The sequence below is a fragment of the Adiantum capillus-veneris genome, chromosome 4, assembly GCF_014529385.1.
Source record: "Adiantum capillus-veneris isolate H3 chromosome 4, ASM1452938v2, whole genome shotgun sequence".
Lineage (NCBI taxonomy): Eukaryota > Viridiplantae > Streptophyta > Polypodiopsida > Polypodiales > Pteridaceae > Adiantum > Adiantum capillus-veneris.
Genome location: NC_140934.1, coordinates 136,696,968 through 136,769,056, shown reverse-complemented (window position 1 = coordinate 136,769,056; position 72,089 = coordinate 136,696,968). Strand labels below are relative to the sequence as shown.

Sequence of the window (72,089 nt, the reverse complement as noted above, 5' to 3'; positions counted from 1 at the left end):
CAGAATCAATGGTAATCGGAATGACTACTCATTTTCTCTGAAAAATTCTTTTCCAATATTCAAGGGAGGTAAGAAGGATGATCTAGGAATTCACATACATGCTTTTGAGCAGTATGCTGAAGGAGGCAGCGAGGAAATGGTATTACCATTACCCTGCCTGTTAGCTTAGATCCTACAACAAGTTGCTTAAAGCCTTTAGACTGGATTATTCCGACAAAAGAGGGGATGAAGATATCCTCTATGAACTGGATAAGATCAAGCAGTGGAATCTATCAGTCCGAAGTTATGTGGGAAAAATCAAGGAGCTAACCAGGCAGTTATAGAAACCACCATGCATGGTTTCAGAAGAAAAAATCTTAGGGAGCAGGAGGTACCAGCTCCAACCAAGAAATTCAATGATCTGGTACAACGTGCACTGAAGCTGGAACAGCAGGCCAAGAAGGAAAAGAGCCACAAAAAGAGAAGGTCCAGTAGCAGTAGCTCTTCTACTCAGAGTTCTGATTCCAGTGAGGTGTCTAGAAGCTCTGAAAGCAGCTCTAATGAACGGTCCAAGGAGAAGTCAAAGAAGGTATCTTGGACCAAGAAAATTGAAGAAATGGCTAGACAGATTGCCGAGATTAGCCACACCAGAGAGCCAGTTCGGAAGATGGAGACTTGGTGTTCGAAATGCAAATCCAAGGACCATATCTCCAACGAGTTCCCACAATGTACTTACTGTAAGGCTTTTGGTCATTTATGGAATAATTGTGGTATCCGGATTCATCACTTTAAGAAGGGCAAAGACGTGTCAGTGGTAGCCTATACTGAACCAGTGAAAGTAGAACCACCAAAGTATCTCAAGAGGAGAGACTAGGTGCTAGTGGTACTAGTCAAGGACGTGGCCGATTCCAAACAGGTATGGCCTGAGGCAGAGGGAGTGGCAACTTCTAGAGTCGGAGTATGAATTGCTACACTTGTGGGAAGTATGGCCATTTTGCAGCCCAATGCCCAGACGCACCTGTAACTAGTGCTACTGAGGCTAAGGCACCAGAGCTAGTCCCAGTACGGGTAGTCACAAGAAGCAAGGGCGTAGTAATTGAAGAAATTCCAAATACTTCAGAAATACCAGTCACTACTAACAGTAGCAAGTGGGATCAACAAATAGAAATTTGGAAGGCCAAGGGTAAAGAGAAGGTGGTAGATGAATGGCAAGAGCAGAGAGAACTAGCGGCTAAAATCACGGAGGATTTAGCCAAGAAGCTGCCAAAGCAATGAGAAAGTTCTGAAGCCCGAGTCATTCAAAAGATACCATCCCAATCAATTGAGAAAGATCAGTCAATACCGAGTATACCTTAGACCATGCTGGCTGTGGTACAAGGAGTGGCTGATGAACTGAGAGTTGATGGAAGGATTGGAAGCACTGCAAGAGAGGAATGGCAGTGTGAAGATAAAACCAGTTCTTTGATCTCTGACAACCAGTCTGACCAAGAGAGAGAAGAAATCCATGTTAAAATTTGTGATAGATTTTAGAAGTTGACTGTAGAGCTGGAGGATATCAATAAAACCTTGCCTAAAGTGGCAAACTTCATCAGACAGCGCAGGGAAGCTGAGGTGGAGGCCAGAACAGTGGACCTCACGGCCATCCAAGATGATGAACTTCCGCTCATTCAGGTGGACTACAAGGTTAGAAAGCAATGGGAACCTCTTTCAAGTGTTATCTTGGATGGAGAAGCAGGAGTCAATATAATGGGAGTTCATCTCCAACAGAGAATGGGTATCATGAATCTAAAACCAGCACCATTCAAAGTGAAAATGGTAGATCACAGAGTAGTACAAGCTACGGGCATGATAAAAAATATGCAGATAAGAGTAGGCAGGGAAAAATTTAAAACCAGCTTCTTAGTTCTGGATGTGCAAGGGGCATATGGGATGCTGCTAGGGCACCCATGGTTGAGAATAGCACATGTTGTTCATGACTATGCAAATCAAACCTTAACCATAAAAGGGGCCAGCAGAGCAACAGAATTCAGATCCAGACAAACAATATTCAGAGCTGGAGAAAAGAGCTGAGGCCAAAGGAGTTATGCCAGAAGAAGAGAGCCATGAACATCGAACGAATGTTAGCAGACCTGAACATATTCCCTTTAGCAGAGATTGAATTGAATGCAGTTTTATTGAATAAAGAGCAGGCCGACAAGCAGAAAAAGCAATTCCCCGATCAGTTTACTCAAATCAACACAGGGAAAAGATCAGTTCAGTAACTGGGAGGTTTGTGGAATCAGCTGATACTAGTATGGTAGAGGAGCCAGCATGTTCTGAAGAACACACAGTGGATCAGAATACTGATTCAGAAATGAATGGGCCATCCTGGGATTATTCTGAAGAATCGACCAAACAAAAAGGAGGCAGGCTTAATTGGTTGCTTCCAGACGACCAAGAAGTGGAAGAATGGAACCTAGGACCGGAGGATAGTCCTAGGATGATCAAGGTCAACAAGAATTTCAACCTCGTAATGAAGGAAAAGGCATGCAGGATGTTCCAGAACTACAAAGACATGTTTGCCTGGGAACACACAGACCTGAAGGGAATGGATCTTGAAGTATGTTAGCATCGGATATCGTTGAATCCGGATGCTAGGCCAGTACGACTGCAAAGATACCGAATAAACCCCAACTATGCTAAGAAGGTCAAAGAGGAGATTGATAATCTTCTCAAGGCTGGGTTCATCATAGAGGTGGCCATTAGCGATTGGCTATTTTCCATAGTCGTAGTTCCCAAGAAAAACGGGAAATTGAGAGTCTGTGTTGACTATAGGAAACTCAATGCCCAAACCAACAAAGATCCATTTCCATTGCCTTTTATTGACATGTTGCTTGATGAGATCGCAGGATATGAAATGTATAGCTTTATGGATGGTTATATTGGCTATAACCAGTTACAGATCGCTCCTGACGATAGAGATAAGACCACTTTCATCACCGAGTGGGGAGCTTTCATGTATTTGATGATGCCTTTTTGCCTATGCAATGCACCAGCTACCTTTCAGCGGTGTATGATGGAAATGTTTAATGAATTCCTTCATCGGCTCATCGCTATCTTTATGGATGACTTTACTGTATATTCAGATGAGGAACAACACCTACTATTCCTAGAAATGGTTTTCAAATGCTATCAGGAGAAGTGGATTTGTTTGAATCCATTTAAATCCATTTTCCTAGTCTGGAAGGGACAGCTACTTGGACATGTAGTTTCCTGAAATGGAATAGAAATGGCCAACGATAAAATTCAGTGTGTCCAGCAAGCTAAAGCACCCAGAAATGCTTAAGAGTTGAGCTCTTTCCTAGGCTATGTTAACTTCTATAGAATGTTTGGACATAAGTTTTCTTCTCAAGCAGTACCATTATATGAGCTTACAAAGAAGACCAGTAAGTTCAATTGGACTGTTGAATGTGAGGAGAGCTTCGAGAATCTGAAAAAAGCCATCATCAGTAAACCAGTCCTTAGGCAACCAAACTGGGATGTTATTTTCCGTGTACATGTAGATGCTTCGGGATTAGCAATGGGGGCGATATTGGCTCAGCCAGACGGAAGGACTGATTATCCAGTTTATTTTGCCACTCTTAGATTCAATCAGGCTGAACAAGGATATACAACTACTGAGCGAGAAGCCCTTGGAATGGTTTTTAGTGGTACAAAGTTCAGGCATTACCTGTTGGGAAAGTTGTTCCATTTTTATGTGGACCATCAGGCTCTTCTGTTTTTGATTAATAAAGTCATTATTCAAGGCAGTCTGATACGGTGGATGATGTTCCTAATGGAGTTTGAATTCATAATTTTTCATAAGCGTGGCAAGAATCACTGTGGAGCTGATTTTCAGTCAAGGAGTACGGAAGGATATTTAGAATTACCCTTGCCGGATGAAATAGTGGACGCTGACTTATTCCAGCTAGAGGCTGGAGAATCAGTTGATCCTGAATGGTATGATGTTTATCACTTTCTTTCTCAAGGTGCTTTTCCAGAGGCCTAGAAGAAGAACCAGAATAAATCTTTGGTCATCAAAATCTTGAAGTTTACTATCATCGGAGGGTCACTCTATCGATTGGGTGTTGATGGTATACTTCGGCATTGTGTGCCTATGGAAGAAAGAATGAAAGTGATTTCAGAAGCACATAATGGTGAATCTGGTGGACATTTTCCCAATAAAGTAACCTACAAGAAGATTCTTCAAGCTGGTATGTGGTGGAAAACACTAATTACTGATGTTAGAAGTTTTTGTGTAACTTGTGACGTATGCCAAAGAATGGGTCAACCAACAGCTCCAGATATGACTCCTTTGATGCCAGTACAACCACTGGATGTGTTCATGAAATGGGGATTAGATTTTATGGGACCTTTTAAGAAGGTTACCCCTAGGAAGAACAAGTACATAGTAATGGCTACTTGTTATGTCACTAAGTGGGTTGAAGTTAAAGCTCTTCCTGACAGCACAGCCAAGTCAACTGCAAGGTTTCTATTTGAGAATATTCTCTATTGATATGACAGAGATCAGGCGGAGTATGGAGATACCTCACAGAGATGATGACTACACATGGGTTAGCCATACTTAACAGCTTACAACGATTTCTTGGAGCAGCCGGCTTCACATGTTTTCCACACATACATGGGGCCAGTACAGTGGACTATGTTATGACACAGGCAAGATTTATCCCTTGCATTCAGGATTGTGTCAGACCAAGGGACACATTTTATCAATGACACCATGGAAATTCTAGTGGATATGCTTTCAGTCAAGCATTGGAAATCTACTCATTATCCCAGATGCAATGGACATGTTGAAAGTAGCAACACGACAATCAAGACTATTCTCACTAAGGTGGTGCAAAAGAAACCAGACCAGTGGGATTTGAAACTCCACACTGCTCTATGGGCGTATAGGACAACTTACAAGGTGTATGGAACTAAATCTATGGTTCCTATGGAGTTTGTTATCCCATGTCTGAGAATGGTTGTGAAGTATGGCTTGAAGGTTAAAGGGAAAAGCAAAGTTAGAGATGAGGGACCAGTGGCTGATGAGCAACATTCTTTACAGCTTATCACCTTGAACAGGCAATTGAGACATCAGTAGGCTTCCATAACCAGACAATATTTGGAGGATCATGATCTCCTATCTGATCTGGAACGATTTCAGAGATTGTATGTCGGGGCCAGGGAAATGGTGGATCATTAGAAGTCAGTGGCTTTTCATGATCAAGAAGCCTGCTGTTTACGTGCGCATCCCAGCACAGTCCAGTTGTTGGAAAGTGTTTTTGAATGGATAATCGCTGCTGAAGAGAGAGTGACCAACCCACATTTGCAAAGACAGTCTATTGTAGATTGTCGCTCTCTCGCTCTTGAGTTAGAACTGTTGCTGCTAGGAAACAAACCAACTTACAAATGTATGAAGGATGTTAGGGAATAGTTAAAGGAGGTTTTGGTGTAGATGTAAATTGCCAGAGGATTCTTGGATCAGAGAGTAAGGGCCATTCTTGAGGATAAGACAGCCACTAGTAAAGGACCACATACTAGAATGTCAGTCGAAGAACAGGCAACTGCTCTCCGCAAATTGTTTCAACTAGTGAGAATCACCAAAAAGATGATGTAGCAAGAGAACCAGGCTGTTCTCAAATTTTTAGAATTCGTGCTTGATTCTCTAGTTCTCTTGTATGCCTTTCCAACAAAGAGAGACGGAGCTGCCAAGATTTTTTCCAGCACTTTATCCTCAACATCCAGCACTAGTTGATTGCCTTACATACTTCAAGATTATTGATGAGCTCTAGGATTGGTATGAGCGATCGACTGTGGAATGGAAAACTTGGCAAACACTGTCCAATGATGCTCTCCAACTCAATGATATTCATGCACTGAAGGAAGAGATGCACAGGATCCGGATATGTATGGGTCAGTGGAAGATTCAGATCAGGGGGCTGACCAAGATCACTAATTAGATGCTAAAACTTACCATTGAATCCTCTAAATCACATGAAAAGGATATTGCAGATAAGTCGGGCCTAGCACCACAATATAGGGAGATGGCTGAGATTCTTTTAGAAGCTCGGGTCAAAACTAATCAGCCTCTTCCAAAAGGATGGATCCATACTACTTCACATTGTCACAAGCTGGCCAAAACCAGGATCACCAAAGGCGCCTATGATCTTGACACCAAAACCTATCATTCCGTCACACCTTATGAAGTAGATATGACCACAGAAAGGTGGGATCAGCTTGAGCAACAGGCCATTTACCGACTCATTCAGAAGGAGAATGCTGGTACTAGGACTTCTCAGACGCCATCCAGGTCAAAGGGCAAACAGAAGCTGGTTCACTGGAAGGATACTGGATAGTTCCATCTCAGAATTCAGTGATGACTTTTCTTCCTCAGCTGGAAGGTTGATATCAGTTTGTGTAGACGATGAGACCTTTACCTTGGCCTTTTCAGCTGTCTCTCGCAATCTTTGTATGGACACTCTAACATTGGTCAAGTCCAATCCCCAACATCAGAACCAGATGGTGGATTTTTCAGTCTCAAATCAGAATCAGACAGGGGAATTTTTCAAAAAATTTGGAATCTTGCCAAAATTCAAGAAAGGAGGGAAGGATGTAGATGGCTGAGACAGCTTCACTAAGTGGGAACGTTTGCTTATGAGACGGACAACGAATTAGTCAATAATTACTCCGGTAATTATGATGGTAAACCCAAGGTGTATAAATAGGTCCCATTACATTGTAAGCGGGTTGGCATTTGGGTTAACATTTCGGCAGCATTTCTACTTGAGTTGTCAATCATTGGCAGTTGTTGTCGGCTGTATTCTCTTTGTAAATCATATCATACTCACTGTAATCTTTTATTTGTAATTACAATCACGGCAGATATTCCAGTTACACTTACTCTGTATTCAGTACTCTGAATCTGAATCTGAAAATTATTCTCAGAATATAGTCTGGTCTTTATTCCAGTATCTAAATTCCAGTCCAATTTCTGATTTTCTGTCCAGTCTACTGTCTAAAATCTTCTAACACTAGTAGCTGAAATCTTCTAACACTGGAATTAGCTATCTCAAGAGATCAGCTCCAATTCGAGGGCTTCCTTAATGTAACGTCTAATCTTGGAAATCTCTAGGTTCATTTTCTCAAGAATTTGCCTTGAGATTTCTACCTTGTTTTCAGGATTTGGAAAATTTAAGAGAGTTGAACAATTACAACCATACATAGCTTCAAAAGGTGACATTTGAATAGACGTATGCCAAGAACTGTTATAAGCAAACTCAACCAAAGGCAAGTAGTCCACCCAATTTGTTTGTCTCTCACTCACATATATCCTAAGCATGTCTTCTAACACCTGATTTACCCGTTCAGTCTCCCCATCTGTTTGAGAATGGAAAGCAGTACTCATTCTTAATTCTGTTCCAATGGTCTGAAAAGTAGCCTTCCAAAAGTTTGATGTAAATTTAGAATCACGATTAGACACAATGTTTTTGGGCATACCATGCAGTCAAAAAATCTCCTTGACAAACAATTTAGCAACATGCAAGGAGATTTTTGTCAATCTATCAACCACAACAAAAATAGTGTCAAAAGTTCCTCTAGTTGTAGGTAAGGTGGTGATGAAATCCATTGATATGGATTTCCACTTTTTATTAGGAACATCTAGAGGCTCTAACTCACCAGGTAGGTAACCTCTTTTCTTCAACCTTCACCTGTTGACATTCTAGACATTTACGCACATAAAACAAAATATTAGCTCGCATATTTGACCAAAAGAAAGAGCTCTTTACTTTAGCATATGTCTTGTTAAACCCAAGGTGTCCCGCAGATGGAGTATTGAGACTTTCCCACAAAATCTGTTGCTTTAAATAAGAATTTGCAAACACACACAAGCGATCGTTATAGTACAAATTACCCTTATACAAATGAAACTTCCCCTCAAACATTTCACCCACATGAGAGTTCAGAAATGAGATGATGTTAGAGTAAAAAGGATCATTATTCACTTCATCTCGAAATTGATCAATTAAATCACTATGCACCACAGAAACCAGATTACACATAGGCCTTCGACTCAATGCATAGGCAACCTTGTTCTCTTTCCCAGCCAAATATTTTAGATCAAAATCATACTCACACAGTAGGTGCAGCGAACTCTTTTGCTTATTGTTAAGCAATGGTTGAGTGAAAATATACTTTAAAATCAGATGATCATTCCTTAATTCAAATTTCACACGAAGCAGCAAATGACACCAATGCTTCAATGCATGAACAACAGCTCCCAATCCCAAATCATGTACACGGTAATTCACTTCATGTCTTCTGAACTTCCTAGATTCATATGCCAAACTCTCCCCTCTTGACACAAGACACATCTTTGCTCCCCACTTGCATCACATGTTACCACAAAAGGATTCCCAAGTTCTGGGATTTTCAAAATACAATTTTCAGCTACCCTTGTTTTCAATGTTTCAAATGGAGTTTTACATGATTCAGACCAAAATAAACCCTTGTTTTTCTTTGTTAACTCAGTTAAATGACTTGCAATCTTGGAAAAATATTTAATATGATCCTGTTCATACTGTGTTAACCCCATAAAGCTCCTCATCTCTCACGGTTTTTGGTGTTGGCCATTCCACAATCGCCTTGACTTTATCAGGATCAATATGAATGCCCTCTTTTGAAATTACCCTCCCCAGATATACAATTTTCTCTTTGTCAAAGAAACACTTACTCAACTTGGCATACAATTGATGTTCACGCAATACTTCTAGAGTTTTCCTTAGATGCAATTCATGATCCTTTTCATTCTTAGAATAAACAAAGATGTCATTCAAAAATATCAAGATAAAGTCGTCAAGAAATGGATGAAAGATATTGTTCATCAAACACATGAATGTCTCGGGTCCATTAGTTAAACCAAAAGCCAAAACTATAAACTCAAAGTGTCCATATCGTGTACGAAAAGCACTTTTGAAAATATCTCCTTCCTTAATTCTAATCCGGTGGTATCCAAATCGTAGGTCGATCTTTGAAAATACTTGCGCACTGCTAAGTTGACTCAGCAACTCATTGATGTGCGGAAGGGGATATTTATTTTTAATGGTTTGTTTGCTAAGCCTGCGGTAGTCAATGCACAGTCTATAAGTCCCATCCTTCTTCCTTTGGAAAAGAACAGGGCTACCCCAAGGAGATACACTAGGCCTGATTAACCCTTTCTTTAGCAAGTCATCAAGTTGGATTTTTAGTTCTTTAAGTTCATCTATGTTGAATCTGTAAGAAGCCCTAGAGTATGGTTGAGATCCTGGATAAAGGTCTATGACATGGTCTAATGATATAGGAGGAGGCATACCAAGCAGGTCATCAGGAAAAACATCCTTGAATTCATCAAGGAGCTTATCCACATACTCTGGATTTTCCCCTTTTCCTTTTTAGGTTTATCTTTTAATTCGTTTGCGAAGATTAAGAAGGTCTCACAGCCTTGTCTCAGCCCCCTTATCAGTTTCATGGCAGAAATCAAAATGGACTTACAATTTCTTTGCTCCCCTTGTATAGTGTGACTACTTCCATTTGAAGATTTAAAAGAAATTTTCCTTTCTTCACAATCAATTAAGACATGATTTTCAGTCATCCAATCCATGCCAATAATTACGTCATGCACCCCCATGTCTATGACATAAAAATTTCCTTTATGATTATGACCATTTAAAGAAAAAGATAGATTTTCAATTAGGCCTTTTGTTAGACTTTTCTTTCCACTGGCTAATTCCATGGGTATTTTAATTTCTTGGGTTAATTTTAGATTTACTTTCTCTACAAGTTTTGTGGACAAGAAGCAATGCGTGCTACCCAAAGAAATTAGGAAGTTCAATTTTAGATCTTGGATTCTACCCACAAATTTGATCACAGAAGCTTTCACATGTCCCACTGAAGACATAAAACACCGCAAAGGAGGGTCAGATGACTTACCTTTATCATCCGCTTCATCGATGGTCTCTAGTTCAGCCATCTTGGCCTGCACTGCCTTGTCGATTTCTTTGTTCGGACATTCAAACGTCCGATGTCCTTGCTCTCCACATCGGAGGCACAATCCTAGCCTTCGAGCTCTTTCAAGAAATTCAGGGTCATGCTGCCAACGTTGTGGAGGTTGCTCCATCTGATTTTTGATTCCACTTCCATTTTCCCCATTAGGAAAATTTCCTCGTCGTTGTCCATTGTCACCTTGCCTATTAGGGAAAGGCTGGTTTGGTGGGTTCTGAGGATTCGCTGCAGTATTGTTTTGACGATGGCCCATTGAAATCATCCTCCTAGTTTGGTTGAATTGGTCCCACTTCTCATAATTTTCTACCTTTGCCACCGCATCCAAGAAATCAACACAACCTGCACCCTTCACTTGGAACTTGAGAATATCTCGCAGGCCTTCAATAAACTTCATCTTTAATGCATCTCCAGTGACCTCTGGAGCATATTTATGCAAACGCAAAAATTTCTCTTTGTACTCGTCCAGTGTTTTGTCTCCTTCTTGTTGCTTGAAACCATAAAATTCCTTTTTTTTCTCCACATTGTAGTGAGGAGAACAATACCTTTTCTCAGCTTCTGCATTGTATTACTTCCATGCAATCACACTCTCGTTGGTCCGGGTCTACATGTACAATTTCCACCATAGCTTTGTGACACTACGGAGTTGTAGCATAGCAATCTTCGCCTTTGCTTCTTCAGAAAACTCCCGCAAAGCAAAGAAGTCTTCAAGTTCCTCAATCCATGCTTCCAAGTCTTCAACCGTCTTCCGTATCCCATCAAATTCATTAAGTCTAGACTTCTTGAAAACTTGTTTGATGGCAGCTTCTCCCGCCTCCTCATCGTCTTCTTCCTGGCTTCTCTTCCGTTTCTTCTTCTTTGATACTTCAGCACCAAATAGATCTACATAAATTTCACCACCATCTCCTCCTTGGCCTCCACTCCCACCTTCTCCTCCACTTCCACTAGCCGTACCCTTTCCTTTATCGGCTCTCTCACGTCTGCTAAGATCTTCAGTGAGCCGTCGCAAATGAGTTCAGATTGTTCCTGCAATCGCTGTTCGTATGCGTCCATCGTTGCCGCAGAATTGAAACTGCTCTGATACCACTTGTGACGAGACACGGAAATACAAAAACTAAATAACAGAAATTTGCAAGTACACAAAGTAGACGCAGGAAATCAGAGATGTATATTGATATCAATTCCCGGGTACAAGAAGAGCGTAGCTCGTATCAACCTCTCGACCACCCCCGAGCTATCTCACTCTCATTCTTGTGCAAAGTTCTCAATCGCACTCTCACTCTCACTCTCACTTTCAATCTCAAGGCGCCATCACAGTAGAATAGCCTCCTTTGCATACGGGCTCTCTTCTTCACGCTAAAAAGTGGCTATTTTTTACCTTCTTCGAGTCTCTAGCAAAGCGGCCCAAAAATATGCTCGGAAAGAGACGTCCTGCATTCAAACGCATAAAAACCACAAAAACGCAACCCACACTCGCGAGTTAGCAAATTTCGAGTTTTTTTTTAGCGAGCCGTAACTCCCAAACGGTTTCGAATTTGACCACGACTATCTCATATGAATTTGTTCCTCCGTCGAGCTCTTCAAAAGTCATGTGATGCAAAAAATCTATATCCTGCTGAGATTGCCCGAAAATTTACCTGCAAGTCAACAATTTTTTAAAAAAGACCCTAAAACAGTATTTTCTCACTTTTCTTCTAATCTACGGACTCAAACGGTGTCGAGAAATTTGCGGTCTTGCCAGGAAAGCACCGGGCTTATGGATGTGAGAGTTTGTGAGAGAACTCAACAAAAACTATATGAAGGAGTTAAACCATAGATGCCATGAAGACTAGGGTTTGGAAAGAAGTGCAATCAAAGAAGACTCACTCTTTCTCTCTTGCATTCACACACACAAAGAAAGAACGCAAAAGAGAATGTCAAAACAATACGAAGATGAAAACATCAAGGCTATGGTCATATCGTATCATGGGTAATATGAAAGGGTTAATGGATGAGTTAATGGCATTCAATCTTGGCTGACCAAATAGGCTACAAATTGTTCTTTGGAATTGTAGTTTTGTGCTTACCATAATATATATATTTTGTCTAGTGATTGGGATTAATTGTGTGTACAAATCCTCTTGGTTCATAGCAAGATAACTACGCTTACATCAAAAGAAAAATTATAGTCTATGAGAGGTAGTATGATGGGATCGGGTGATAGAAGTATTTCATTGAGCCTTTCAGGGCCGAAGAGAAACACTATACGTTGTTGAAAGTGTATTTTACGACTAATCCATACGTTAATTCTAATAGATCGTACAGAGTGAAAGCGATAGAAATGATCATCATGTGGGTTATTCATCTAGGATAGTATGTGAGAAATGTAGATATGAGAGAAGTGAAGAGATGAGAAGTTTCCCTCCCAAGCCCTATTCTTGCCCGTAGACAATAAGGATACTGCGGGGAGAGATGTACCTGTAGCAAAGAGAACCTAGAGAGGATGAATTACTAAGAATGAGAGAGATAGGTTTGGTTAAGGAGATGAGATTAGATACATATATATATGTTGGATTAGAGATGAAAATGAAAACAACAAGAAATCAAGAAAACATCAATGTAGAACACATCTTACTTGAAACCCTTCGGCACCATTATTGATGGGAGAGAGAAGAAGAGGGGAGAATTCAACGTTGATTGATACGCCAAGTACAACACCTTCTTTGATTAGAGTTGATCCTCCAAGGATGGCGTACAAGAATGGCTAGTTTTCCTCTAGGAGAAAGTGTAGGCTTGGGCTTATGTTAATGGGGCTAAGTACAATTAGGCATTACTACTCACTCCCTCAAGAATTCCTCTCATCAATGGCTTGAATGCTTGAGTTCCTTCCAAGGAAGAAGAGGTCCCCTTTTATAGGTGAAGGGAACCCACAAGGGTTTACACAAGAAGAGAGGAGCCAGTGTGAACAGGAATTGGAAAAGTTGGAAATGAGCTGTCCCTGCATGATGTGGGCAGACTGGGGTCCAGTATTTTGATCATATCTCCTCAACCGTAGCTCCAAATAAAAAAGTAAAAATATGGGCAGAAACTTCAGCTCATTAGCTACGATTTTCATTTTAAAATCATTCTCCAATTAGGATTGGAACCTTGTGTAAAAAATTCATCAAAATAGGGTCCATTTATGGCAGCAAAAGTCTTCAATTGGTCCCCTTAGCTTAGACTTTCATTTGATTCCAAAGGACACCTCATGCCATATGAAATCATGACATTGCTCCTTGACAAAGTTTTGTAATCATGCTTGCAATAATGCATTAAAATAAGTGTATCTTTGAAATCATGCCACCTAGTGTCCCACTAGGATTGGATTCTCTCCTAGTAGCTATTTAAAAAGAAATATAAGAAAAGTATAAAAAATACATAGAATATATATATATTGGAGTTTACCCTAGATATAGGATCTAGCTAGGGTGTGAGATGATAATGAAATAGTAGAAATAAAGAATCAATGCTTTTTTGCCCCAAGTTAAAGAGGCGGAGCTATTGACACTTTTCCCATAGTATTTTTTTGATGGTAAAGTAAGAATACATTACCCTTGAGATAAATAATAAGATGAGATAGAAAGCTTATTTTTATACTTACATATGCATATGTACATTATAGGAAATATAATTATGTATCTAAAAAAAAATACAAGATAGATTTTGTAGCATGCGTTCCCACTATGTACGTGTCACAGCACGACATCCACCCCCTCTAAACCTGCACATCCTCCGGTATGTGCCACATTGTCTCTTTGTAAGATTGTACATCTTCCTTGTCTTCTTCTTCACTGGATGATTCCAGGGCTTCATGTTCACTTTGATCTTCACCTGTGTTTCTCTCTTCTTCCTCATCCATATCTTCGAGATCATTGTCTCCTCTTCTCTTAAACATTTTAATCCTTTTTCCTGCAATGGGAATCTTTACTTCTGTACCATCTAGTTCAGACAAGCTGTAAGTAGCATTTTCATGCACATGCTTTACAATACGGTCCAAACCATCTTTTTGAGAACTTACGCATGACTGTATGCTGGTTATCAAGGCTACTATCATACACTAAAACCCAGTCACCTTTGTCAATTGCTTTGCTCCTGAGTCGATGTCGCTTATCAAAATAGTCCTTGTTTTTCAACCTTGCATTTTTGAGTCGTTCTTTTGCAGCTTCAATGTCTCCAGGTCTTCTCTCTAGCTGCCTTATACGCAGTGCAAGGAGATCTTCCCTACTAAGCCCCTCTTGCCAAGGTAGTACATTCCATGTAGGAATTGTATCTTCAATCGGCATCACTGGCTTTTGACCATACATTAGCTCCGCAGGCATGTAGCCAGTTAGTGAGCTATGTGTTGTACGATCAGCCCATAAAGCATATGGTAACAGTTTTGGCCACTCACCAATTCTTCCTTCGCAAGCCTTGGCCAAAGCTTTGATGATAGGAGGATGCCCTCTTTCACTCTTTCCATTGCCTTCAGGGTTGTAAGCTGTAGTAAGAGAAAGCTTGATCCCTAATCTAGAAAAGAACTCCCTTGCTTCTTCGGCATCCAGTTCACCTCGATCTGCAGTGATTTTTCCCACACAACCATAACGGCAAATCACCTCATCAAGAAGGAATTTGCACACAGCTTCTGTGGTCTTAGCTCTTAATGCTCTTCCTTCAACCTGGTTAGTTAGGTCCTCTCGTGCAAGAACCAAGTATCTCATCTGCCAGAGTCCTAAAGGCATCGTGACTAGATCCACAACCCATTTATAGTGCATGGCTAGTGGATATGTAGGGTGCAATCCATCACGATGTCGAACATTTGAATACATTTGACAAGTTACACATGACTCTACAAACTGAGATACATCTTTATACATACCCTTCCACCAGTATTTTTCTTTCAACTTGGAGAAGGTTGCCCACACACCCCTGTGTCTAGCCCATAGACTCTCATGAAACTCTTGCATGAGCTTTACTTGAGTCTCTTTTTTACATATAACCCGTTGTGGTGTAGCACCCTTTTGTTTAGGATTCTTCCACAAGTAACCATCCCTTAAAAAGTACCCATATGCTTTCCTGCGTATTCTCTTGAATTCTTGTTCAGACCAATCATCCTGTTTTGTTAGAGTACTCAAGTACCTTCCAATAGAAAGCCAATCACCTTCATAAAGATCTTTCAAGAACAATTCAAGTGAATTAGTCATGCAGACATTGTTACCTTTGACATGAGAGATAGAATAGAATTTTGTGCCTACATCATCTCCCTCATCAATCATTTGTGACTCATCTTCATACCTTGCCCTTGATAGCATATCTGCCATTGTATTGTCTTTACCTGCAATGTGCTTAAACTCGGGATTTAAGGACTTAATGTAGGCAATCCACCGCAACATAGCAATGTCTGGTGTTGAGCAGCTTGTAATCATCCCAAGAAGTGGTAGACAATCTGTTTCTACAACCACACATGCACCAATTAGGTACTCTTTCCCACTTTTCAAGGCTGTAACCATACCCCATAACTCTCTCTTTATCTGTGGATAGTTTCTTTGGCGAGCACTTAGTACCTTTGCTCCAAATCTTACCACATACCTGTGTCCTTCTTTGTCATCTTGCCCTATTGCCCATCCAATCCCTGTAGGACTGGTATCTACTGTCACAATCACTGGCCTTTGACACTCATAGTCTACCTTTCTTAAAGTCGTTGCTGACTGGAGTAACTCCTTTAGCTTTTTCATGGATTTTACATGTGCTTCTGTCCATTTAAACTTTTGATTCTTTCTAAGCAGCTGATAAAGAGGATCAGCTACATGTGCATAATGTGGAATCCAAATAACATAGAAGACACATGCTCCCAGAAACCTTCTAACCTCAGTGATGCTAGTGCATGTTTCTTTCATTCTTTGGATGGCATCTACCTTTGATGGACAAGGTTTCCTACCATATGGCCCGCACATGTGCCCCACAATGAGCACTTCTTTGACACCAAACATAGACTTTTTCCCTGACAATGTAAGATTCACTTCTTCCAACCTAGACAAAATTTTATCACAATCATTTATGTGATTTACCACAAACCTGCGACATCCCTTGAGATCCAAAGCTTCATCTTTGTCATTTTCTTCACATCCTTTGATAGGCAAATCATCAATGAAAGGCATTGTGATTTGAGGAATAAAGTCACGTAAGACCTTATTCATCCCATTCATCATATGTGCAACCGAGTTGGTTGCTCCCTGTGGCAAGGTACACATCCTTACCAAACCCAAAGGTGTCCTCATGGTTGTCAAGTCTCTGCTTTCGATTGCAAGCTGAAATTGATCATACCCTGAGTAGAGATCCCCCATTGAGTAGATTGCCATCCCTGCAAACGCCTCTGCAAATTCATCCACAATTGGACCTGTTCCTACATTTCTAATTGTAACCTTGTTCAGTGGTTGCATATCTTGGATGAAGCGTAGAGAACCATTCTTCTTTGGAACTGTGAACCACCTGTTTGAGTATGGAGCACAAGAAGGCTCCAAGATTCCCATTTTGATTTTCTCATTCAGTAGCTCTACCAACTTTGGCAAATGAGCCTTTGGAACCGGAATAGGCCGCAGATTCCAAGGCACATGAGGTATTGTGAAAATTACCATAGGAGCTACAATATAAGGATCAACACATCCTATCTCATGTGGCTCAAATGCAAAAGCCTTACCATGCTTTGAAAGCATTTCTTTGAAGCACTTTGTCTCCTCCTGTGTTAGAAACTCCTCGCAACCAATCTGCAACTCTTGAAAAGACTCCTTTGTGAAGGTATGCCCGATCTTTTTAGGATTCCGCAAACTTGGTTGTAAAGAAGCCTGTTCAATCTTTTCCCTGTTGTTGGGTGGTAAGGGTGAAGCTACTGGTTTCACCTTCTTTGCTACACTCTTGTATTTAGTTTCAACATGGACTTCTGGGCCTACTGTTTGGCTTTCTTTAAAGGCTTCTATTACTTGATACATTTCCATAGAGCAAACTTCCACAACTTCATTTTCAAGATGCAAACTAGACCTCATTATAGCATCAAGCTCACCCATAGTATCTACAAAAGAAACTTGTTCACACAAACCCAAAACATTTTCAGTAGGCTCTAGCAACCCACTCTTTTTCATGCACATTTGTACATTATGCACATATTGCTTATCACATCTCTTCAAATCTTCAAGTTTTGTAAAACATACTGATCCATTCTTTGTTACCAAGGAGCTCTTTGAAAATGCTTCACCTATTTTTGGATCAGGCGAGACCCTTTTTCTTTCTGTACCACTGCAATCTCGCTTTACAATGGTACTTGGCCAAAACCCATCATTTCTCTATGATCATGAAACTCTTTGCTCACCTTTGGTAGAGGGTGTTCTCTGAGGTTGTCACGATTTCTTTCATGGTTTACACAAACTGTGAGAAATTGGACAGCACGTTTACCATCTTTGCTACGTATCCTAGCATATGCTGAACCATCGTCCATTACCTTTGTTTCCATTCGAACTCCCACAATGTAGGGCTGTCCAAGGATGAGATGATATGAAGATGTATCCTGTACAAAGAAGTTTTGGTCAATCTTTACATCACCTATTGTTACCTTCACACCTGGACATGCTGCATACAATTCACCGGATGAATTGTTTGCCACTTTTACCATCCAGCCATGATCTGTGTCCATCGGCCATTTGCACTTGTTGTAGAGACTCTTTGACATTATGTTTATTTCTGAACCATGGTCAATCAAGGCAACAAATGGCTCTTCAAGATCACCTACCTTGACCAAAGTTTCTGTAGTAGCCCTTGCCCAATGACTTCGTGAATAGTAACTCCTAGGAATATCTTCAACTTCTTCATCATCATTTGAGAAATACACTTGCTTCACTCTCCCACTAGATTGGTAGCATCCTACCACAGCTCCATCATTCTCCTTATTTTGCAGTTGCATCCCTTGTGTCTTTGAGGTTTCCCCTTCAACCTGTGGACGAGAAACTTCAGCAAGGGTTTGCCTCTTTCTCTTGATGATGTCAATGATCTCCTCATGGAATTCACGCTTTGCAATGCCAAGAACTTCTCCCAGAGTAAACTCAATCTTGCTATTCAAGATCCTTTCCTCCAAGACTTTCTTTAAATCTGTAGCAACCTCAATATCAGATTGTAGTTTATAAGTTGGGCCTTTTGTCTTACCTTTCATTGGCTCTTTCTTCTTTCCTGTTGTAGACTCCTCCATGAGTACTTCAGGTGGAGATGCTCCTTGTGTTGAGGGTGTTTGAGAAGGCATTGAGTCGCTTCTTCCCCCACTTCTAGAAGCTCTTTTTGATGGTCCTTCATCAGCATTCTCACGTCTGCGCTTCTCTTCTACAATTGCCTCATTTTGTTGGCATTTTGTAATGTAGGCATGCACTGACAATGAGTCCACTGGATCATTCCATCCTGTTTCTAGACGTATGCAATCACCTGCTTCATATAGAATCTCTTTTGTAAGCTTTCCCTTTTTAGCTAATTGCATGACATTTGGCCAAATTTGACCATGATGGTCACTCACTTCTTCATCACAAAAATGTTCAATTTTTACTCCATAAGTAGCTGCCTCAACTGAAGAGGTGGCATGCTTGGTTGCCATATCTTCAACTAAGGTTTGCATTCCCCCCTTCCCAAAGTTAGTTCTCAAGGGTAGACCTGTCTCTCTTAAGTGGATTTTACCATCCTTAAAAAAGACAACATCTTTTGACAAAGCATCACTAAAATCATCACAATCCCTTCTTACATGGTTTGTACTATCACACCAAATACATCTATTAACAAACCCTTCTTTGGGCTGTTGTCTTTGCCTAGGAAGTGGCCCTGATGGTTGGCCTTTTTCTTCAAGCTTTGCAAACTTCACCTTCAAGTCAGGCATTCCCTTCACAAGCTCATCTAGCATGGACTCATCAAACTTAGGAGCGATAAAAGTAGGCTTTACCATTTTGTCAGAAGTTGAGGTGGAAGGACTTGTAGTGTTTACTACCATCTTATCCCTTCTTCTTTGTCGTTTGGCAAGCAGCGAGACAGCACCTTCAACCTCATTCCAGTCGGTCTTTAGTCCTTGCTCAGCATCTTTATCTTCAAGAAGAAGCTCCAAATTTTCTTGAAACTCTTTACCTGCAACTTGTAAGAAAAGATCTATCTTCTCTGCATCTAGTGTGGCCCTTTCTGTCCTAGTGAGTTGTACATAGCGCCGCTCAAATTCCCTAAGTAGCTCTGTTATTGATAGTCCTTGCTTTGGCTTGACTACCCATTCTAAGAATGTCCTTTTGGTCACTCTCTCAGAGTCCTCCATGAAATATTCCTCCTTTAAAGCTACTTTGAGTTCTTCCCAATTTCTCCCATGCCCATCTTTAATTGCCCTAACATGCTCCCTAATTTCTGGAGCAACAACTAGCTCAAAGCTTTGAATCATCTCACCTTCTGACACGCGATGCAGCTCCATCTCCTTCACATACTCGCGTAAGTACTTGGTTACATCTTTGCCATTGAACTGATCCATTCTGTTGACGACCGCTTGTATGGCCTTCGTTGCTGAAATCTCCCTTCTTTCAGTAGCATGTTGTTGTTGCATGAACATTGCAAATGCTTGAATCATTTGCATTGTTGCTGGGTCAAAATGCATACCCTGTTGCTCAACATGATCACCCATGGTTACCCACAAACTCTCACCCTAGCAGATTCACGTCGGGTTCACCAAAAATATGTCGAGAAATTTGCGGTCTTGCCAGGAAAGCACCGGGCTTATGGCTGTGAGAGTTTGTGAGAGAACTCAACAAAAACTATATGAAGGAGTTAAACCATAGATGCCATGAAGACTAGGGTTTGGAAAGAAGTGCAATCAAAGAAGACTCACTCTTTCTCTCTTGCATTCACACACACAAAGAAAGAACGCAAAAGAGAATGTCAAAACAATACGAAGATGAAAACATCAAGGCTATGGTCATATCGTATCATGGGTAATATGAAAGGGTTAATGGATGAGTTAATGGCATTCAATCTTGGCTGACCAAATAGGCTACGAATTGTTCTTTGGAATTGTAGTTTTGTGCTTACCATAATATATATATTTTGTCTAGTGATTGGGATTAATTGTGTGTACAAATCCTCTTGGTTCATAGCAAGATAACTACGCTTACATCAAAAGAAAAATTATAGTCTATGAGAGGTAGTATGATGGGATCGGGTGATAGAAGTATTTCATTGAGCCTTTCAGGGCCGAAGAGAAACACTATACGTTGTTGAAAGTGTATTTTACGACTAATCCATACGTTAATTCTAATAGATCGTACAGAGTGAAAGCGATAGAAATGATCATCATGTGGGTTATTCATCTAGGATAGTATGTGAGAAATGTAGATATGAGAGAAGTGAAGAGATGAGAAGTTTCCCTCCCAAGCCCTATTCTTGCCCGTAGACAATAAGGATACTGCGGGGAGAGATGTACCTGTAGCAAAGAGAACCTAGAGAGGATGAATTACTAAGAATGAGAGAGATAGGTTTGGTTAAGGAGATGAGATTAGATACACATATATATGTTGGATTAGAGATGAAAATGAAAACAACAAGAAATCAAGAAAACATCAATGTAAAACACATCTTACTTGAAACCCTTCGGCACCATTATTGATGGGAGAGAGAAGAAGAGGGGAGAATTCAACGTTGATTGATACGCCAAGTACAACACCTTCTTTGATTAGAGTTGATCCTCCAAGGATGGCGTACAAGAATGGCTAGTTTTCCTCTAGGAGAAAGTGTAGGCTTGGGCTTATGTTAATGGGGCTAAGTACAATTAGGCATTACTACTCACTCCCTCAAGAATTCCTCTCATCAATGGCTTGAATGCTTGAGTTCCTTCCAAGGAAGAAGAGGTCCCCTTTTATAGGTGAAGGGAACCCACAAGGGTTTACACAAGAAGAGAGGAGCCAGTGTGAACAGGAATTGGAAAAGTTGGAAATGAGCTGTCCCTGCATGATGTGGGCAGACTGGGGTCCAGTATTTTGATCATATCTCCTCAACCGTAGCTCCAAATAAAAAAGTAAAAATATGGGCAGAAACTTCAACTCATTAGCTACGATTTTCATTTTAAAATCATTCTCCAATTAGGATTGGAACCTTGTGTAAAAAATTCATCAAAATAGGGTCCATTTATGGCAGCAAAAGTCTTCATGTGGTCCCCTTAGCTTAGACTTTCATTTGATTCCAAAGGACACCTCATGCCATATGAAATCATGACATTGCTCCTTGACAAAGTTTTGTAATCATGCTTGCAATAATGCATTAAAATAAGTGTATCTTTGAAATCATGCCACCTAGTGTCCCACTAGGATTGGATTCTCTCCTAGTAGCTATTTAAAAAGAAATATAAGAAAAGTATAAAAAATACATAGAATATATATATATTGGAGTTTACCCTAGATATAGGATCTAGCTAGGGTGTGAGATGATAATGAAATAGTAGAAATAAAGAATCAATGCTTTTTTGCCCCAAGTTAAAGAGGCGGAGCTATTGACACTTTTCCCATAGTATTTTTTTGATGGTAAAGTAAGAATACATTACCCTTGAGATAAATAATAAGATGAGATAGAAAGCTTATTTTTATACTTACATATGCATATGTACATTATAGGAAATATAATTATGTATCTAAAAAAAAATACAAGATAGATTTTGTAGCATGCGTTCCCACTATGTACGTGTCACAGCACGACAACGGGCATCAAAATGAAGGAATCTATAAAAACCCAAAGAAATATATTTTTCCTTGTGTAGAGTACTACAAGTGCTACATACAAAAATTTTCCAAATTTTGACCATAGCATCCTCCAAACTGGCTCCCGAGGGGTGTCCCGGGTCAAAATTTGAAACTTCACGAGAATGATTAGAATGAAGTCCTATACTGTGGAAAAACACTGGAATGAACAAAGTTCACTCCAAACAAAAATATTTATCAAAACTTTGCAGAATAAGACCTGTTACATTCACTTCAAACATTTTGTGTCCCTCAAATAGATCCAACTATTATCAAGAATGATCTTTCACTTGGTTTCACTCGGCATGGTGCATACAATTGGTCGTTCTCCCGAGTGAGGATCTCCTTGTTTCCCCACTCTATGTGCTCCATAGACAATAACTTTGGACATGCCAAAGTGGGTTTTGAATGATAACAATGGCAAGAGAAGGAGGTGTCTCTAATTTCTCTTCGGGAATTCCACGAATAACAATGTTCTCGGAACGTCGCTCCCATTCCTTCAACTTCTCCTCATCCACATTCTCAACATTCTTTGTTTGAACCATAACTTGCATAAAGTGAGTAATTAGAAACCACATTGCTACCACATACATCAGCCCAAGATTCGTTCGTATATATTTTTTTTTTGTCGCATACATCCCGGCTCATGGTGTCAAATTTCTCTTCTTTCATTGCATGGTCATGCTCTACTTTGATCATCGCTTCTTCAAAGCATTCAGGTCTACAAGAGAACGTTTACATTCTTTGACTTCCTCTTCAAGTTGCATCAAACGTGTTGTTTGCATCTCAGCTGTCCTGTTGAGATTATCATTCTCAACCACAAGTACCCTTAGTGTGCCATTCTCCATTGCAAGTGCTCGTAAGTCTTCGCCTTGGTTGTTTATAGTCTCTTGCAATGATACCAAGTATGCCATGATCATAATTTTTGATGTCGTTGGTTGGGTGGTTGTGTTGCTATCTCCACACTTATGAGATTTTGGATCATTTTCCACAATGGTTGTGGACCTTGTTGAAGAAGAAGAATCCTTGCGAGTGCCGGAAGACATTTTATGGTAAAAAAGAGATGAGAGTCAATTTTTCTGAACCTCTTCACTTCGGAAATGCTACTACAAAAACGCCTTCCATAAGTCTGAAATTTTTTGGCTTTACATCAATGTGTAGACGCTTCGTGCTCTTCAATCAAGGCTATAGATCACCCAAATCGGAGTTCGGATGAAAATGTTATGATCAAAAGAGCGAACTGTTGTCTACTAGGTCCAAAAACGGCTGCGGTTTTTGTTGAAGATATAGAGAGCAAGAGTGAGTGTGTGTGTGTGTGTGTGTGTGTGTGTGTGAGAGAGAGAGAGAGAGAGAGAGAGAGAGAGAGAGAGAGAGAGAGAGAGAGACACACACACACAGAGGACCAAGTTCATTTACTTAGGGAATATGAGAAAAAAGATCGTTAAGTCTAACCATTTGACTGTATGGAAATTGAGGCAAAGAGAGAGAGAGAGAGAGAGAGAGAGAGAGAGAGAGAGAGAGAGAGAGAGAGAGAGAGAGAGAGAGAGAGAGAGAGATTTTAGAGAGAGAGAGAGATTTTAGTATCATCCTCGGAGGTCAAATATGACCTATGGGACCCAAGTTACATGTGATGTAGTATGTGTATGGATGATGAGTGACTCTCGATGCTTGAGAATTGTGGTGATGAGAGTCGCAATGGAGAGCCCACACTCTGATTGGGAGAGGAAAGTGTGTAGGTCTAAGTTATGGCTGAAAAGGTGAGAGAACAAAGTTCAAATGTGACCAAAAGCTTAGAATTCTAGTAGTGTCTGGTACTCAGACACTATTAGAAGAGCCCACACTCTGACTGGGAGAGGAAAGTGTGTAGGTCTAAGTTATGGTTGAAAAGGTAGGAGAAGCAAGTTCGGATGGGACCAAAAGCTAAGCATTCTAGTAGTGTCTGGTACTCAGACTATTTCACTAGCATTGAGCATAATGTGCACAGTTGATTTGACACTTCTCCATTGCCCCAATGCCCTATCTCGCATCGAAGGAAATGGGAGCTAAGCTGGATGGCTTTGATAGTGCGTATCGCCGACAAGGGGATAGGCTCAAGCATGTAACTCTGAGTAGGGTTTCCTATTTTAGCAAAGAACATGGTTTTGTAGTTGGGGGCAATATGGGTTGTGTAATGTATGAAGCGTGATCCACCAAATTTCTCCCAAGCCGTAATATATTGGTGTTGTATGAAAGCTTCATTCACTTGGGAGTCAATTGAAGCATCATGTAGCAACTGTAATGCATCCCATCCCCCAAACCTTCTTTATGTCTGGCATCCATTACGTGCTCAAGATCTTGCTTTTATGCGTCTTTTGAACTTCTTTTATTGCTTTCCATGCAACTGTAGGAAGTCGATGTGAGGGGTTTTGACGCATCTTTATCATGTACTCCACAACCCTTTCCATGCCCACAACCTCAATTGGAAGAGATCCTGACTCAAGAAGTAGGAGCATATATGGTGTTTGTGTCTTACTTGGAGAAAGTTTGTAAAAAAATGCTTTTGGCTGTTGTCAAATTCTTTCCAAGTAGACTTTGAGATGCTGCCGTGTCACACTTCAACTTCATAAATAAGAACCGTTGTCACCAATGCATCAAAAAGATACTTCTTGAAAATCCAACACTTGATGCTTCCTGCATTACACATGTTCTCAAATGCATAATATGATCTCTTTCTCGCTTCCAAATGATGCAAAGCACATTCATGCCACTTGTGATTGGAAGGAACCTCAAGGCCAAGGTACTTACAGCTCTCAACAACTTCTCATTGTTGTACAGAATGCATGGATTCTCCTTATGGTTGGTTTTCACAAGCATAACCTTTGTTTTGGATTCATTCACACTCAGCCCACTATGCAAGCAAAAGTTCTCAAGGACAATCATAAGCTTTTGTACATCTTCTAAAGTGTGTGCTAGAAGCACTACATCATCCGCATACAACAAAAGCTTGATTACCGCATTGCAAATAGTGACCTCTTCAATGCCTTCTTCTTGCACAAAATACCATTAACTCCAATTGAACGATGCATAGACCAGAGATATTTCGAGACAATGGACATCCTTGTTTAACTCCGATAGTGCTTACAAAAATTTCTAAAATTTTTCTTCCGATGCGCAATTGATAAATCACCTTCTCGTAGATTCGAGAAACCGCAAGCATAAAATCACTTGGCACTTGGATTTCTTCCATCCTTGTCCACATATTGTTACGTGGGATCATATCAAAGGCTTTTTTTAAGTCCACAAAACAACAACAGAATTGCTTGCCTTTTAACTGACTTTCCTCCATGAGAACACGAAGAGTGACAAGATGATCAATGGTGCTATGGTATCGACAAAATGCCGCTTGTCCCTTTCCACACTTGTCATTCTCTTCATCCCAATCACTCAAGTTCATCCCCATTATACACCCAAAAAAATTTCACATAAGAGATCCTTGATCATTATAGTCCGGTAGTTGTTTACATTCTTTACATCCCCTCCTTTATGCAAAGGCTTAACCCAATTAGTACTCCAATAATAAGGTATACCATGTTGAAGTGCAAGGTTGAACATATCACACATCCACTCATGGGTGGAATGTCCCATCCTTTTGATCATCTCCGGTTTGATATTTTGAAGATATTCCGCTTTGCAAGTGGCCAACTTTTCAAGCCCACCACATACATCCTCAATATGACTTAGGGAATATAAAGTCTAACCATTTAATTATGTGGATAAAATTAAGGCACAGAGAGAGAGTGAGAGCTATGGGGATAAAATTAAGGCACATAGAGAGAGAGAGAGAGAGAGGATAAAACTCACTCCCTTAGAGAAAGTTAGGGAGAGAGGATAAAATTAACTCCCTTAGAGAAAAATAGGCATTTTGGTGAAGATTTATCCTCAATATGACTTAGGGAATATGAGGAAAAACATCGTAAAGTCTAACCATCTAACTATGTGGATAAAATTAAGGCACGGAGAGAGAGTGAGAGCTATGTGGATAAAATTAAGGCACATAGAGAGAGAGAGAGAGAGAGAGAGAGAGACAGAGGATAAAACTTACTCCCTAAGAATTTTTTGTGAAGAAAAATAGGCATTTTGGTGGGATTTTTTATATCCATATCCACTCTGAATTTGGAGCAGTGGTGGTTAGAAGACAAAATGTGAAACAAAAGCTGAATAATCACCTCAAATATTTTGATAATTTTTGGAGCTACCACCAGTGAGGTATGATTTTTTGAGTGGACCCTTGCCCACTTTTCTTACAAGTAGCGCATAGTCTTCTCTCACCTCTTTCCACACTTCTACACACACACTCATTCCTCTTAGTCCCTCACTCAAACTTGCATCTTCCATGGTTTCTCTCACCTTCTTCACCATTAACCTCCCCTCTTACTTCCATAGCTCTCATATGAGCTCTACATGTACATACACCATCTCTATGCCTCTCTCTATTACTTCCAAAGTACAAATCCATCTTATCCCTTCTCTATATACATAAAATTTAGCATGTAAACCATGCTTAACCTTTGAAAATTGAGAGATCTCATCAACCGAATTTCCATTTTCATCGAGATAATCAACCTCAGCAGCGTGGCATAAAGAAGAGAAGAAGAAGAAGAGAATCGATAGTCATTTTGAGAACCTATGCAAGTTAAGTCCAAAATTTCTTCAAGCTTCACCATCACAAGGATTTTCTCACTTCATTCAACCATCTTACTTCAACCATTCACCTCATTCTACCCATCATAAATATATCATTAACTTTCTAGTGATTACTAACATTAACCACTAACATATTAACACAAAATAGCCATTGACATAACCATAAAAGACACCTTACCTCAAGACATGTGCATAGTAGCTCTCTCTCTCTCTCTCTCTCTCTCTCTCTCTCTCTCTCTCCTTCCTTAAAACTCTACTTTCACGTTATCTACATCAATAATGCTCTCTTTTGATCCCACATCCATGACTCAAACAGACAAAGAAGGCTTGCAATGTTTTGATATTCAGAAAAGATCACAATCCTGATTTGTTAGCTTGTAAATTAGGATTTCCAAATAACCTTAATAAGGGGTCTTCAACCTATAAATAGGCCCCTCTCCTTATTGTAAGCGATCCCCAAAATCTCACATAGCACCCCAACACTCTATGCGTGAGGAGAGACTTAGGTGTAGCAACAACTTTGTGAGCTTCACTTTTGGTATAAGGGAAGCTTTCAAGATACACATTACAAGTGAGAGAGCGTGAGTTCAAACTCTCAAAACCATTACAGTATTTGATCCTCCATCATCAATAAATTGAGGTTTGGTGTATCAAAGGCATGAATCGACGTTCAAATCTTCGTCTTTCCACTTGTGCAATACCGTTTGGAGAATTCAAGGGGACTTGTGTATTTTAAGTTTCTATCATTTGATCTTGTTTGAGAAAGTGTACATGTTTTAGTGTGTTTTCATTGCCAATTTTGTGTCCATTGTAAGAGGGTATTGTGGTGAGAGGTCTCCTACACCCTAAGTCAATGTGTGTGTGTTGGCAATGTTTAGCATTCACTAAGCATTGAGTAGGTTTGTACAAGCTCTATGATAGCATCATAATGAACCATCTCCATTTGCAAGTCATAAAAAAAGTATTATGCAAGTTCCATTCCTCTCTCTCTCTTCCCTTTGCTCTAGCTCTCTCTCCTTCATTTGGTGTGTGTCTTGGTGTGAGATTTCTTGTGCTTGTTTGTGGCACATCTTCTTGGTTGTGACAAAATTTCTCTTGCATCCTAGTTCGCATCCTATAACTAGGTGGTGCCCCTAGCTTGTTTGGGTTTTGGTTGTGGGTTTGTTGTTGTGTTGTGTTTGTGACTGCCCCAGCCCCAATTGAGCAGCACCGGAGCCTTGACGGCTGTTTAGAGGTTGCCTCTCTTGTTTCTCTCCCTGGACCGCCTCAATATATCTCCCCCCCCCTCTCTCTCTCTCTCTCTATATATATATATATATATATATATATATATATATTATTATATATATAGTATGTATATGTATCTCTCTCTCTCTCTCTCTCTCTCTCTCTCTCTCTCTCTCTCTCTCTCTCTCTCTCTCTCTCTCTCTCTCTTATGAGCATCTTAGGAAAGATAGTAGACACACTAAAAATTATAATAGTATTGAGTAATATTAGGATTAGCTCACATATAGCAAATTAATATTTCTCTATGTGACCAAATTTTGGGGCCTTCGGGGAAAATCACAAGCCGCAGACACATTGTGCATATTAGCTACAACACAAACATATTGTGGACCATCCCCCCCCTCCCCCCCTCTCTCTCTCTCTCTCTCTCTCTCTCTCTCTCTCTCTCTTTAACATTGAATTGTATATCCACTCAAGCGTATGAGATGCATTACATAGTTTTGAGAGGATTAGCTCTAGACTAACCAAAGCCCCAATTTTTGACCATATGACTAAATCTTGGGGCTTGCAATAGGCTAAGGAGAGTCTAGAAGACTCGCAATTCATTTAAGTTTTAGCTCGGCCACAAAACTCATAAGATGTCTCTAAACACCACCCATATAATATGAAAGATTCTATCATTGATTTGCATCAACCTCCAGGTTACCATAGCATGAGAAAAAAACTCCCACATAGTGTATGTGGGCTTGCTAGCAAGGTTTATTTTGGTTCCTCGATAAGACAAAACGGAGAAAGAATGCATACTTTACTAACTCCCAAAATTAACAAAATTCCCAAGAAAATGGGATCCATTTTTATTTGGACTTACCAAAATGTCTCTAAAGTCCCAAACTCTTTAATAAGGTGTTCCATGGATTTATCGAGGATTCTTTTTTCTAGACACATGGGTTTCAAAAAGCTCTTACTTTCTTATCTATTCTTGGATTTTTTGTTTAGAATATTGGCATTTATGGTGAAGTGCTCACCAAGATGTTTTCATGATTTTATAGTATCCATGCTACTTAGGATTTCTTCAAGATTTTGTACTAAAGTGATTCTACAACATGGACATTTAGGCAGAGTTTGTGATTGTTGCAAAGTGCTTATTAGATTTTTCTTTATAGATACTTGGTGCCTTCTTGGATGCATACAAGCATGAGGTACATGGCCTCATAACTAGTATTAGAGCTGATCTTCAACCTACCTTATAATCCCCCTTACACCCCACGAGGGTGGCTGTCCATAGTGGGGCTAAGACTCAATCCAAAGCTTGAGAGATTTAGGATTTGCAAATGAATCAAGGAGTATTGAGTAGAAAAGAAAATCAAGTAGGAGAGTCATGTAGAGTAGGAGAATCAAATTGAAGAAAAAATGAAAGTATTCTGCTAAGCTAAAGAACTGGGTAAAACATACACAACATTGCAATAGCCAAAATTGAGTAGCGTGAAACTTCCAATCGAGAAAGGAGAGAGAGAGAAAGAATTCAAATTAGGATCTGCTAAATAATTGGGCAGATTATAAATATACAAAAAATCAAAGATTTTTGGGGGAGACTGGTGTTGGGAGTTTAAGGGTTTGCAGGCGACCTAGGTCAGTGTCGGGCTGCTAGCTATGGCAAAAGAGAGGGGAAGAAGAGGCACCACACCATACAATAGACTAAAAATGTCTTTAAAATGAAATGAAGTACGAAAATAAATAGATTTGCTAACACGAACAAGATATGATGCTCGATTTCCAAAGAGCCACCGTTAATGGCACCATAATATAAACTAGCTATAGATTAAGGAGTTTAAGCTGCCTTACAACTAGGGATTTAATATTTATGGAGTTACCAAAAATTTTGTGTGATCAAAAGGTCTTGTTGACACATTTACATGATTACACTTAACATGATCACAAAGAATCCGGTTTAGGGCGACCTGGAAACCCATTAAAATTCCATAGGGATTTTTTATTTTCCCCGCGGGCCCAGCGAGCTTTTATGTTTTCCTTCTGGGCCCATCAGGAAAACTTTAAAAGCCCATCATCCCCGCAAGATTATATATATAGGGGCTCGATCAGGCCCGCTGGGTGTTATTCTTTGAGTCATCTTCACAGAGAGAGAGAGAGAGAGAGAGAGAGAGAGAGAGAGAGAGAGAGAGAGAGAGAGAGAGAGAGAGAGAGAGAGAGAGAGAGAGAGAGAGAGAGAGAGGGGGGGGGGGGGGGGAGAGCTTGTCGATCGTCTTTACAGGTACGTTAAGAGGAGAGAGGGTGTTGCATGAGAGCATGCTCTACGTCGCAGTGCCCGACAATAGCGGAGTACCTGATCACACGACCCGGGTATGTGTTGTGTGTGTATGCATTGTGTGGTAGCATGCCTTTTGTCAGATTGCACGACAGTCATAAGGTAACTTACCACAACATGGGAGTGTGTGCATAAGCTATTCTACGAAACAATGCTTACCACGGGGGCATCACCTCGGTGACGTGGGGAAGATGGTGTCCTTGTGGTAAGTATTGGCTTACTGTTTGGGTACTACGTCGGTAACACGACGAATTTAGTATCCTTATGGTAAGTCAACTTCCCTTCCCCTTTCCCAAAAAACATATGGACATCGGCCGGTAATGCGTCTATATGATGTTCATATGCAAGCCATTATTTCTCCTTAGATTTGGGCAACACTCGATCGGTAACGTGGCTATTAGTGTGTCATTTGTTAGAAGCATCTATTTTTGCATAAATGTGGCATTCAAGTCGTTAACCCGGCTGTACCAACATCATATAATTTGTATGTGCATGGGTAGTTAATTTTTTAAGTATTAAGTATATGAAATACTTGGTTCGGTAACGCGGCTGTGAAGAGTATTTCATATACAAATGTTTGAATTGTTTGATTTTGTTGTTTTGAAGTGCCCATATGAAATTATATACTAGCTAATCATATTCAAAAGAATGCTTTATTCATCAATCATCGCTATTTTAAATGCTACATTTACATAAACTACATGCAAAAAAGTATTTGCACACAATTTTCATGTTAAATATTTATTTTTATCTTTTTAAAGGACCTCAAGCATTATCGCTATTTTGAATGCTTCATTTATATAAATTCTCAGTAAAAAAGAATTTGCACACAATTTGCATGTTAAATATTCTTTTGTATCTTTTTAAAGAGCATCAATTATCATCACTATTTTGAATGCTACATTTACATAAATTCTCTCTAAAAAAGAATTTGCACACAATTTGCATGTTAAATATTCTTTTGTATCTTTTTAAAGAGCATCAATTATCATCGCTATTTTGAATGCTACATTTACATAAATTGTGAACACAATTTGCATGTTAAATATTTATCTTTTTAAAGAGTAAGACATTGTTTGCAATTTTCTAAACCAATCTGTATACTTCCAATGTTTTAAATGAGCTAAAATAAAATTGACAATATATACATCACGATGTATCACGAGGCTTTGAATTGCTTTAAATTTTTAACATGTTTTGATAGATCTGGACAATTTTATTAGGAATGACATATTTATTGTATTTTACCCGTGCAAACATACCATTTAAAGTCAAAATGATTATCAACCTGAATAAATATAATCTTGATGAATTTTTTCAAGTTTTTAAGTCGGTGTGTGCTTTGTTTGAACTAGTGTGTGCTCATGGTGAAAAATATAAGTTAAAAATTCAATATATGCTGAAATGTTCCAATTTATTAAATGTATTGTTCGATCTGGATGAAGTTCTTATAAACCACTTGTTTGATCTGCATTTTACACATGTAACAGACTGCAGATTGAAGTGCAGATTGTTTTCAAATTTTATCAATATTTCCATGCACATTTCTTAAAGTCTTCAAGTCGTGGTTAAGGGTTTTCTTGAAATAGTGTGAGAGTGTTAGTTCAGTGTGCAACCATGAAGTTGTATTTGATATACTGTTTTTTATTGTGCGTGCCATTCATAAAGAATGAATTTGTATTTGATATATTGTTTTTTATCGTCAGTGCAAATATGATGCTAGATAAAAAGAAAGTAATATGCGTACCATTCATAAAGAACGTATTTTGGCAATCTCATCATGTGCAGATGGTTGCATACAATAGATTAGTGAAAGTGATGTCTTCATCAAAGACGTCACTAGCGCTATATGGGAGAACATAGAGCGCAGGCTGCGAGGTGAAGGCCAATACGATTTGTTGATTCTAGCGAAGATTCGAGAATTTGACCCCCACCACAAGGTTAGAGCACTGTTGGGCATATGAAAGTAGGTTGTAGAGACTTAAAGGAAGATATCCTTCCTGCCTGCGACATGTCAAAATTAGAGCTCTGGAATAAATTGTGGGAGGAACAGAAGGTAAAGATGAAGTGTGTGAAAGCGCAGGCCAAAGAAGCCTTACCCAAGAGATTGAAGATGGCCCAAGATGCGGAAGCAGCTTTGGGAGGTTGATCCGATGCCAACGCCACCAACACAATCATGTGCACGGCTTTGAATGCCAAGTGTGCTCATCTTGTTGGTGTCCCTCACAAGGCCTTGGTAGAAGGTATGAGGGCTGGAGCAGGCTCCTTTGGTGTGTACACATTGTACACCATCAAAGGCATCTCTTTCTTTACAGACCACATTACATATGTGGAAAAATGCTACAAGGGAGGAAGTGAGGCAAAATTTGACAGCTTTCAGACACAGTAAGGAATGCAAACACTTCAAATCTTCGTAATAAGGTGCATTAGCTTTACCAGGGAAGCTCCTTGGATCATAATATTCCCATACTACAATGGGGGTACCATTGGGGACATGATGTGTCACTTACCATTCACCCACGGATTGTTCAGATGACACATGCACATGCTACAATACGGTTGGAGCTCAGAAAGCCAGCTAAGTGCGCAATAATTAATTATCTGCATCCAAGCGCACAGTCCAACTCTGTTTGGAGGCATGGAGAGCAAGGGATGCAAAGATGGCTAAGCGATCGTGGATTGCTCCAGTACTATACAATCCATGGTGCATAGATGCATACACAAAAGCGAGTTACATTTATGCATTGGGCTATCTGTCCGACATGATGATATATTTTTGGAGTGCAGCAAAAAAAGTTTATTTTCCAAAAGAATTTTTTCACCACCCAACGAATATGTTATGAGGGCTATTCGGATTAAAGTAGATTGATCACATTACACATCACCGAGCACTCTTTGACGTTTCAAGATAAATTCACAACTTGACGCATTGTGTCAACTATTTTGGCGAACCATGTGGTTTCTTTGCTAGTGTACCAATCCTTCAGCACCAAGTTTAAGATGTGCATATTACAACCACTGGCAAAATTGTGTGGAAAGCACTTTTTTAATGATTTACTGGCATTTACAATTCTTTGCATTGTCCATGACTACTTGAACGACATGTTCAACACCAATTTCTTTAATTACATTAATCAGGACCTCAGAAATATATTTGCCACTTTTAGTTGCACCAAAACTATCAATCGCCTTTATAAACATTTCTCCCCTTGGACAAACCAGCATTACATTGATTCGCGGTCTTATTTGAACATTTGACCAGCCATCACTCACAATTGTGCATCCTGATAGTAAAATATTTGGAAGTATTATTTTGCCAGCATGCTCTTTGACTTCGATGTAACATTTGTCCAAGAAAACATTTCGATGATCGTGTGATAAGAAGGAGCTAAAAATCTAGGGCCAAAGTCACCAATTTTCTTTCAAGCAGCATTCCAATGATTGCTGTCTACCATGACCAAAGCAGTTCTAGTGAAGAATGTTTCTTTCACGAGTGCAGTTTGTGCTTCTTCTAGAGACTGCACTCAAAAGCTTTGATGTAATGGATTTTGACGCATTTGACCAAGTCTACATTCATTGAGATGCTTAAAAGAAACGGTGCTTAAAATTTCCTCCCCTTGTGCAGGTTGATCTCCAAGGTTAGTTGGCGTCACTACAAGATTTATGGAGTTAATATTTGGCTCTGAGAACTCTTAACTTGCATCCATAGAGCTATATATTTGTTGTCTCTTGCCACCCTTTTTGGCAAGCTCTTCTCTCAAATGCTTTGTAATTGCAGGTGCCTGAGGATGTTCACATTTCTTACAACTCTTTTTAACGCTACCCCGAAAATGGTCCCTAATATGCGGTGCACCGTCTGATTTTGTTGTGAGAAAACAATTACATTGCCAATCCATATATCGGTGTCATATGTTGTGAGCATAATCCCACTCTTTGCTAGGAGCTTTTTTATTATTTGGCTTCTTCGTACCACTTGTGCCCACATTTTGCTCCATTCCTTTTAAATTAAAACGGAAGACAAAAGAACCAGATGTTTAGTTTTTAAAATATTTTTCTATTTTCAATGTATATTAAAAAACCATTCAATATGAAAGTAACCAAAATACACAATATGATATTTTCAATGTGCGCTAGTCTATCCACATAACAATCAACTATGTTGTGAACAAACATACACATTGCAATACACTCTATGCACGGTATAATAGCTACAACAATGCTATGAATTTCTCAATGCAATTAATTATTATAATGATTGTTTATATGTCCACTTTGATTTGCAAATAATACACATCTAATTTCAAATGCTACAAAGAATAATCAAATTCTACACCGAACAATGTCAGTTGTTTGCTAAAAACAAACAAAAGCAATAAAATATATGATTGGTCATTTCATGCACTAATAATCTATCATAATACATAACGCACTCTCTGTATAAACCAATGCATGAAGTAATGCAAATAAATCTTCAATATAATCACACAATTGAAAATTACTTATACCAAGTAAAGGATTGTAGACCCCCATGCAACCAATTCAATATATATAAGCTATTTTGACCCAATTAACGATTATAGCTCTTATATTGTGGAGTGACAATGTATATCAACTCAAATCTATGATGGTGAAAAATGCAAGACTTCAAGGATCTTTATATGCCTTGTACACTAGTATAGCACATCCACCTTTGACTATCAACTCATATTTACATATGCTCATCTTGTAAAACCAATTACAGCTCTCATTTGGACCAATGGCTTTGTCACAATGAGCATGACTCTCAAAGTTTTTCAATTATTTTGGTTTCGTACCTTTATGTTGGTAAAGGAATTAAAAATTTTTATAAGTGGTTACTGAAGTAAGAATTGTGTTCGGCCCACAAAAAATCAATAAAATAAAAAGAAAAAAACACCTTACTTATCAACCCCTTCGAGAGTATTTGTCAATTTGATGAAGATGGCAAGAGATTGAAGACTTTGGCCTTGATTGGCTAGAGTTAATGTTTACAAGGATATTGCTTTTAAGTTTAGCTAGCCTTTCTCAAAGGCACTTGTAGGGCTAAAGGCTATTTTTCATAAAAACTCTTACTCCCTATTGAACGGTTTTCAAGGAAGAAGAGGTTCTCTTTTATAGGTGAAGGGAACCCCCAAGGGTTACAAAAGAAAGAGAAGAGCGAGTGTGAACATGAGCTATCAAAGTTTGAAATGGGTTGTCCCTGTATGATGTGGGCAGACTGGGGTACACCATTTTGATCATATCTCCTCAACCATGGCTCAAACAAAAAAGTAAAAATTGAGACAAATAATTCAACTCATAAGCTACGACCCCCATTTTATATACTTTTTCCCATTTGCATTGGAACCTTGTGCAAAAAAATCATCAAAATAGGATACATTTTTTGCAGCAAAAGTCTTCTTGTGGTCCCCTTAGCCTAAACTTGCATTCAGTTCCAATGGACACCTCATACAATATGAAATAATCAAATTGCACCTTGATAAAGTTTTGTAAGCATCCTTGCAATAACGCATTAAAATATTTGTATCTTTGAAAATCATGCAAGCTAGTGTCCCACTAGAATTTGATTCCTTCCAGCTAGTCGCTATTAAAAAGAAATATATGAGAAATACATACAATATATATATATATATATATATATATATATATATATATATATATATATATATATATATATATTGTAAGCTACCCTAGATATAGTATCTAGCTAGGGTGTGAGATGATAATGAGATAGTAGAAACAAATCCCCACAATGAGCACTTCATTGACACCAAACATAGACTTTTTCCCTAGCAAAGTAAGATTCGCATCGTCCAACCTAGACAAAATTTTATCACCATAAAATATTTGATTTGCCACAAACCTTTGACATCCTTTGAGATATAAAGCTTCATCTTTTTGACTTTCTTCACATCCTTTGATAGGCAAATCATCAATGAAAGGCATTGTGATTGGAGGAATAAAGTCTTGTAAGACCTTATTCATCCCATGCTAAGTAAATTTTCCTCCCTGCAAACGCCTTTGCAAAATCATCCACAATTAGTCTTGTACATACACTTCTAGTTGTCACCTTTTTCACTGATTGCATATCTTGGATGCAGCGTAGAGAACCATTCTTCTTCTGAACTCTGAATCAGTTGTTTGAGTATGGAGCACAATAAGGATCCAAAATCCCCAGTTTGATGTTTTCATTCAATAGATCTACTAACTTGGGCAAATGAGCCTTTGGTACGAGAATAGGATGTAGATTCCAAGGCACGTGAGGTGCTAAAAGAATTACCATAGGAGCTACAATGGAAGGATCAACACATCCTATCTCAGGTGGCTCAAATGCAAAAGTCTTACAATGCTTTGAAAGAATTTCTTTAAAGCACTTTGTCTCATCCTGTGTTAGAACTCCTCGCAACCAATCTGCAATTCTTGAAAAACCTCCTTTGTGAAGATGTGCCCAATCTTTTTAGAATTCCTCAAATTTGTTAGCAAAGAATCCAGCTCAATCTTTTCCCTATTGTTGGGTGGTCAGGGTGAATCTACTGGTTTCACCTTCTTTGCTACACTCTTGTATTTAGTTTCAACATGGACTCCTGGGCCAACTATTTGCTTAAAACATTGGTTTTCTTTAAAGGATTCTATGACTTGATATATTTTCATAGAGCATACTTCCACAACTTCATTTTCAAGATGCAAACTAGACTCCATTATAGCATCAAGCTCACCCATAGTATCTAAAAAATAAACTTTCTCACACAAACCCAAAACAATTTTCGTAGGCTCTAGCAACCCACTCTCTTTCATGCCTATTTATACATTATGTACATATTGCCTGTCTCTCACATCTCCTCAAATCTTCAAGTTTTGTAAAACATACTGATCCATTCCTTGTTACCAAGGAGCCCAATGAGAAAGTCTCACATATTTTTAGATGAGGCAAGACCCTTTTTCTTTCTGTACCACTACAATCCTACTTTACAATGGTACCTTGCCAAAACCCACATTTCCCTATGGTCATGAAACTCTTTTCTCACCTTTGGTAGAGGATGATCTCTGAGGTTGTCACGATTTCTTTGATGGTTTACACAAACTGTGAGAAATTGAACAGCATGTTTACCATCTTTGCTTCATATCCTTGCATAATCTGAACCATCATCCATTACCTTTGTTTTCATTCAAACTCCGACAATGTAGGGTTGTCAAAGGAGAAGATGATATGGAGAGTGCCTGTATAAAGAAGTTTTTCTTAGCCTTTACATCACATATTGTCACCTTTGCACTTGGACATGTTGCATACAATTCACCCGATGAACTGTTTGCCAATCTCACCATCCAACCATGCTTTGTGTCCATTCTCCATTTGAATTTTTTGTAAAGACATTTTGACATTATATCTATTTCAGAACCATGGTCAATCAAGACAAAAAATGGTTCTTCAAGATCATCTACCTTGATCAATGTCTCTGTAGTAGCCCGTACCCAATGGCTTCTAGAATAGTGGCTCCTAGGAATACTTTGAGACTCTTCCCCATCATCAGCAAATTTCACTTGCCTTACATACCAAGAAGACTGGTAGCATCCCATTATTGCTTCACCACCTTCTTTAGCATGCACCTGTAGTCCTTGTATCTTCAGAGTATCGTCTTCGGCATGTGGGCGAATAGACTCTCCAAGTGTTTGCTTCTTTCTCTTGATGAAGTCGATAATTTCTTCATGGAATTCACGCTTGGATACACCAAGAACATCCCCCAAAGTAAGCTCTGCCTTGCTATTCAAAATCCTCTCCTCTAGAACTTTCTTCAAGTTTATAGTAGCTAGTCCTTTTTGCTTACCTTCTGTTGGCTCCTTTTTCTTCCCTGTTGTAGGTTCCTCCATGGTCACTTCTGGTGAAGGTGCCTCTTGTGTTGGTCGTGCTCGCAAAGGTGCTGCATCATTCCTAGGTGAAATCATGACTGGGTGGTGTACTTTTATGGGTTGATTACTAGTTTTGAATAGCTGCACTATTAGACATGGCGCACGCTAAATTTTTTGCAAATTAATTCTAAATTTAGCGCAAACAGCTTTTTAGATTCTCCTCTTCAAGAGCTATCCAATGATACATCACATGCCTTGGGTTCTTCTATCTTCGTCAAACATATTACAGCTATTAATTTGCCAAATAGTGATGTCACGGATAGAGCTTTGGAGTCCACCCAGTCATGCTTTCACCCTCCTCCTTCCACTTCGTGTAGATTTTTTTGAAGGCCCTTCATCACCATTTTCATACCTATGCTTTTCTACTACAATGGCTTCATGGATTTGGCAGTTTGTAATGTAGGCATGCAGAAACATTTAATCCACTTGATCACTCCACTGGATTTCTAGACGTATGCAATCACCTACTTCATGTAGAATCTCTTTTTTAACCTTTCCCTTTTTAGCTAATTTCATGACATTTGGCCAAAGTCGACCATGATGATCACTCACCAACACCATGTTGGTAAATTTGGGAAGTTCCCAACTCCCACTTTCAAAAAGAGCTTAAGATTCAACCACATGGTCAAATCTTAGCCAACCTTTTGAGAGCATGGCTCAAAAGATCTTTCCAAGTACTACCTTGTGGAAGACTTTGGTCTGAAAAAATAGTTTGAGATTTGTCCCGATGGCCAAATATTCAAGACATTGGTGATTCGCAAATTGGCTCTAAAGTCTCAAACTCTCTAATATGGTGTTCACCTCTTCATCATTAAGATGCTCAATTTTTACTCCATAAGTAGCTACCTAAACTGAAGAGGTGGCATGGTTAGTTGCCATGTCTTCAACTAAGGTTTGAATTCCTCCCTTCCCAAAGTTAGTTCTCAAGGGTAGATCTATCTCTCTTAAGTGGATTCTACTGGCATACATTTTTTTTTTAAAAATTATCAAAGCATCATTAAAACTATCACAATCCCTTCTTACATGGTCTGTACTATCACATCAAATACATCTATTAACAAACCCTTCTTTGGGTTGTTGTCTTTGCGTAGGAAGTGGCCTTGATTACTAGCTCATCAAACTTAGGTGCTATAAAAATAGTGTTTACCATTTTGTCAGAAGTTGAGGTGGAAGGACTTGTAGTGTTTACTACTATCTTGTCCCTTCTTCTTTGTCATTTGGTAAGAACTGAAACAACAACTTCAACCTCATTCCAATTGGTCTTTAGACCTTGCTCAACATCTTTATCTTCAAGAAGAAGCTCCAAATTTTCTTGAAACTCTTTACCTGCAGCTTGTAAGAAAAGATCTGTCTTATCTACATCTATTGTGGACTTTTCTATCCTGGTGAGTTGTGCATAGCGCCGTTGAAACTTCCTAAGTATCTATGTTATTGATAGTACTTTCTTTGGCTGGACTACCTTCTAAGAATGTCCTTTTGGTCACTCTCTGAGAGTCCTCCCTCCTTTAAAGCTACTTTGAGTTCTCTCCAGTTTCTCCCATGCCCATATTTAATTGCCCTAACATGTTCTCTTATTTTTGAAGCAACAACTAGCTCAAAGCTTTGAATAATCTCATCTTCTAATCTCCTTCACATACTCGTGAAAGTAATTGGTTACATATTTGCCATTAAACTGATACATTCTTATATTGACGACCGCTTGTATGCCTTTGGTTGTTGAAATCTCCCTTCTTTCAATGGCATGTTGTTGCTCCATGAACATTGCAAATTCTTGAAACATGTACATTGTTTCTGGGTCAAAATGCATACCATGTTTCTCCACATGATCACCCATGGCTACTCACAAACTCTCACCCTGGCAGATTTGTGTTGGGTTCACAAAAAACATGTCAAGAAGCTTGCGGTCTTGGAAGAAAAGCACCGGGATTTTGGTTGTGAGAATTTGTGAGAGAAATCCAAAAAGTATATGAAGGGGTTATAACATAGATGCCATGAAGTCTAGGGTCCGGAAGGAAGTGTAATCAAAGAAGCCCCGCTCTTTCTCTCTTGCACTCACACACACAAATAAAGAACACAAAAGACCATATCAAAATAGCAGAAAGATGAAAACATCAAGGCTATGGTCATATCGTATTATAGGTAATATGAAAGGGTTAATAGATGAGTTAATGGCGTTCAATATTTGCCAACCAAACAGGTTACAAATTGTTCTTTGGAATTGTGATTTTGTGCTTACCATAATATATATGTTTTGTTTAGTGATTGAAATTAATTGTGTGTACAAATCCTCTTGGTTTATAGCAAGATAACTACGCTTATGTCAAAAGAAAAGTTATAGTCTATAAGGAGTAGTATGATGGGATCTGGAGAAAGGAGTATTTCATTGAGCCTTTAAGGGCCAAACAGAAACACTATACGTTGTTGAAAGTGTATTTTATGGCTAATCCATACGTTAACACTAGAATGGTAACCTAACAGGACATAAAAGTGTCCTTTCAGGGTTTTGGGAAAAATTTCCAAAACCATAGTAGATCCACTCATTTTGAAAAATCCTTTCATGAGCTTATAGTTCAATAACTACTATATATGGAAAAAATGAGAAACTTGTAATTTTTCTCGTCCCTTGGTCACTACAAGACTCCAAAGTTGATGGACCAGTGCATTTTGCCCAAAACAACAATTTCTTACGGTTGATTGCATATAAATAAGAGTGGAGATTTTTGTAGGACATGAGATAAAATTCCCCGTTAACTTCAATGGGTTGGTGACCAAAACATATGGTTGCTTTTACCTCACTAATTTTTTTTTGGGCAAAAAAAAAGGTACAAAAAAGTTGCATTTTTGCCATTCTGCGGACCTATCATCAAAGTTTCTATAGTCACGCTCAATACAAATACTATATACATATTTTCTTAGTTCCTTTGGGCCTCTGGATTCAAAAGGAGCCATGGAGCATGTCAAAAGGATAATGGATCTCTTACAATTGGAACCTTGGGGGCAATGATAAAGGCTAAATACAACAAACATGAAAAAACTGGGTTTAGTATTATGACCTCTAGAAACCCATAGAAACTACTCAATATCTAGCCAAGTTTGTAGTCTATGATTAGATATGGTTACTACCTACAAAATACACACGATTGGCCTAAGAAACTAGCAATATTGAGAAAGTTATTCTTGCTACTCTAAAATGTATCGTATTCTTCAGCAATAAAAAAAACTCAACCATCATCATATACTATGCTATATAGCATATTAGGTCCCCCAAAACTCAAGGAAGATTAGCTTTGTGTTATAAATTACACTTACACAATCAAAATTGAATTTGGATATCAAGAAAGCCACCAAAAAAATCATAAAAGTGCTAATTTTGGCCAATAAACAGGATTATGCAATTCTTGTAAATTGGTCATAACTTTCAATTTAACACTTAGCTCTCCCTACAAGCATCAAAACATGTTGATAACTATGAAGGCCTAACCTCTAGACATCTAAACCTCACAAACATGAAGTTTAGAGTGGTATAGTTGCCAAAAATTGAAAAAAAAGTAAAAAACAGGACCCGTTTTTTCACACAATTTAGGTTCAAAAATGTTGTGCAAGAGTAAGGTTAATGGTGAGATCGATACTCAAAAAATAATTATGCTAAGTTTTTTTCAGCTCATAAGGCAACTTTGTGGATATACAGCACCTAAAAATTCATTTTCATACTCTTCAAATAATTCAAGGAAAATGGTCACTTAACAGGATACAAAAGTGTCCAAGGACATAAAAGTGTCATGTTACCATTCTAGTGTTAATTGTAATAGATTGCACAGAGTGGAAGAAATAGTAGTTCACCTCATGTGGATTATTCATCTAGGATAACTCTAGCATGCGCAGAATGTAGATATGAGAGAAGTGGAGAGAAGAGAAGTTTCGTTCCCAAGCCCTATTGTTGCCCGTAGGCAATAAGAATACTTTGAGGAGAGATGTATCTGTAGCGGGGAGAGATGTACCTTGTACTAATATTTAGTCACAAGAAGGTTGGTATAACATTGTTGCTTGAATGCCTTCAAGAGAGACAATTAGGACAGAAGAGAGATGGAGATCGGAATCGAGGTAGAAGTAGTAGAAGACATGGAGGTATAAGTTGGGCTTGGAGATGAAAAACAAAATATCAAAGAAAAAATCACCTTACTTATTGATCCCCTTGAGAGTAATTGCCAATTTGATAAAGATGGTAACAGATTGAAGACTTCAGCCTTGATTGACTAAAGTTGATGCTTACAAGAATGCTTTCAAGTTTAGCTAGTCTTTCTCAAAGGCACGTGTAGGGCTAAAGGCTAATTTGGCATGATTCTTTGAATGGTTTTCAAGGAATAATAGGTCCTCTTTTATAGGTGAAGGGAACCCCCAAGGGTTACATAGGAAAGAGAAGAGCCAATGTGAACACAAACTGTCAAAGTTTGAAATGGACTGTCCCTGCATGATGTGGGTAGACAGTGGTCCACCATTTTGATCATATCTCCTCAACCGTGGCTCCAAACACAAAAGTAAAAATAGAGGCACAAAAATCAACTCATAAGCTATAAACCCCGTTTTATATATGTTTCTCAATTAGGATTGGAACCTTGTGTTAAAAAATCATCAATATAGGGTACATTCCTAGCAATAAAAGTCTTCTTGTGGTCCCCTTAGCGTAGACTTTCATTTGATTCCAATGGACACCTCATGCAATATGAAAGAATATATTTGAAAAAGTTTTGTAATCATCCATGCAATAATTCACTAAATAGGTGTATCTTTGAAAATCATTCAAGCTAGTGTCCCACTAGGATTTGATTCCTTCTTAGTAGCTATTAAAAAGAAATATCTAAAAAATACATAGAATATATGTATATATGTATTAGAAGTTATCTTAGATATAGGATCTAGCTAGGGTGTGAGATGATAAAGAGATATTAGAAAGAAAAAATCAATGCTTTTTGTCCCAATATAAAGAAGCGGAGCTATTGATGCCTTTTCACATAGTACTTTCTAATGGTAAAGTATGATTATGTTACCCTTGATATAAATATTAGGATGAGATATAAAGCTTATTATCATACTTAGATATGAGTATGTACATTATAAGAAATATACTTATGTATCTAAAAAGTTTCAAGATAGATCTTGTAGCATTCGTTTCCACTATATACATGTCACATCACGACATTGCTTCAATGCTATTGAAGCAGTGTGTATGGTGGAGAAGTACTGATAACCATTTTTTGGCTATCCAAATTTCCATAGTGAGCTACCTCACCCTATCAAAATCACCTAAACACTATGTGTATCCCTACCATTTCATTGTACATAGGCGTGTGTGAGTTAGCTGGTGACTTTTTTCATATCTTCTTAACACTAGAATGGTAACCTAACAGGACATAAAAGTGTCCTTTCAGGGTTTTGGGAAAAATTTCCAAAACCATAGTAGATCCGCTCATTTTGAAAAAACCTTTCATGAGCTTATAGTTCAATAACTACTACATATGGAAAAAATGAGAAACTTGTAATTTTTCTCATCCCTTGGTCACTACAAGCCTCCAAAGTTGATGGACCAATGCATTTTGCCCAAAACAGCAGTTTCTTATGGTTGATTGCATATAAATAAGAGTGGGGATTTTTGTAGGACATGAGATAAAATGCCCCGTTAACTTCAATGGGTTGGTGACCAAAACATATGGTTGCTTTTACCTCACTAATTTTTTTTGGGCAAAAAGAATAGGTACAAAAAAGTTGCATTTTTTCCATTCTGCGGACCTATCATCAAAGTTTCTATAGTCACGCTCAATACAGATACTATATACATGTTTTCTTAGTTCCCTTTGGGCCTTTGGATTCAAAAGGAGCCATGGAGCATGTCAAAAAGGATAATGGATCTCTTACAATTGGAACCTTGGGGGCAATGATAAAGTGCTAAATACAACAAACATGAAAAAATTGGGTTTAGCATTATGAATTCTAGAAACCCATAGAAACTACTCAATATCTAGCCAAGTTTGTAGTCTATGATTAGATATGGTTACTACCTACAAAATACACACAATTGGCCTAAGAAACTAGCAATATTGAGAAAGTTATACTTGCTACTCTAAAATGTATCGTATTCTTCAACAATCAAAAAACTCAACCTTCATCATATACTATGCTATATAGCATATTAGGTCCCCCAAAACTCAAGGAAGATTAGGTTTATGTTATACATTACACTTACACAATCAAAATTGAATTTGGATATCAAGAAAGCCACCAAAAAAGTCATAAAAGTGCTAATTTTGGCCAATAAACAGGATTATGCAATTCTTGTAAATTGGTCATAACTTTCAATTTTAACACTTAGCTCTCTCTACAAGAATCAATACATGTTGAGAACTATGAATGCCATCTAAACCTCACAAACATGAAGTTTAGAGTGGTATAGCTGCCAAAATTTGAAAAAAAACCAAAAACAGGACCCGTTTTTTCACACAGTTTAGGTTCAAAAATGGTGCAAGAGTAAGGTTAATGGTGAGATCGATACTCCAAAAAAAATGCTAAGTTTGTTTCAACTCATAAGGCAACTTTGTGGATATATAGCACCTAGAAATTCATTTTCATACTCTTCAAATAATTCAAGCAAAATGGTCACTTAACAGGACACAAAAGTGTCCAAGGACATAAAAGTGTCCTGTTACCATTCTAGTGTTAAAACCCTCAGCTAACTAGTCACTGGGCTAGTTGAGTCAAATAAACAAATTAAAAAAAAATAAAAAAAAAATATATATATATATCATGGCCCATTTGGGTATAAATATCTCATTGTATATAGGGCCTAAATACACAGATTTTTTTATAATTATTTTAGTATTTATTTAAATATTCTACCTAGGTGTGCATTATTTGCCTATGTATGCTATGTACGTTGACTCACCATTACCACAAATTTTCTTGCCATTTTGCATACTCTTTATTCCATATAGAAATATTTTCATGCAATCTTCTATTATTTTTGAGTGAGAATCCACTCCAAGGAGAATCCTCAAAAAGACCTTTCACCATTAGTCATTGCCTTTCACTAGATTCCTATTTTCTTGGAGATATTTTTTCTTATCTCTTGTAAATAAATATACTTCAATAAAAACAAAGGAGGGTCCCCTCATTTGATTTCTTATATTTTCATTATCTATTTTTTATAGTTTATATATATATAGCTGACGTTATTATAGATTCCATAAGTTGTTTATATATACTAGCCTGTTTTTTTCCAGCATATCCATATATTATGTTTATGCATAATCCAGAACCATGCATATTTGCAAACCCCTAAGAATCAATTAGGTCATGCTCTCATGCAAGGAGGAGCTCACCTTTGGAGCCATACACAAATTCAACAAAAGGGGGTCACTCAAGACTTTTTTGTGAAGAAACATAGGTATATTTGGTGGGATTTTTTGTATCCATCTCCACTTCAAATTTGAAGAGGTGAATAAAAGAAAAAATTTGGACCAAGAGCTGAATAAGTATTTGATAAATTTTGATAATTTTTGGAGCTACCACTCGTGAGGTATGATTTTTTGAGTGGACCCCGGTCTGTCCACTTGTCTCACAAGCAGCTCATAGTCTTCTCTCACCTCTTTCAACACTTCTACACACACACTCATTCCTCTCAATTCCTCACTCAAACCTGCATCTTCTATGGTTTCTCTCACCTTCTTCACCATTAACCTTCTCTCTTACTTCCATAGCTCTAATATTAGCTCTATATGTGCATACACCATCTCTATGCCTCTCTCTACTACTTCCAAAGTACAATTCCATCTTACCCCTTCTTTATATACATAAAATTGAGCATGTAAACCATGCTTAACCTCTGAAAATTGAGAGATCTCATCAGCCAAATTGCCATTTTCATCGCAATAATCAACCTTTGAGACGGTGGCATAAAGAAGAGAAGAAGAAGAAGAGGATCGATAGTCATTTTGAGAACCTACACAAGTAAGTCCAAAACTTCTTCAAGCTTCACCAGCACAAGGATTTTCTCACTTCATTCAACCATCTTACTTTAACCATCTACCTCATTCTACCCATTGTAAATACATCATTAACTTTTTAGTGATTACTAACACTAACCACTGACATACTAACACAAAACAACCATTGACCTAACCATAAAAGACACCTCACCTCAATACATGTGCATAGTAAATCTCTCTCTCTCTCTCTCTCTCTCTCTCTCTCCTTCCTTAAAACTCTACTTTCACCTTATCTACCATCAATATAGCTCTCTTTTGATCCCACATCCATGACTCGGGCAAACAAAGAAGGCCCGCGATGTTTTGATATTAAAAAAAAATCATAATCTTGATTTGTTAGCTTGTAAACTAGGAATTCCAATAGTCTTAATGAGAGATCTCTAATCTATAAATAGGCCCCTCTCCTTCTTGTAAATGATCCCCAATATCTTATATAGCACCCCAACACCATATGCGTGAGGAGAGACTTACACGTAGCAACCACTTTGTGAGCTTCACTTTTCATGTAAGAGAAGCTTTCAAGCTACATGTTACAAGTGAGAGAGTATGAGTTTAAAATCTCAAAACTACTATTGTATATGTTCCTCCATCATCAATAAATTGAGGTTTGGTGCATCAAAGGCGTGATTCGACGTTCAAATCTTTGTCCTTCCACTTGTGCAATACATCATCATTTGATCTTGTTTGAGAAAGTGTTTTAGTGTATTTTCATTGCCAATTTTGTGTCCATTCTAAGAGGGTATTGTGGTGAGAGGTCTCCCATGCCCTAATAAAGTGTGTGTGTGTGTGTGTGTTGGCAATGTCTAGTATTCACTAAGCATTGAGTTATCTTTGTACAAGCTCTACGAGAGCATCATAACAAACCATCTCCATTAGTAAACCACAAACAAGGTAATACACAAGTTTCATGTCTCTCTCTCTCTTCCCTTTGCTCTAGCTCTGTCTGCTCCATTTGGTGTGTGTCTTGGTGTGAGATTGCTTGTGTGTGTTTTGTGGTGCATCTTCTTAGGTGTGACAAAATTTCTCTTCTTGCATCCTAGTTCGCATACCATAACTAGGCGGTGCACCTTCACTTGTTTGGCTGTGAATTTGTTGTTGTTGTTTCTTGCTTGTGGTTGCCCTAGCCCCAATTGAGCAGCACGGGAATCTCTAGGGGTGTTTAGAGGTTGCCTCTCTTGTTTCCCCGCCCCAGACCACCTATGTACTTTTCAACAAACATTATAACCATCCAAATGCATCTTCTTGTGCATCTGGTCGATGAAGTTGTAATTACTGGGGTAGTCAATAGCAGGTGGATGTTGTTCTTGGATAAATTCATGAAAGCTTTAAAGGGGTTCATTCATCAAAGGTCTCACCCCGAGGGTAGCATGTCCAAAGCATGGCTTGCACAAGAGTCTCTTGCCCTCATCAATGAACTTTTGGGCTCAATTGATCCAGAAATGCCCCAAATATGGACATTGAGGTCAACGTCAAGGTGACAAGGGATGATTCACAGGGACAAGGCATCATTAGGAAGATGGATATCACAATGCGAGAAAAGGTTATGATATTTTGCCTTCTCAATTCAGACATCATGCAAAAGTGGCTAGAGAGGTACGAAGGGGAAAAGAAACAATGCTAGATAGATCACTTGCAATTCAATCATAGCTGTGCCACTAGAAACCTTCCTTTTCTAGATGATCTTCAAAAATTTCTTGACTTTCCAATTGGGCGGTAGTTAGATGCAACAATATCAGAGGCAAACAAAGGAGTGTTCATTACGGAAGAGGAAGAGGAGATGTCAAGGGGTTTTGATTGGCATGTACATGTTTACAACTTCCTTTTTGAGCTCCACATGATCACATTACTTTAGTAACTTTACGTTTGTTTCAATTTCGTGGCTGCAGTATCACAAATACGGAGCTTTTTGGTCGCGTGGGAGACACTTTAGATTGCAATCGATAGACGAACAAAGGGTCACCTTCGATATTGGTGCTAGGGCAAGCTTCATCCAAGAAAGTAGGAGTAGTGCCAGGGATGAGAACATAGAGACTAGATAACTTGAATACTATAGCTACATACAAGACTTCTTGAAGATTAGCTTTAGAAAGTTTGATATTTTTATCTCTGATGTCAAGTGGTTCAAAGTTATTACCAATGGACCTAATGCAGTTGTGCTCAAAGATAAGAGTGGATTGATTCAAGTGAACTCTAGGTAGATGTGGAAAGATGTACGGGATACGTTCGTACTTCCGTAGCATTGTGAACAAGTTGTGTTCACACTAGATCCACTATGGAGAGAAATTGATGAAAAAGATCTGTCTAAACCGCATTGGCTCTATGTTGTTCATATTGCTCCATGGAGCAAGCAAGTGTGTGAAGGAGTGGAAGCTGAGGTCAAAGAGATCCACGAAAAAAAGTTTAGGGCCGACGGATGATGTAAGTTTGGATTCTGAGCTGGAGGTCAGAGGTGAGCAGATGCCTGAACCTAGAAATGAGCTTTCAAATACTGAAGTTGATGCTGAAAGCGACAAAGAGGGAGAGTTTGATGATAAAGATACAGAAGTACAGATTGATATAGACATCCTTGGTGCATCAGCTCTCATACAAGATGAGAGATTGACTACTACTAATTTTGGCTAGGAACTCTTTTGTCTACATTACTAGATAGAATTATTGAGTTGTGTTGTAGCTTCAATTGTTTGTTATTTGCATTGCTTAAGCATTTATTTTATAAACTACCATATTGTATCTGTGTTATTTGTGTATTTGTAGCATGGCCAATGATGATGACACATACTATCCTAGTTTTAGTTTTCCTATCACTCCGATCGGCATGTCACCTGAGAAGATGGGCTTCTTTTGTCAAAGTTCAACAGAGGAGGATAGTTACAAACAGAACCTTTGGAAAGGATGTTCCTCTAGACGTACTGTGGCCACCCCTAAGTCTATGTCTAGTGTGCCCCCTACACGGACCGGCTCCATACCTCAGTTGAGTGTGCCCCCTACACCGAGAGGTGGTTCATCTTCGAGACAAGGTAGGCATCATTCTAGAGGTGGTGGTTTTTGTGGTAGCAGTTATATTAATGCATCCACACCATTGAGAGAGAATCCAACACTCTCTTCAGTAGATAATTCACCGATTGGCACACCATGTACACCTTCAAAATCACACGAGCATGATCCTAGCAAGGTGTACAAGAGTGGGGATGGGACTGTTGTGCATATAGGGTCAAAAAGTCCATACAATAGAGGATTTGGAATCTCTCTATAGTTCACTCCGACACACCGAGAGGAGAGGTTTGGGTACAAGCATGGACTTGTGGCCCTTTTGACCCAGCTCCAGGAGGAGGGAGAGGTCATCGACTAGGAGGCATTACCATGAGGGTGACATCCTTAATATATGTTTTTTTTTTTGTAGTTGTGGTGTTTTTTATACAATTGTACTCATTCACTATATACATGTAGAGTTTCACACTTATGTTTATGGTTTTGCATTCCGTTTATGATTATGATAGTGGTATCAAAATGAGGTTTACGGTTATGGTATGGCAGAAAGGTTATTGTTATGGTTTGCCAATCAATTTATTGTTATGGTTTTGTAATGATGGTATGGCAATCATGTTATAGTTAGGGTTTGGAAATCAAATCATGGTTATGGTTTTGCAATGATGATATGGCAATCATGTTATGGTTGTGGTTTGGCAATCAGGTTATGGTTATGGTTATGATTTTGCAATGATGCTATGGCTGTTATAGTTATGGTATGACAAGGAGGTTATGGTTATGGTATGGCAAGTGGGTTTTGTTTATGGTTTTGCAGTGTCATGAGTTTTTTGGTTTGATGTTTGCCAGCCCATGTATATATGGCGTGCTTGGTTTTCCCATTTTTGAGTGTGCTAAGGTTGCCTATACAGTGCTCGGCAATGCTAGTCTTTGATACGTGCTGGGAGATGTGCCGCCAAAAGCATCTCAAAAAGTGACCCTCTCTTGAGTGTTGTTCCGAGTTCGCATTACTAGTGATATGGTTTCTCACATGCAGAAATGGGTGAGCTGTGACGACCTAGCAAAGGAGGGTTTTTTTTAGTAATTGTAGGTGTGTGCTGCTAACTGTCGCGAGGGAGGAAACTTACAAGCCAGACGAGTAGGGGATATGCTGAGAAAATTATGTGCGCGCATGAGCAGGAGACGAGCAAGGGGGAACACTGTGCTGTGCATTCAAGCAGGTATCACCATGTTCAAAACCTACTCGCAGGCGCTGTGTGTGTGTGTAATTGCGCAACAAGAGACAGTAGTAATTTGCGGTGTGTGTGTCCTCCTCGGATAGCCAGCCAACCTGGGGAAGGTTGAGTTGTGGTGATCACTGGTGTCAGCTGGGGATCAGGTTGAGCCCTTGCCTTGGAGCTAGCACAAAGGGATATACTGTGGTGCACAATCAAAAGGGCAGGAGGTATCGCCATGCTGTAAGCCTCCTTGCAGGACCTATGTGTGTGTGTAATTGCACAGCAAGAGCTCGCAGTCAAAAGCTGTGCAGGCATTGAAAAGCTTGTAACTGGGGGTAAAGGGTTCTGATGGCAAGCGGCACATTCTTGATATACAACGAGTGCAATTACATAAAGGGCTTCCTCTGTTCCTAGGCAGTGCTGATGATATCGCAGAGCTCCTGGATAATGTACAACAGCTTGTGAATCCCGAGGCAAGGGCCAAAATTCGAAGAAGTATTTAGCTAGATATACCTACTCACTTCTTGTAGCAGATTTTCACAGGACAATTTTGTATGGTGGTATAGCCACGAACCCAAGAGTTCACCTACGACTGGTGTATGAAACAAATTTGTTGAGACTTATTGCAGAGCAAGCAAGGGGGCTTGAGGAAGGTCTAGTCAAATAATTTCGTAGAACAACCTCAGCCGACAATCACATGGGATGGGGGGGGTGTTTGTGTGTGAGTGTGTAATGCTGAGTTCCGGGACTGTTCATACTTCATCGACAAATCCCATGTTACTAGGGTTTTGGCTTGCAGTGAAGTGTTGATCATTGGCTAGAAACATGCAGACCCTCAATCCATTTAAAGTAGTAGCGGGTTTGGAGGGTGTCTTTAAAGTCGTGTGTAGGAGTTTTGAGTAGATAGGTTTGTGGTTCCGAACTGGCAGAGAGGCCAAGCTATAGAGGTGCCCCGCTCTGGCTTTCCTCTGTCATGTTTTTGGTGCCCGCCACTGAGGAGCCAATTTGAGTACCTTCAGATGGAGATTTGGGAGGTGGGTACATATTCAAAAGCGCAAAGGTTGATCAAGATTTCAAATGGATGCAAGTGAGGTCTATCATGTATATTTCTTTTGTGGAAGGAAAGGTGAAGATGTACAGTCATGGGTGGCTTTGGCTGATAATTTACTTTTGGAGCTTGGCATGTATCATAATGAGGAAAGGGCTGATTTTATGTATCAAGGCTTGTGCGAAGGTGCTTTGCAGTTTTACAAAAGTCTTCCTAGACATGTACAGTACAATTGGCAATTGATGAAGGTTGCTTTGCTAAAGCGTTATGTAGAGCTCGAGGTGCGGGCCATGCATCCTCGATACTTTTATGGTACAAATGAGGAATGCATAAAGTCTTGGATTCACAAGTGGAAGAAGAAATGACACATCTTCACATAGTAGATGATGAGGCAAGAGCAGATTTTTCTTCCCAGGGATTGTCTAGTGATTCTTTCATCTTTATCCATATGCTTCTTGATGATTGGCGCCATAATTGGTTGGCTTTGAAGTTTTCATTGCTAATGCGTTATTGGAGGCTGCCAAAGCCCAAGGATCCAATCGAGAGTTCTCTTGTCGCTACGTTTCAGTCATTGCAAAATGAGTTTTGGGAAATGTTGCAAAGTCCATTTGATGTTGATGCATATTATGATGATAATGCGTATCGTCTATCAGATTTTCATGTAGATAGAGGTTTACAAATGGTTGATGATGCTTTAGTCAAGTTGTTTGATGGTGATGATTTATGTGAGAGTGGCTATTGTAGCGATTTGGAATCTGATGATTATAGTGCAAGCTTGTTCTCTACTGCTGACAAGTCTATGGATTGTATTCCAGTTGATGGAGCATTTAGTGATGAGGGGTATTCTTGTGATGACTCTACGATATTTGAGGTTCACTGTGAACATGTTCACCTTGCATGCCCTTTTTGTATTCCAGACTTTCCAGGAATATAAACCTCTACATGTGCTAAAGCCATTTTCCCTTTTAGTTGCTACCTCACCCCAAAGAGAATAATAGACCCTAGCCACCTTACCTGAAAGCCACCTTCAATGTTTCCTCGCCCTAAGGATACCATCCCAATCATCAAACACTCCCTTCTTGCATTGAAACCATATGAAGCTATCATAGCAACGACCATGGTTCTTTAAGAAGCCATTATTTTTTTTGCTTCTAATTTTTTTCTAGTTCTTAACTCCCTTAAATTTTGCAAGGGCTTCTATCAACACCTCTACTGATGCCTCTCTACATGTTCCCTTCGGTGTGAGGTAGGCATTACCATTTATTCTCAAGCCCTCAAGACTTTCTATCTTCTGTCATATTTGTTGGTTGTTAGGTTGGATGGTCTCCCTACCTTTTAATGATTGCATAGTTTGAAAGTTCTACACATGCAATGCTCTCATTGAGACACTACCCAAGCTACTTTTCATGGAGACTCTTACACTACCTCAATTGAAGTTGGGAATATGACTCAACTTCAAGGTGAATCATGCAACATACATTTTGTTTATTTTTTTTCAGCAGTCCAACAACATACGCTGCTCATTTCTAAATGCTTTACGGTTTGATCGGCCTTTTATTTCTCACAAATGGAACTGGATCCTCATGATCTTATACCCCATACAAGCTTTGGAAGATTATAGGCTTGAAGCCCTATCTTGAGAATTTCCAAGCTTCATCCCAAGCTTGCTCATCGTACTTTGTGACAAGAATCACACGCTATTGGTCCAACACTACCTTGTATAATCACCACAAATACTAGTTGTCGCACAACCACTACCTTGTTCCAATTTAGCCTTGAAACCCACTCTTAATCTTCCAAAATTTACTGCTAAGCTACCATACCTGATTACAAATTGGAGAAGTTGTGTTAAAAAGCTAGACCCTCTTCTTCATATGATCTGGTTTTACTCTACATAAGTTATCTACCGGCATCCTCAAGGGGGTTTTTTGTTTAGCCTAATAGATGGGCCTTGCGAATGCACCAACTTCTTTTCTCCTATCATGGACTTGCAAAAGCGGTACCCTCTTCATCAAGAACCCTAAATAAAAAATGTCCCTCCAAGGTTTGGTGTACCTATCCTAGTCTGGCATGTCGCCCTTGGTATCTTTCCTATCGCATGCTATGGTAAAATATTTTTTGCCCTTACTGTTTGCTTTCTTGACCCTCAATCTAGCCCTAATTAGCCACAAACCTATTAGGCTACTTCACTTTGTAACCCTTCTCCAAATCACCTATTCCTTGGGCTTCCTCTTGAAGAACCCGTTACAGCAACAGTTACACTCATGTCCCTTTTCCTATCGCATGCTACAGGAAAATATTTTTTGCCCTTACTGTTTTCTTTCTTGGCCCTCAACCTAGCCCTCATCACCCACAAACCTATTAGGCTACTTCACTTTATAACCCTTCTCCAAATCACCTATTCCTTGGGCTTCCTCTTGAAGAACCCGTTACAACAACAATTATACTCATGTACCTTTTTCTTTTGTGGCCATAGCTCGAAGATTGAAGTTGGAGTACAAGAAACTATGAAAACACTTGAACAAACCATAAACCACACCCTCCAAAGAAGACACCCAATCAATGCTTTCTAGTGTAGCCATAAACCACACCCTCCAAAGAAGACACCCAATCAATGCTTTCTAGTGTAGCTACTTTAACTCGTCACCTCAAAAATGGTCTAATTCTCTAGCTTGCTTAATAGCCTTTACTACTTCTAATCTTCTCATTATAACACCATATTAGTAAATTTTGGAATTTCTCAATTCTCACTTTCAAAACAAGCTTAAGGTTTGACCACATGGTCAAATCTTAACCAAACTTTCGAGAGAATGGCTAGGAAGAGCCTTTTAAGTGTTGCATTGTGGAAGGCTTTGACCTTAAAAAATAGTTTGAAATTTGTCCATATGACCAAATCTTCAAGACATTAGTGATTCCCAAATTGGCTCTAAAGTCTTAAACTCTCTAATATTGTGTTTTATGATAACTCCTTGTATAGACTTGATGCCATAGCTTGTTTTGCATGGAGCCTTGCCAAAAGACCTTTATGCTTCCCCGAGACCTTACCACTATTGCTTCCCCCACCCCCCTGCTCCTCGGCGGCCGCCCCTCCTCTCTCCTTTGTCTCCCTTAATGGCCTAAGATCTTGGATAGGATGGGATGTACATCAAAACACATCATCATAAGCGTTAGTTGTGAATCTTCACACCTTTTCTTACTAATGTCTCTTTGCCTTTGTTTAATCTCCAAACCATACCTCTTGAAAATCAAGTTGTAAATACCTAAATTCCTTTGACACGCTCTTTATCCTTGCTCAAGTATTACCCAACTCTAGCTACCTTCCTTAAAGTCTTGTCTAGCCTTTCAAACTTTGACCTTAACCTTCTTATACAAACTATTGCATAAATGAACATGCTTTTTTACCCTCCATTCTTATATTTGGACTTAGTACTTGGTCCTCATTCTTTGCCCCACCTCAAAACAACCTCTCAGAGCCCTATGAAAAATAACCACCTGCAAGCTTCTTTTTCTAACCCTTTCCTCTACTTACAAAAGTTTGGAAACATGCTTAATGACCACTATAAGTGGGTAGAGGTCACATCTAGCTTCGAAGATCTCATTTTCAAACTTTGATGTTCACCATTGAATTTTGAAAGGTGATTCTAAAGTCTCTTCATCATTAACCAATGAAAGCAACACTCAGTACCTGGCCTCCTTACATAGATATTCAAAATCTACCTACCCCTTGAAAGAAACCCTCAGTACCTTTTACTCCTTACATAGATGTTTGAGCTCTACCTAACCTACTTCAATCCAAACCACCAATACATCTCTATATAAACCCAAAATGTAGATTATATTTCTTTGCTCTGATGAGACCTTGACATGGTCGAAACGCGTTGGCACTTAGCATAATACAATCTACTTTATTCCAATTTCCATATTATTTTTCCTCCACACTTACTCTTCCTTAAGTTCTTCGAAACTTTCGCACGTCTTGAGTTTATGTTTTACAAAGCGGTGTCAGGAGTTTTTTGGTTTGATGTTTGCCAGCCCATGTATATATGGCGTGGTTGGTTTTCCCATTTTTGAGTGTGATAAGGTTGCCTATACAGTGCTCGTCAATGCTAGTCTTTGATGATGGAAGATGTGCCGCCAAAAGCATCTCAAAAAGTGACCCTGTCTTGAGTGTTGTTCCGAGTTCACATTACTAGTGATATGGTTTCTCACATGCGGAAATGGGCGAGCTGTGACGACCTAGCAAAGGAGAGCTTTTTTTAGTAATTGTGGGTGTGTGCTGCCAATTGTCGCGAGGGAGGAAACTTACAAGCCAGACGAGTAGGGGGGTATGCTGAGAAAATTATGTGCGCGCGTGAGCAGAAGACGAACAAGGGAGAACACTGTGCTGTGCATTCAAGCAGGTATCACCATGCTGAAAACCTACTAGCAGGGGCTGTGTGTGTGTGTAATTGCGCAACAAGAGCCAGTAGTAATTCGCCGTGTGTGTGCCCTCCTCGGATAGCCAGCCAGGCTGCGGGAGGTTGAGTTGTGGTGATCACTGGTGTCAGCTGGGGATTAGGTTGAGCCCTTGCCTTGGAGCTAGCACAAAGGGTATTGTGGTGCGTATTCAAAAGGGCAGGAGGTATCGCCATGCTGGAAGCCTCCTTGCAGGACCTATGTGTGTGTGTAATTGCACAGCAAGAGCTCGCAATCAAAAGGTGTGCAGGCATTGAAAATCTCGTAGCTGGGGGTAAGGGGTTCTGATGGCAAGCGGCACATTCTTGATATACAACGAGTGCAATCACATAAAGTGCTTCCTCTGTTTCTGGGCAGTGATGATGATATCGCAGAGCTCCGGGATAATGCACAACAGCTTGTGAATCTCGAGGCCAGGGCCAGAATTCGAAGAAGTATTTAGCTAGATATACCTACTCACTTCTTGTAGCAGATTTTCACAGGACAATTTTGTATGGTGGTATAGCCATGAACCCAAGAGTTCACCTGCGCGACTGGTGTATGAAGCAAATTTGTTGAGCCTTATTGCAGAGCAAGCAAGGGGGCTTGAGGAAGGTCTAGTCAAATAATTTCGTAGAACAACCTCAGCCGACAATCACATGGGATGGGGGGGTGTTTGTGTGTGAGTGTGTGTAATGCTGAGTTCTGGGAGTGTTCAAACTTCATCGACAAATCCCATGTTACTGGGGTTTGGATTGCAGTAAAGTGCTGATCATTGGCTAGGAACATGCAGACCCTCAATCCATTTAAAGTAGTAGCGGGTTTGGAGGTTGTCGTTAAAGTCATGTGTAGGAGTTTTGAGTAGATAGGTTTGTGGTTCCGAACTGGCAGAGAGGCCAAGCTATAGAGGTGCCCCGCTCTAGATTTCCTTTTTCATGTTTTTGGTGCCCGCCGCTGAGGAGCCAATTTGAGTACCTTGAGATAGAGATTTGGGAGGTGGGTACATATTCAAAAGCACAAAGGTTGATCAAGATTTCAAATGGATGCAAGTGAGGTCTATCATGTATATTGCTATTGTGGAAGGAAAGGTGAAGATGTACAGTGATGGGTGGCTTTAGCTGATAATTTACTTTTGGAGCTTGGCATGTATGATGATGAGGAAAGGGTTGATTTTATGTATCAGGGCTTTTGCGAAGATGCTTTGCAGTTTTACAAAAGTCTTCCTAGACATGTGCAATACAATTGGCAATTGATGAAGGTTGCTTTGCTAAAGCGTTATGTAGAGCTCGAGGTGCCGGCCATGCATTCTCGATACTTTTATGGTACAAATGAGGAATGCATAAAGTCTTGGATTCACAAGTGGAAGAAGAAATGACACATCTTCACATAGTAGATGATGAGGCAAGAGCAGATTTTTCTTCCGACGGATTGTCTAGTGATTCTTTCATCTTTATCCATATGCTTCTTGATGATTGGCGCCATAATTGGTTGGCTTTCAAGTTTTCATTCCTAATGCGTTATTGGAGGCTGCCAAAGCCCAAGGATCCGGTTGTCCCCTCGGAACGAACGCTCGCTGCTGCTGCACGCTCCCCCCCTGCGCCATCGTTGCCCCTCACCCCCCCTCTCTCTCTCGCCCTCGCGCTGCCTCCAGCCCCCCCCACGCTGCCCCCCCTCGCCCTCGCGCTGCCTCCCCTGCCCCCCCCTCTCGCCCTCGCACTGTCTCCCTCGCCCAGCCCAGCCCGCCACCGCTACCCCCAGCTGCCCGCCGCTCTCGCCCCTAGCTGCCCTTTAATCCGCCCGCTGCCCCCCCATTCCCTGGCTGTTTTCTCCCCCTTCCCCCCCGCTCGTCACTGTATCCTTCCCTCCATCCCCTCCCCCCTTGTCCGTATTGCCCCCGAAGGTTTTCTGCACCTGGCTCTGTATCGCTTTTTCTTCGGACTAGTGTTCGGCGTACTCGGTTGCAGTTCTTCTTCACCATCCGCTTCTTCGACTCAGCAGTAGACACAGATGGAGGCTCCAGCTCCGCCACAGAGGGACTCGCCTGAAGCCTCCTCGCCCGACCCCGCTGAGTTCACCATTCGACTTGCTCTTTCGCCGACAGAGCAAGCGAGCCTTGCCGCAGAGGTAGAGCGCTTGCAGGCGACTTCTGTCATCTGCAAGGTTCTCGGCACGCGTCCTAGCAGAGGAGAGTTGCGAGACCTTCTCCAGGCCCGCCTTCTCGCAGAGGTGGGCAAGATTTTGGATGTCCAGATCCTCGGACGGGGTACTACCAGATCGAGTTCGAGACTTTCGAGATGGCCTCCAAGGTCATAGCTATGAGTCCACTGGCCATCCGAGCATCACGCGCCCACTTTCGACAGTGGCGACATGGTTTTGACCCGACTTCGGATGTGCTAGTAGAGGAGACAGACATCCCCATCTCAGTCTGCTTTTCGGGTTTACGGAGAGAGTACCTTCCACTTCTCTCCAGGATTGGCTCCGCCATCGGGACTGTCTTGGAGACACCTCGTACGGCAGCATCAGTAGCTGCCAAAGCGGCTGGCATCCCTTGAGTTCGAGTTTTGGTCAGAGATACCCACACGCTCTCGAAGGTCATCCTTTTGCCTCGAGTGAGTGGGGGTTGGTTTAGACAGAGTGTGGAGTACTCGGGTCTCCCGAACCAGTGCTTCATTTGCAGACAGATGGGCCATTTAGCGAAGGCCTGTCCACGGAGGAGGCCACGACCTGCACCTAAGCCTCAGCCCCAGCCTGCCAAGGCTGGGCCGCAGCCACAGCCAGCGGCACAGCGCACTGATTCTGAGCCACCCTCGGAGCCTGGGGCTCCAGCGGAGGAGGGATGGCAGCAGGCCCGTGGCCGTCGACGCCAGGGGCCACAACGGCAGCCTGGCACTCAGAGCAGGAGGAGCCCCCTACGCCAGCCTCCACTTCCGCTTCACCCTCGCCAGCCACCCCACCTTCAGATTTCCCCTCTTCCTCCTCATCCCCTCCCCCGCCCTCTGCTCCCGTCCACTCCCCACCTCGCCCCCCTGTCTTTGTCGCCTTACCCCGCTTCTCTTCTCCTCCGCCCCCCCCCCCCCCCAGCTCCTTCCCCCCCTCCTCCTGCTTCAGTACCACAGTCGACTCAGGAGACTGGTCCCTCACTGGTAGCTAGGAGATCTCTTGGCAGTGCCTTTGCCACGAGTCGCCTAGCGAGAGAGGGTCAGCCCTTCTTGCGGCCCCCTCTGTAGATTCAGACATCTTTCCTTGCAGCTATCTCTCGTGGTCTGACTAGCATTGACCTCCGACGCCGCTGGGATTTCTTTGATTACGGATTCACTCGCTTTCTCGGCGATTCCGTAGCAGACCACGAGGCAGCCTGCTTCAGGGTCCAGCTCTGTTCCTCGCCGCTAGGGGGACAGAGGCCTTGGACTCAGCAGTTGGTTTCTCCTTCCCCCTTTGTGGTAGGGACGAGACAGAGTGGTCCCTTAACTCAATGTTGGGATGGTTGCATACACAGGTTCTCGAGTTCTCTCATCACACGGGAGAACTTGGAGTTATAGATTTGCTGCAGACTTGTGGCCACTGGCCAAGTTTGCGGTGACACTCCCAGACTCAGTAGGATGTAGGCACATTGTGGTGTACTTTTTTCCTGATACGTAGTGTTTGGCTTGCCATGTATACATTCATGAGGACTCCTGGACAGAGGAGGTTGCTTTATGCACGGCTCGCTCTGTTTGGGCTTGGGTTAGGCACTCACGGCACAGTCTTGCGTATCTAGAGGACGCTCGGATGCGGATTACTCCCCATCCAAGCCAGCCTCGAAGATAGTCCGTCTTGCTGCTGCGGCAGCATCTGTTCTCTCTCTCTTCCCATGAGGATCGTCTCTTGAAACGTGTAGGGACTAGGTGGGCCCCAGTTTCAGCGACAGCGGGGCCGATTGCGTTAGGAGCTTCAGCGTTGCCTTGTGGGAGGAGAGATTGATCTCCTTATGCTTCAGAAGCACCATTTGTTTGAGAGCCGCATTCGGCGATGTGGTCAGATTTTGCGGGGACGTTATGATACCTTTTGGTCAGCTGCTTTTGGACCTGGAGGCATCCAGGGTGGGGTATGTATGACTATTGCGGACTCATTGCAGCAGGCCATTCTGGGCAGAGGGATTATTGTGCCAGGCAGGGCTTAGTGGATTACTTTGCAGGTTCAGGGTGGCCTTGTGGGCTTCCTGAACATCTATGCGCCCAATGTGGCGAGTGCTCGTGCAGAGTTTTGGTCATAGATTGTTAAGTCTTTGCCACAGGTTGACCATTGGTGTGTAGGAGGGGACTTCAACATGTTGGAGGACCCCTCTGACAGGATCGGAGGCAGCCATGCTACTGTACATGGAGTCGAGTTAGCAGCTTGGGAGAGGTTGTGTATGACTTTGAGGGTCTCGGATACATGGCAGCATTCTGGCTTTGTGAGGCCTCTAGAGAGTCTTGCCTTCTCTAGATCGGAGCGCAGAGTGGGAGGAGTGAATCTATCGCGGATAGATCGCTTCTTCACTAGTGACCACTTCAGTGACGTGGGGGGATCAGTGGGCATCCTGGCAGGGACATCCTTCTCGGACCATGCACCAGTGATTCTCACAGTGGCAAACAGGCAGAGGAGTGGGAGCACGATGCTTCGCATCCCAGAGCGGGTCTTGTTGGACTCAGCACTCAGAGAGAGGGTAGAGGCTCTCTGGAAAGAGGGCATGGACAGCCAGGCTCTACCTGCAGACAGAGTGGCCTTAGGCCTAGCTCAGCTTAGCCACTTTTTTCTCCAGGAGTCTTTGGCTCGACGGGCTCCAGCGAGAGAGGAGCAGCGTCTTAGACGAGGCATTGCTTCACTACAGAGGATGCAGGAGCAGCATCCAGACAGTTCATGGTTGGAGGAGCAGTTACAGCATGCTCGACAGGAGCTTGCTTGCACAGAGGAGAGGCGCCATGAGTTTGCCTTTCACCGACAGACATCTCAGTGGACTCAGGTGGGTGACAGAGTGACAGGTGCTTTTTTTGAGACAGTGGGACCTCGGCAATCGCATGCCAAGGTCAATCAGTTGAGGAGACCCGATGGGTCGGTTGTTTGTGAGCCTGAGGATATGCGTGCAGTTGCTACTGACTTTTACCGTGAGCTACTGTCGGCTGAGCCCCATTCAGAGAGACAGGATGCATGCAGGGAGCAGGTTTGGGCGCAGATGCCTTGTCTTGTGACTGAGGAGATGCGCCAGAGGCTAGAGATACGTCTTCAGCTTGAGGAGCTGCACACGGCTCTTAGGGCTCTCCCTCGTGGTAGTTGTCCAGGTGAGGATGGACTGACTCCCAGCTTCTTCTTGGAGTACTGGGACCTGCTTGGCCCAGATCTTTGTAGTGCCTTTCAGTACATTCTGCACATAGGAGTGATGCCGGATAGCATGAGTGAGGGCCTGATTTACCTCATTCCGAAGGAGGGTGGCTCCTTGGATGAGATTCGACAGTGGCGCCCCATCACCATCCTCAACTCAGCCTACAAAATTCTTGCCAAGGCTCTGAGTTTGAGGATTCAGCCACTTTTGGAGAGCCTTATACATGGGACTCAGACAGATTTTGTCAAGGAACGCAGTATCCTTGACAACATCTTCACTTTCTCGGAGGCTTCTGCCCTGGCACGTCTCCGTGGGGAGGACCTTGTGATTCTTCTTCTCGATTTTGAGAAGGCATACGACAGAGTTGACTGGGACTTTCTAGAGGGCACGCTTCGCAGGATGGGCTTCTCAGATGCTTGGATCAGAGGGGTGTCAGCTTTATACAGACAGGCTCACAGTCAGGTGCTTTTGGCAGGAGGTAGAGGTGAGCGCTTCATGCTCACACGATCGGTCAGACAGGGTTGTCCTCTTGCCCCCTTTCTCTTTCTGTTCTATGTGGAGGCGATGAGCAGATTTTTGGTGTCACAGCAGGTTGGTTTGAGGGGCTTAGCACTCCCTATACGGGGAGATGGGCTTCTGGACGCTGAGTTTGCAGACGACTCAGCCTTGTACTTAGAGGGCCAAGAGGCCAATTTACACAGATGTGGGCAGGCTTTGGAGACCTTCTGCTGTGCATCGGGCGCACTGATCAATTGGAGAGAGACAGTGGCTTTCTCGGTTGGTAGTGCTCCTGTGCCAAATTGGATGCCAGGAGAGGGTTTCAGGTGGATTCTTCCAGGGACTGCAGTTCGGTACTTGGGTTGTCAGGTTGGTTTGGACTTGTCCCCCGAGCAGCAGATTGCTCCTCTTCTCCTGTCCATCAGGAGAAAGCTGTTACATTGGAGCTCAGCATGACTTTCGCTGGCTGGTAGAGTAGTAGTTGCCAACCAGGTGTTGTTGGCGACTATGTGGTACATCACTTCTTGTTGGATCTTCTCGAGTTCTTGCATCAGCCAGGTAGAGAGGCTGATCAGGAACTTCCTTTGGTCAGGTCGCGACACTCAGATTGCCCGAGCCAAGGTGGCTTGGTCGGTCATCACACTTTCTTGTTCGCAGGGAGGGCTTGGGATCATTGATCCAGCACAGCAGAGCAGAGCCCTTCTTGGGAAGTTCGTCGTCAGAGGACTTCTTCCAAGCGAGGAGCCCTGGAAGGAGTTCTTGCTGCAGAGGCTTCGTGCCAGGGTGCCTCAATCAGGAGGCCCTTGGCAACCTTCGACCAGATGGATCTTTACAAAGTCGCGCCGAGTTGGTTTGAGCAGGAGACTGGAGGACCGATTCGTTGTGAGTTTGCTGCGTTCTTGGGAGCTATTACGGCGTGGCCTAGAGCAGAGACAGCCGACGTGCACAGAGGAGCGCCTATGGCAGCCCCTCGTCTGGAACCCCATGGTTAGCACTCAGAGAGGCCACTTGGTTGGGAGTAGGCCTCATGTTTCTTGGGGTCCCATGGCAGCAGGTCCAACGGGCTCTCTAGGTGACTGGCTAGAGTTCACAGGTTTGTCAGAGGAGGTGCAGGCTGTCCAGCTACAGGGCATGAGAGGGGTTCAGAGCATGTGTCAGGACATCTCAGAGTCAGTTCCAGCTGAGTGGCTCACGCCTCTCGAGCCAGTAGCACCCCGGTGGATGGGAGCCTTCACACGACTGGAGGTTCTCATTTCAGTCAGGGCTTGCTCAGAGACTGTCCCAGCCCTGTTCTTCGAGCTTCAGGGTGGGGGACGATTACAGCGAGTTGCAGTAGAGGCCCCGCAGGTAGCAGAGTGCTGTTTCCAGAGGATCCGAGTTGTGGGCATCTGTGGGAGGACTTGCGTCATAGACCCTGACCCAGCAGCTCTTGAGACAGGACACTGGAGGCTATGGGCTTGGGAGTGCGATCCACTGGCACGAGTACAATGGGATCCTGGTGAGTGGCTTTGGAGGGACCCCTTCTCTTCTGCAGACCGCCCAGGAGTCCCTTTCTTTCAGTACACTTTTCGGCTTGGACGTCATATACTTGCAGCACAGAGAGAGGCCCGCTCCGCTGCAGCACGTCATTGGCAGGAGGAGGGCCTCACAGTTGAGTTCTTGGCAGCTTTTTGGCAGAGGCTATGGGACTCCAGACAGCCGAGGCGCGTCACTTTGTTCCAGTGGTTGGTTGCACACAGAGCCACAGCAGTAGGGAGCTGGCTTGTGCATAGTGGTCGCTCGGGCGCATGTACAGCCTGTGACCAGTTGGTGGAGAGTTAGCGACACTGTCTTTGGGACTGCCCCTCGGCCTAGCAGGTGTGGCTACGAGTTCTTCGGCTGATGCCTGCCCTCTCCACGGCTCGACAGTACACTTGGGGGACAGCAGCTTGGTCCACCCTCACAGGCCCGGCACTTCAGTTTGAGCTATCTTCCACCAGCAGGATGATAGTGATACAGGGGGGGCGACCTACACTCCAGCCTGCTGCAGACCTTACTCCACAGGAGTGGCTGTGAGAGAGAGGAGTGTTGGGAGCTCATCAGCGGCCTAGCTCTCTAGTTCATCTGGCGGGCCCGTTGTTTCCGCATCTTTGAGGCTCGCCCTGTGCCACCAGCAGAGACTGTTCGTGACTTTTGGCTAGAGCTGATCCATACTCTCAGAGGACAGCTTGAGGGACTACAGGGCAGCTCCGACCGCATGCGGGAGCGCCGCGAGGCTTTCCTTCGACTCTGGCGCCTTGGGCCTTTCTACACCATGGTCCAGGGGGTGCTCAGATGGCACTACTGTCCACCTGTGTGGCTCTTCCCTCCTCCCATCTCTTGATTTAGCCCCATTGTATATATGCTGTTTTTTCATTGGGAGAGTCTCCCCATCATGTTTGTTGTAGCCCTCTCTTGCAGAGGTGGATGTAGCCCTATGGGCGGTTTTCATTAACTAATAGAAGGATCTTTTTTTCGGGAAAAAAAAAAAAGCCCAAGGATCCAATAGAGAGTTCTCTTGTCGCTACTTTTCAGTCATTGCAAAATGCGTTTTGGGAAATGTTGTAGAGTCCATTTGATGTTGATGCATATTGTGATGATAATGCGTATCGTCTATCAGATTTGCATGCATATGGAGGTTTACAAATGGTTGATGAGGCTTCAGTCAAGTTGTTTGATGGTGATGATTTATCTGAGAGTGGCTACTGTAGCGATTTGGAATCTGATGATTATAGTGCAAGCTTGTTCTTTGTTGCTGGCAAGTCTATGGATTGTATTCCAGTTGATGGACCATTTACTAATGAGGGGTATTCTTGTGATGACTCTACGATATTCGACCTCTCTCCATACATGAGAAGCATCAGATCAGGATGTCCAGATGAGGCTTGTAATGCTAAGGAAGGGAATCAGGCTTTGGAATCCTTTGATGTGAGGGAAGATTCATGTAGGGAAACTTATCATAAATATAATGCATGTGACCCTTCCTGGGATGCTTGTCAGCTTACAAGTTCTTTGCCTCTTGCTACTGATGCCGATGACTGTGAGCAAAGCGATGATGCTCCTGATGCATACTCTTAAGTACAATGTAGTGTTTGTAGATGGTCAACCTTTTTCTCATGACGAAGAGGCTTCTGATTGAGGTTCTAGCCAGCCTGCTTTCATGTATAGAGATGTGGATATTCATGATGTGGGTTCATCTCAAACCCCTAGTGTGGATACATTTGCTGATGATAAAGCAGATTGGGGCTTTGATTTACTTGTTGTGGAAATGGATGCAGATATGACCAGCTATGTCGAGAAGGCTTCTGAGAGATTGCTAATTTTAAGTGGAACTGATCAGACATATAATTGTGGGATGCTGAATACACTGTTTTTCCATGAAGATGAGGGTGCTGGTAGCAATAAAGGAGAGTCTAATGGTCAGCAAATTCCTGATGTATCTGGTAATGGCGTGTTCCCCAGTGAGGTGGATTCAGGTGCTGAATTTGGTCATCTATGCGCCGACATGGTGAGCTGGTCTGAGGCTGATAGCGAGAGTAAAGAAAAGGGGCAGTCAAATGGGTCTACAAGTGTGCCAGCACTTGAGGCTAAAGTCAATGCGATGTTACAAGAATTGCCAGATGTTTGTCAGCATCAATCAGCACTGGACGAAAAGTCTATCTACAAAGATTTTTGTCTTGCTTTGATTATGTGGGATTTGCCTAATTTTGTGTGGGATCCAGGTGGAAGGTGATGAGCATCTGCTGTTGTTTCTGCTGAGCAAGAATGCTCTAGCAGGCTAGGGGGGTTGGCAAACTATGTCAGGAGTTTTTTGGTTTGATGTTTGCCAGCCCGTGTATATATGGCGTGCTTGGTTTTCCCATTTTTGAGTGTGCTAAGGTTGCCTATACAGTGCTCGGCAATGCTAGTCTTTGATACGTGCTGGAAGATGTGCCGCCAAAAGCATCTCAAAAAGTAACCCTGTCTTGAGTGTTGTTCCGAGTTCGCATTACTAGTGATATGGTTTCTCATATGCGGAAATGGTCGAGCTGTGACGACCTAGGAAAGGAGAGCTTTTTTTAGTAATTGTGGGTGTGTGCTGCCAACTGTCGCGAGGGAGGAAACTTACGATCCAGACGAGTAATGGGATATGCTAAGAAAATTATGTGTGCGCGTGAGCAGGAGACGAGCAAGGGGGAACACTGTGCTGTGCATTCAAGCAGGTATCACCATGCTGAAAACCTACTCGCAGGGTGTGTGTGTGTGTGTGTGATTGTGCAACAAGAGCGAGTAGTAATTTGCGGTGTGTGTGCCCTCCTAGGATAGCCAGTCAGGCTGGGGGAGGTTCAGTTGTGGTGATCACTGGTGTTAGCTGGGGATTAGGTTGAGCCCTTGCCTTGGAGCTAGCACAAGGGGATATACTGTGGTGCGCATTCAGAAGGGCAGGAGGTATCGCCATGCAAGAAGCCTGCTTGCAGGACCTATGTGTGTGTGTAATTGCACAGCAAGAGCTCGCAATCAAAAGGTGTGCAGGCATTGAAAAGCTCGTAGCTGGGGGTAAGGGGTTCTGATGGCAAGCGGCACATTCTTGATATACAACAAGTGCAATTACATAAAGATCTTCCTCTGTTTCTGGGCAGTGCTGATGATATGACAGAGCTCCTGGATAATGTACAACAGCTTGTGAATCTCGAGGCAAGGGCCAGAAATCGAAGAAGTATTCAGCTAGATATACCTACTCACTTCTTGTAGCAGATTTTCATAGGACAATTTTGTATGGTGGTATAGCCATGAACCCAAGAGTTCACTTGCGAGACTGGTGTATGAAGCAAATTTGTTGAGCCTTATTGCAGAGCAAGCTAGGGGGCTTGAGGAAGGTCTAGTCAAATAATTTCGTAGAACAACCTCAGCCAACAATCACATGGGATGGGGGGGGTGTTTGTGTGTGAGTGTGTGTAATGTTGAGTTCTGGGACTGTTCAAACTTCATCAACAAATCCCATGTTACTGGGGTTTTGGCTTGCAGTGAAGTGCTGATCATTGGCTAGGAACATACAGACCCTCAATCCATTTAAAGTAGTAGCGGGTTTGGAGGATGTCTTTAAAGTCGTGTGCAAGAGTTTTGAGTACATAGGTTTGTGGTTCCAAACAGGCAAAGAGGCCAAGCTATAGAGGTGCCCCGCTCTGGCTTTCCTCTGTCAGCGGTTTTCAAGTCACGTTTCAATTATGGCTATATAATCTTCATTGTGTTGTGCCTATGGTTTGGGAGTCGATGTTACGGTTATGCTTTTGGAAACTTGTCAGGATTAAGCTTTTGATTTTGTGGTTTTTTTCTTCTTATAATTTTGCTAATTTGTATACACTCGCTCTTTAGCGTCAAATTGTAGGTGGAGTGTGGTTGCTTGTGCACTCTTCATATGGGCAAAGAGGGTTGTTTTCTACTGCTGCAATACATGCAGCATCAGTTTCCAGCCCTCCTTGCCCAAATTTAGTTTTACAGGGTTTGCTTCCGATACAAGTCTCAGTATACACGTTGTTATGAGCCTCCAAATACGGGTCAGTATAGAAAAATTACATATCGACATGTCTTGAGGTGCATATTACGGTGTTAGCTTCATTACTTATTTTGACGATAGATGTATTGGTGCATATACTGACGGTGATTTTGATGGGTGAGTCCAACGCTTATTCCAGGGCTTTTTACTTTTGAAACAAGCTTTGACTCGTCAGTATCCGTGTCGATTTTTGCATGGCGTGTTGTAGTGGAACCTCATCAAGTGGAAATCAGTTAGAGTGCTTGACTTCCATATCTTGAACAATAATATTATCTACCTACTCTTCCAACACTTCAGACCTTGAACAATAATCTTCTCTACCTACTCTTCCAACACTTCTTCTATTGCCACATCACTAGCTAAACAAGATGCAAAGTTGGCTTCTACCTCATTTCTTGGTAATATGTCTATATCGTTTGTATATGATAGCATAGGTCCATCTTCCTCTTCTTCAATGTATGTCACTCAGGCTTCATCACTTGTCTCTATAATGCATGGTACATAAGATTCTTCTCACAACCAACCACCACTTCTCAGACACTCTAAGGCTCTTCAATATGCTCGATAGGACTTCCCTTCCAATGAGTAAAATTTTTGATAGGCAAAAATGTGATTATGTAAAGCCTAATGGGCATCCATGATCCATACCATCCAATGGTGTGTAATTTTACTTATCTTACATCAATTTAGTGCATTTCTAAGCACTTCCATACCTTTTATTAAAGAAAAAATTTGAATGGAATTAGTTAGTTTTGCAACATCTAGATTACACGAAGAGAAGTTGAACACATGGTTATACAAAAGAGGTTGTGGAATCAATAAATGAGTCCATCATTAATCCATAGTGTGTAATGTAGAGAAATTATCATAGTATAGGTATAATAGAAGCTAATTCAAGATGGATTCAACTTCCAAGTGCGTCCCCTATTGCTCTTCTAAGCTATCTAGAGGTGTCCTAGACTCGCTTGCTTGCCAAGAAAGGTCAAAACTGCTCATTCCCTAAGCCTACCATTCCAAGTTTGGGTGCTACACCCCATGTAACCCCATGCTTAGAGCCATTCTTTCCAAAATGGACGGTTCCATGGCTATGGGTTATCCTATGAGCATCCATGGACATGCATATTGTAGTAGGACTTATTTTGCAAAGATTTTGTCATATCTTTTGTTTGGAATAAATTTCATTCATTTTAAAGTTACCATGGTCTAGGGTTTTATTTTGATTGTTTCCGTGAAGTTTCAAATTTTGACCCAGGGCACCTCTTTGAAACTAGTTTTGAGGGTGCTAAGGTCAAAATTTGGAAAAGATTTGTATGTAAGAAATATAGTCCTTCATATGAGGAAAAATATTTCTTCTTTGAGTTTTCTCAAATTCCTTCATTTTGGTACTCGTGTCAACCCGTAGATTAAGGAAAAAGTGAGAAAATATTGTTTTATGTTGTTTTTGTACAAATTAGCAACTTGCACGTAAATTTTCGGCCAAACCAAGCACGATATGGATTTTTCGCAAAACACGACTATCAAAGAGCTTGACGAGACAAAAAAATTCATAGGGAAAAAAAAAAGGTTTCTAAATTTGATAACTCGCATGTATGGGATGTATTTTAGTCGCTCTTATGTGTTTGTGTGCAAGATGCTTCTTTTCGAGCCCAATTTTGGGCCGCTTTGCTAAAAACAGAAGGAGAGGACAAAAATAGCCATTTTTTTGCGAGGAAGACATCCCCCATAATCAGAAGGAGGTTGTTTGACTGCAATGACGGATAAGGTTGTGATTGTGAATGAGAATGAGAGTGTGATTAAGAGTGAGAGTGAGAGTGCGATTGAGATTGAGAACTATGCACAAGATTGAGAGTGAGATTAAGAATGAGATAGCTCGAGGTGGCCGGGAGGTTTGACACAAGCTACACTCTTCTTGTACCTGTCAACTTATATCAATAGTAGATTTTTTATTTCCTCTATCTACTTTGTGTACTTTGCAGTTTATTATTATTTAGTTTACTTCTCTCTCGTGTCTCATTACACATACACATGCCCTTGCACATGCACATACATACCTTTGAATTATGAATTCAATCTATTAGCTTTAGGATAAGGACTAATTGACTAGGGTGAGCTTAGCTTATGAGAATTAAATATTGAAAATGGATTCTAGAAGACGATCTTGAGGACAACGAGCTAATGTGTTAGATGCACACTCATGCTATTTTTATGGAAATTTGGGTGGCATAGATTTAGATGAGACGATCACATCTAGATAGGCAAAAGCACCACAAAACTTACTCTTTTTGGAAAAAAGTGACAAAGAAGTTAAAATACCATTTTTAAGAGACCTAAAAATAATTTTTTTAAATTTATGACCAAAATAACATAACAATTTTACTTATCATGCAGATGCCCTCTCCAAGGGAGACAAAAACCTTATAGTATTTGGTACACTACCTTTCCAAAATTCGTTTCTCTATGAACTTGTTATGTGTCTGCAGAGTTAAGTGGATGAAAGAATTGCAGCATATGCAACCCACTTGTAAAGCTCAATCAAAGAATACTTATAAATAAAACAAAACTGTTAGCAACGGCTAACACTTGCGGCATCGATTATGCACCAAGCTAGGGATGTGCATAATATTGCCTATTCAAATTATATAAGGTCTTGGACCCATTTAGGAGTTCCAAATTGTATATGCTAGCTAGAGGGCTCGTAGTAGAAAGGCTTGTGGTGCATGTCTTTATAAGAAATCCTTTTATGAAAAGAGGCTTCATTCTTGATTACTCACTCTATGGACGGCCTAGTCTTGAGCTTAATGCCCATACTTAGAAGACTAATCCTTTATAATTAGAGAAGCATTTCTTAACCTAATCTCTACTTTCTTAATTAGTTTTAATTCTTCTATATTCTATTATGTCATGAAGTAGTTTCACCTTCTCATTATTCTAGATTTGAGTTTCTCGTGATGACTTCTTACTTATTGACCACTCCTATCCTTCTATGAGTACTCAATTTGTGATATTCACATCTCTTATTAGGTTGATTAAGTTGGTTCTTAATCTTGTGATTGAAATATGTGCCCTATTGTTTTCTCATGTGTGGATGGGTTTAATGAGACTCAAGCACCATTGAGCCTTGTGTGTGTAGATTTTAATTACGCACCTTAATTGGCATGTGGTGATTGGAGAGGCCAACACCAATGCAATTAGTGTGTTCTTATCAAGAGAGTGCTTTGAGATTCAAGTCTATGGCAAGTTGGACTTTGGTGGGCTTACTATGTGTAGGTGATGCTTGATTGATGACTATGGTGTGATTAGAGTTAGTAATTCATGGATAATCTCTACTACATTGGACGATCATTCTCTTGAATCCTCTCATTCAATACATCCAATGATGCTCAAGCTCATTAGGAAAAATATGAACCCTCTACGGGCCCTTTGGGATTAATGTTAATTAGAGGCCAGCCAATGAGAAGAGGGTGGTGGACACACTCTATGCCCTCAAAAATGTAGGGGGACAAAGTAGTTTTACACTTCTTCAATGGGCTCTTACCTAGTGAGAAGGTGGTGTGTGTGTGTGTGTTGTGGGGCGGGGGGGGGGGAGGGGTAAGGGGGTGGGGGTGGGCCATATGGAACCTCCAACTTCCCTCCTTTTTTATCCGGTTTTGAAAAAATCCCAAAAATTTGAAAATTTTCAAAATTCAAATTTTATCTTCTTAAAACTCCCCTAAATCTATTTTATGGTCAGAAAAGCATTTTTTTGACCTCAAAAAGTCAAAACGAGCACCCAAAAACCCTAAAATTCAATTTTTTTTATTTTTTTTTGAAAAAACTATTTTTACTATCCAGAGCTCCCCCAAAAGTTGTCCTTATGCAAAAAGTGATTTTCTCTCTCTAGAACCCCTTTTCCAACTCCTTGGTTGCAACCATCACACTCATCCTCTACTCCAACACTCTCTCTCTCTCTACACCATCTTCACTTTTGCAGCAAGGAAACTCCTCTCTCCTCCCCTACCACCTTCCATTGCCACACCAAGCAAGGGTTATCCACCTTCTCCTCCCATTGCCACACCAAGCAAGGGTCAACCACCGTCTCCTATCACTTTATCCCACCTACATTGTAGCAACAAGCAAGGTCTTGCTCCTCCTCCTAATTTTCTTTGCTCAACCATGGCCAACTCTACTTCGCAAAGGCGGCCAAAGGATGAGGTCACAACACTTGCATGCCACAACACTAGAGGTATAGATGATGAGTGGGTGCCACAAGAGTTCACCATTTAAGGTGCTTGGGTATACATGCAACCATCTGCCATTGGCCCTCATTGTGTGCGAAATTGTGCAAACTTGGATCTTCATTGGAAAGGAAAGCTCCTTGGCTTTAAGAACCGCAAAGACAAGGGGACTGTAGCCATTTTGCAACATGTTTTCTCAATGTCAACCATGCAATTGCAGCAACCATCTCGATTTCCAACACATTGTAAGTACATGTTTTGAGAATACAAAGCTAGGTGTGAAATCACAGTGTAATGCTTTTATGGATTCATATTTAAGATTTGCCATGCATTTATAGTCATATTTCCATCCAGGTTGGTGGAGGAGCAGTCACTACATAGTCTCTTCGGCACATTCAATGCTATACATGCGGATATTGGAGCAACGATGTTCCCACATATTTGCCCAACCAAAATGGTTCAAAGAAGGATTTTCTTCTATTCTCACTCTTATATTGTGCCTACTTCTACACAAGCATTTGGAACGCTTGAATCCATCAAAGTAACTTCCTTATTAAGTATGGAGTGGCCGGTGCCAGATTTTTGGTTGGTAGCATCTTTCGAGCAAAAGATGATAATAGATTTCCAAAACTCTTTGAAATACTCTAAAGCTTCTAGGTCAGTGGGCTTGAGTTGGTGTTTGCCTATTCATTGTTTTGTGCACATTTTTAAAGAATTTGGATTTGTGGAGATTACCACAATCCTTGTATGTAAAGATGTGCATTATGAGGAATTAGGAAGGCTTTTAGAAGAGGAATGGG

General features: G+C 41.0%; 2 protein-coding genes and 2 pseudogenes across 3 annotated transcripts; all 4 read left to right on the top strand.

Moving 5' to 3' along the window:
• Nucleotides 1-50,020: 50,020 nt before the first annotated feature.
• LOC147460036 (uncharacterized) lies at nt 50,021-50,710 on the top strand. Its single transcript, XM_086511193.1, has 3 exons — nt 50,021-50,209; nt 50,311-50,446; nt 50,548-50,710. Exons 1-3 carry the CDS (start codon nt 50,151-50,153, stop codon nt 50,707-50,709), a joined length of 357 nt encoding a protein of 118 aa, XP_086367319.1. The 5' UTR covers nt 50,021-50,150; the 3' UTR covers nt 50,710.
• A 13-nt stretch (nt 50,711-50,723) lies between these two features.
• Nucleotides 50,724-53,023, top strand: LOC147460035 (uncharacterized; annotated as a pseudogene).
• Nucleotides 53,024-55,475: 2,452 nt separating this feature from the next.
• On the top strand, nt 55,476-65,517 carry LOC147460033 (uncharacterized). 2 transcript variants are annotated; one of them, XM_086511192.1, is made up of 2 exons: nt 55,476-55,654; nt 64,821-65,517. In XM_086511192.1, the coding sequence occupies exons 1-2, from the start codon at nt 55,582-55,584 to the stop codon at nt 65,273-65,275; spliced, it is 528 nt and encodes a 175-aa protein (XP_086367318.1). In that variant the 5' UTR covers nt 55,476-55,581; the 3' UTR covers nt 65,276-65,517. The 2 variants fall into 2 exon arrangements, with proteins under 2 accessions (XP_086367318.1, XP_086367317.1); XM_086511191.1 differs by lacking the exon at nt 64,821-65,517 and adding an exon at nt 64,163-64,704.
• Nucleotides 55,973-57,689, top strand: LOC147460034 (uncharacterized; annotated as a pseudogene).
• Nucleotides 65,518-72,089: the final 6,572 nt, after the last annotated feature.

Coding starts and splice junctions, on each gene's coding strand:
- LOC147460036 (XM_086511193.1), top strand. CDS start 50,151: ATGTGCGCGCATGAGCAGGAGACGAGCAAGGGGGAACACTGTGCTGTG. Junction 50,210..50,310: donor TGTGCTGTGCATTCAAGCAG/GTATCACCATGT, acceptor CTCCTCGGATAG/CCAGCCAACCTGGGGAAGGT. Junction 50,447..50,547: donor GCAGGAGGTATCGCCATGCT/GTAAGCCTCCTT, acceptor CTGGGGGTAAAG/GGTTCTGATGGCAAGCGGCA.
- LOC147460033 (XM_086511191.1), top strand. CDS start 55,582: ATGCTGAGAAAATTATGTGCGCGCGTGAGCAGAAGACGAACAAGGGAG. Junction 55,655..64,162: donor TGTGCTGTGCATTCAAGCAG/GTATCACCATGC, acceptor ATCGTCTATCAG/ATTTGCATGCATATGGAGGT.